Source organism: Panicum virgatum, chromosome 5K (genome assembly GCF_016808335.1).
Source record: "Panicum virgatum strain AP13 chromosome 5K, P.virgatum_v5, whole genome shotgun sequence".
NCBI classification, from domain to species: domain Eukaryota; kingdom Viridiplantae; phylum Streptophyta; class Magnoliopsida; order Poales; family Poaceae; genus Panicum; species Panicum virgatum.
Genome location: NC_053140.1, coordinates 34,223,593 through 34,294,264, shown reverse-complemented (window position 1 = coordinate 34,294,264; position 70,672 = coordinate 34,223,593). Strand labels below are relative to the sequence as shown.

The 70,672-nt window shown below is 45.6% G+C and overlaps 4 protein-coding genes and 1 long non-coding RNA gene across 8 annotated transcripts; 2 read left to right on the top strand and 3 right to left on the bottom strand.

Annotated features, from left to right (window-relative positions):
* Positions 1–12,007: 12,007 nt before the first annotated feature.
* LOC120709530 (DEAD-box ATP-dependent RNA helicase 40-like) lies at positions 12,008–17,173 on the top strand. 3 transcript variants are annotated; one of them, XM_039995202.1, is made up of 8 exons: positions 12,423–12,556; positions 12,660–12,728; positions 12,937–13,383; positions 13,535–13,804; positions 14,047–14,397; positions 14,549–14,823; positions 15,489–15,842; positions 16,161–17,148. In XM_039995202.1, the coding sequence occupies exons 3-8, from the start codon at positions 13,294–13,296 to the stop codon at positions 16,843–16,845; spliced, it is 2,025 nt and encodes a 674-aa protein (XP_039851136.1). In that variant the 5' UTR covers positions 12,423–12,556; positions 12,660–12,728; positions 12,937–13,293; the 3' UTR covers positions 16,846–17,148. The 3 variants fall into 3 exon arrangements, with proteins under 3 accessions (XP_039851133.1, XP_039851136.1, XP_039851134.1); XM_039995199.1 differs by lacking the exon at positions 12,937–13,383 and having other exon boundaries at positions 12,008–12,556; positions 16,161–17,173; XM_039995200.1 differs by lacking the exons at positions 12,423–12,556; positions 12,660–12,728 and having other exon boundaries at positions 12,742–13,383.
* Positions 17,174–17,355: 182 nt separating this feature from the next.
* Positions 17,356–21,108, bottom strand: LOC120709531. The gene is made up of 5 exons (XM_039995203.1): positions 20,656–21,108; positions 18,852–19,886; positions 18,514–18,739; positions 17,872–18,014; positions 17,356–17,792 (listed from the first exon to the last, which is right to left on the bottom strand). Exons 1-5 carry the CDS (start codon positions 21,022–21,024, stop codon positions 17,490–17,492), a joined length of 2,076 nt encoding a protein of 691 aa, XP_039851137.1. The 5' UTR covers positions 21,025–21,108; the 3' UTR covers positions 17,356–17,489.
* A 1,846-nt stretch (positions 21,109–22,954) lies between these two features.
* On the bottom strand, positions 22,955–51,233 carry LOC120709866 (glutathione S-transferase U11-like). The gene is made up of 5 exons (XM_039995502.1): positions 51,117–51,233; positions 50,777–50,903; positions 50,559–50,695; positions 23,557–23,634; positions 22,955–23,484 (listed from the first exon to the last, which is right to left on the bottom strand). The coding sequence occupies exons 1-5, from the start codon at positions 51,231–51,233 to the stop codon at positions 23,089–23,091; spliced, it is 855 nt and encodes a 284-aa protein (XP_039851436.1). The 3' UTR covers positions 22,955–23,088.
* An 11,048-nt stretch (positions 51,234–62,281) lies between these two features.
* Positions 62,282–63,164, top strand: LOC120709529. The gene is made up of 2 exons (XR_005689716.1): positions 62,282–62,393; positions 62,548–63,164. It is a non-coding gene; the product is annotated as an uncharacterized LOC120709529 (long non-coding RNA).
* A 2,800-nt stretch (positions 63,165–65,964) lies between these two features.
* LOC120709527 (probable glutathione S-transferase GSTU6) lies at positions 65,965–67,150 on the bottom strand. Of its 2 annotated transcripts, none has more exons than XM_039995198.1 (2): positions 66,636–67,150; positions 65,965–66,564 (listed from the first exon to the last, which is right to left on the bottom strand). In XM_039995198.1, the coding sequence occupies exons 1-2, from the start codon at positions 66,966–66,968 to the stop codon at positions 66,178–66,180; spliced, it is 720 nt and encodes a 239-aa protein (XP_039851132.1). In that variant the 5' UTR covers positions 66,969–67,150; the 3' UTR covers positions 65,965–66,177. The 2 variants fall into 2 exon arrangements, with proteins under 2 accessions (XP_039851132.1, XP_039851131.1); XM_039995197.1 differs by having other exon boundaries at positions 65,965–66,570; positions 66,636–67,149.
* Between the last annotated feature and the right edge of the window lie 3,522 nt (positions 67,151–70,672).

Genomic DNA, 70,672 nt, shown 5'->3' with positions numbered 1-70,672 from the left:
CGGCCGGATCTGATTCCTGGGTGAAGTGTGAGACATCTTCGAGAATGGGTTGAGTTTGCTCTTCCTGACTGATGTTCACTGCTTCCTCCAATGGGTCTTGCTCTGGTCTAGCCTCTGCAATGGTGTTGCAAGAACAGACTAGACTGACCGGGATATTTTCTTTGCCAACTTTAATCTCGAGCGTTGCTCGGTCTCCATTTGGGTTGACAAGTGGTTCTATTGACCGTCCGATCAAGACAAACTATTCACCTTCTGGGATATCGAAGATGTGGAAGTCCAGGAAGACCTTGTTGGTGCTCATTTTCACGGGCGTCACTCGCAGAATTCCTTGACTTTCCACTATCTAGTCGTCGATCCACTTCAGGTGCTTATGAGAGAAGGTCGGGGGTTCTTCAGATGCTATGTGATTTGCCAAGGTTTTCGACATCACATTCACACCAACCCTCGGGTCGTAAAAGGTTTCTTGTGGTACGGCATCCCCAATAGAATAGATGAGTATTCTGGGTCGGCGGTAGATCTGGATGATACTACTGCTGGCCTTTGCTTCCTCTGTCTATTCCTTACTGATAATTGTAGAAAGACCCTCTATCTGCGATGCTTCTTCTGAAATGAACGCCTCAGATCTCGAGCATACACACTTATGCTCCTTCGGCATGCCTGAAACATTGCCGAGCTCCAAGTATTCCTTTTCCGTGAAGAGGTCTGGTATGAACATCGGTATATCTTCATGGAGAGGCTCTTGATCTGAAGACTTTGGTGGTTCGGTAATTTCCTCTATATATGGTGGAGGTGGAGAGGATGCAGCTAATAGGACCTGAAGTTGTTGCGTCTCGTAGGGCTGCTCTACTGTCTCTGGTGGATCGTCATATATGCCGGTATATTCGGTACTGTTTAGGACCTTCTTCAAAAGAGTCCTGACTTCGGCCACTATTTTTTACATGACCGACCCCTCGTAGGACACATTCAGGAAATGTGTACTCTCCGGCTTGAGACCGTAGATGAAACGTTGCATCAGTATTTCCTCCAGGATTTGATGAGGTGGCCCAGATTCTATCAGATGCATGTATCTAGCCCACGCTACTCCAAGTGACTCATCACCTTGCTCAAATGTCATCAGTTGATTTCGATGAGCAATCACCTTGGAGATACGGTAGAAGAACAAGCAGAACTCGTCCTTTAGTTGTATCCAATCTCCTCCAACTCCCCTTGCAGTCCGGTTGTACCAATTTCTTGCTCCTCCCGTCAGAGAGAATAGGAATAACTTCCACCGTAGGGTGTGTTGAGTCATACCGGGTATAATCAGAAGAGAACAGTTCTCTTCGAAGACCTGTAAGTGAGCATAGGGACACTCGTCCTCTCTACCAGAGAAGGACTGAGCGCGAACCAAAGCTACGAGACTGGGACGGATCTCGTAACCATCAGAGAGTATGGGATGGCAGGATGGTGGTGGTTCCAAATACTCGTTAGATGGAACTACCGGATAACTAGGAGAAAACTCCATGGGGTAAGACGGAAAGTCGTATGGCTGACTAACTCTAAATCTAGTGTTGCTACCGTTTCCCGGCAACGGCGCTAGAAAGCTTGTTGGCACTCCTTAGTCTAAACGAATTACTCCGCAAGCGTACAGAGATCGATGTAGCCTTCACCAGGGAGTATACCTGGGATATCGAATCCCAGGAATGGTAAAGCTTCGACCAAATCTAGAACTATTCAACCGGACACACCAAAAGAGAAAAGGGAAGAGGGCCTAACTCCAGATAACTTACTACTCTACCTAGCAACAAGCTAACTACTAACTCGATCTGCTTCGGCGGCCTCAGGGAAGGACTCAGACTGGGGTGAGAAGGGAGTCCAACGGCCGTCAGCACTACTGCTATGAAAACACCCGAACGTGGTGGACTACGAGGGACGGACAGGGCTGTCACCACCTGCCGCCTACCACAACGATACCGTGGGGTGGAACACAACCTGAGATAGCTAACCAAGCCTGGGCACCACGCCCACAACTATCGGGCTACTTGCTTCTACCGTATACTTAGATAGAAAGCAACCTCAGATAAGTAGAACTTGCTACTTATGCAAACTCAGGATCCTACAGATCAAAGAAAGTAATTAAAAAAGTAACTAATGCAAAAAGTAAAGCTAGCGAGAAACTGAAGTTGAGACGAGGAACTTACTCAAAGATATATTCCTCCGAGGTGGGTACAAAAGATAGAGTAAGACCCGAGAGAACTCGAGGCCGCTCCTTTAAGCTTGGTTTGCACCAAAGCTTCTCACCTCACTCTCTCCCTATTCTAATACAAAGAGAGCTCAAGAGTGAACACTTCTCTCTAATGGATGGTGTGTGTTACAAGTGAGAGAGTGAGCTCTATTTATAGTGCTTCGAGGTCGATTCAGAGGGTGGCGTCGGTTGTAAGCCGGTAAGATGGTTGAGCTCAACTTCCATGCCAAGGGGGAGCTCCAGAGGCTGCCAGGTGGGGCCGGCTGGCCTCGGGCCGGCCGGCCGGCCTGGGGATTGCGCCATCTGGCGCCGACCTTCTCTGGGTGGCTTGGATCCTCTCTTGGAGTCGGTGGAGAGCTGCTTGGCATTTTCCACATGCTCCCTAGGCCGGCCGGGCTCACCTAGGCCGGGCAGCGTAGCTCTGGCATGTCTCGGCCCTCCGTTGCCGTGTCACATTGATCCAGGGTCTTGTGATGCTTCTCAAGTCGGTTTGGGTCTTGGTCAAGTGGTTTGTCACTGAATTGTGGACCCGAATGGACTTGGTGCATGCCTTTCGATGTTGATTGAATGTACTTGTGTTGAACACTTGATCTTTGCTTGATATCCTGCTCAGGACCATATCCGAGGAGTCACAGGATGAAATGGCACAAGTGTAGGCCGGACGGCCTGGCCTAGGCCGACCAGCCTGGGTTTTCTCCCATTTTGGCACAAATTTGTACGTTGTGTTCCTGAAATCAAATAATCACCAAAACTCGTGGAACTCGTTAATGTTAGTGAAATTTGATGCATTGTGGTCCTAAGAGCCTGAAATTCGAAGAGATGTTGGTGGTAGAAATCACTGAAAATGACTGCCAACAACGAGGTGAACCGCTCCCATAGAGGTCGGGCGAGCCCGTCCTTTGATGGGTCATGGGTCCTCCACTACAGTTGGGCCGCCTGTGCTTTTGATCTGACATTCGTTGCCTTGGCCTACTTCGAATCACTGATCGGGGTTTAGTCTGTAACTGGTGGTTTAGTAGCACCAGTTACTTTTATTCTCATCACACCTCGAGTTATATTGCTTTAAACGTAGCTTGATTCTCTAGATCGGTTGTCTGATAGCCGATTGTTGAAGTCACCAATATCGGCTAGCTAGCCCATAGTCCTCGGAATTTAACGTTTATCCTCCTTGTCAATTGCAAGTCAGCTCACAGCCTCACACCATACGCGCGACTAGGGTTTGGTACTATGGAGCGAAGCAGATCTCCCCAGCCCTAGCGTATGTGGAGTGCGAGGATCCGACTGACGGATTTTTGAACCAACAAGAAGATCTAGGAGCTATTTGGGAGATCTCCTCCCAAAACAGCTTCACTAATGAAGCCAAAGCCGACGAAGCAAAAAAAAACATCTTCACCCACCTTCTACTTGACGCTATAGTATATCGATTTGCATGAAACAGATGAAGTCAAAGCGGGAATAAGCCTACTAAATAGGTCCCTACTAGCATAGGGAACTTTTTCATTTTTTCCACTTAGTGGGTCACAACTCTTAGAATATCGACCTCTTTGTTACTCGTAGAGCATCTCCAAGAGAGTAGCTATTTTTAACTCTCTATTTGACTCTCTAAACAAAAATCTCTTCATATTGAGTTGCTTACTCCAACGGACTCTCCATTTCCTACTCTCCAAATCCTTGGCTCCTTCAACTCTCCCTATCCACACTAATACGTGGGTCCCACACGTCATACCCTTCTTTGTCCTCCTCCTCCCCGGCCTCATCCTATTGATGGGAACCCGTTAGGGTTTGTGCCCGATCTTTCGATGAGAGGTGTGGGGGATAACTTGATTGGAGGAGATGATGTTCACGGCCCGACTACAACCTTCCAATGGATGTTGCGCCTTAGCAACCGATACACCACCTCCAATGGATGCCGCGATCTTGTGGGAGCGCGTCACCCAGCCACTAGGGCACCTATCCAGCAAGCAATTAAAGAACTAGCAAGAACATGTATGGAACAAGTACTGGATTTACTAGATGGGAATGAAGTATGTCAATCTAAAACTGAATCACAAATGAAGTGGGGTTTCGAAGACTCGAAGACGGGCGGCTGGACCAAGCACGCGCGCTTACAAGCAAGTAGCAAAGGCTAAACTTGATCTAAACAAAACCCAAGTGTTCTTGGTGCCGGCTAAAGGGTATAGGAACATGGGAGGATGACCACAGGGGTGCTGGGGTCATGCTCCAACCCTAGGACACGTTCATAATGGACTCAACTTGATACACGGTCCATTGGGCAAAAATAAGATGACACAACATCGTGGGCAGAAAACATCTCGGTATAAAATAGACGATTGTGGCCGACTACGAACAGATATAGACGTGAGGTCAGATCCGTTGGAAAGTAGACTTGATAAGCTTTCCATGAAGTACTTGAACGGCCCAATCCGAGTCTGTATTCGACCGTGGCATCCATCACAAGTCGTTGTTTTTCTGCAGTCCGAATCCAGCCCGCGCGAGTCCTTTTCCTTCTCGGTCCTCTCCTTGATTCCTAAGCAAAACAATAGTTCACGGGTCTCCACGATCTAAATATTGTGAACATGAACTCAGGAGCGAACTCACTTGATGATTAAGTTGTCTTGCGCGAGCACAAGTAATAGGACCAGCAATGACAGGAGGAGATGGCGTGGATGTATTGTTGGCGGTGATGTCCTCATCACCTATCCTCTCAGCTCCAGCAGGGGAGGGGCAGTGGCGCCAAGCTGCGCTGGCAGAGGAGGGGTGGCGGGGATGAGCCGCACTGACGGGGGAGTGATGGCGGTGCTGAGCCGCGCCGGCAGAGGAAAGCAACGTTCGTGCGCATGCTGTCGCCCTCCCAATCCACATCGCTATTGCCCTCCCGATCTGCATCGCTGCAGGCGCCGACGTGCCCCAACTCGAGGTGTTGTTCCACCAATGCCGCACCAATAGTCGATTTGGGTGCGAAGAAAGATGATGGCGCCACGTAGAGGAGGGCACACAAGGCGATGACGAAGAGCATGAGGAAGGACTGCGCGGCGAGCACCTATCTCCCCTTGGCCATCTTGACAGCCGTCGCCGCGTCATCTACGACGACGACCTTCTTGGGGCCGGACACCTTCGCCGCTGCCTTGCTACCTCTAAAGCTAGCAAGCTGCTCGCGCGGGATCAGTGTGCGCTAGTAGGGAAGGCGAGGCGGGGTGAGACACACTAGGAAGGAGGGGTGGCGGGAAGGGGAGGGTGCGTAGGAGGGGCGGGGAGGAAGATGGCGAGTGGGAGTCTGTCGGCAAAGATGCCTAGCAGAGGGGAGGGGATATCGAGCCAGATAGAAATGAGAGGAAGAAGGAGAGGCTATTGGATTGCTTCAGTGTTTCTCCATTTTTACAGATTTGGATGAATTTAGCTAGTCTATTGGAGAAGCTCTTAAATCTTTGCCAACAAGAGATAGAGTGTGTGTTTGTGTGTATGTGTATCTTAAATGTGTGAGAGAAAACATGCAGTTGGAGAGAGAAGACATCAAGAGGACTACTTTACTCTCTATAATTCCCTTCGACTCCAACTTTCCATGGACATGACCAAGCACTTCTGGTGGTTGCATAGCTGGCCGAATAACTCATCAATCATCATTAATTCCACCCACCTCTCTTCCCTCCAAGGTTGGTAGGCAAATGAAGGCTTCACAATATCCTTTGCTTTACCTGCTTGCTCAACGCAATGCTTCTAGTGTGGCTCACATTGCAACTCCCTTCTCTAATTTCTTTCTTCTATTTTGGGATGCTTAATTCACGGTTCAACTAGGAGAATAATTTAGGAGTATATGGCAAGAAAATGAGATGAGATAACAAGAAGTTATGTGTAAGTGAAAAGTTGTAGCGGTGAGGGACAATGCTGACCCCCATGGACAGAGGTGAAGTGAAATGACCTTCTTGCCATGAACAAACCCATGAAAGAGCAAAAAAGAGAAGAAGATTTATTGTATCTGAAGTGGTAAAACTATAAGGGAACTGACGGGGGTAGCAATTGAATGTGTACCATTCAAGATGATGGCAAAATGTTAACTTCCCAAAAAAGGCTGATGGACACATCATCAAGAATTTTGTATCCATCAGATTATATTTTAGTGGACATGATTTAAACCCTAATTCTACCGAGTTTTTCCTTGAGTCTCACATCACCTCTTCTTCCTCCCTCATCGCCGCCGCCTCTCCCTTTCCTATCAAATAAATTTCCTTTCTCTCTCTCTCTCTCCCTAGTGTCGTGTCTTCCCCCCTCAAAATGTCATCTCTCTGCACTCCTCTTCCATTATCTTCTTCCCCGCACATTGCATGGACCTCCTTGTGCCATGGTTGTTCTACCACCCCTTCTTCATTGTCTAAATTTGGTACATCATCCTACATAGGGCCTCTTTGGCTGCGCTCTACCCCAACTTTAGCAGCTCTAGCTCTGGCTCTGGCTCTGGCTCTGGCTCCACCACACTCCTGCTCCCTTCTCGTGAAATTGTCGCTTGGTAGGCTTCTCACCGTACCTCCATGCGTAATCGCAAGTGGAAGAAACTTTATGTTTTGCCTGTGGATGAGATGCCCCTGCTCCGCCTGTCGGTGAGCTATTGCTCCTCCACCAGTCACGGATCTTCCGCTCCTCTATCTCTTGATGATCAAGGAACACGGGCCAGACAAGCACCATAGTGACAAGGCAACGGCGACTGGATCTTGACGTGGCACAATCAAGCGGGTAGCACAACACCAACAAGACTGGAGCGTGCACCGATGGCGCGGGTGGCACGACACCGCCAGGAGGGGAGTTTGGGACGGCAACATGGAATCGACGAGTAGGAGCACGAGCCAAGGTATGTGGTTGCGGGAGGTGCTGGTGAGGAGTGTGGATGAAGATTAGATCGTGGAGTGGGGAGAGTAGTTCTCCTCCCCCCAGTGTAAAAGGAAAGGATCGTTTGGAGCGATTCTGGGCTGGAGTGTGGTAGCGCTCAGCATGATTCTTGCGGAGCGGAGCGCTACCAAACTAGGCCATACTCTCAATCTTTGGATCATCCCCTCTCTATGTGTTGTTGTTGCTATGGATTTGCTTTTGGTAGGTCTCTTTCAATGGGTGATTTCATCATAGGTTCTATGGTAGCAGTGCCACACTAGGGGGTAGTAATGAATTCATCCCCTAGGTCTGACCACGAAGGTAGCAAGGAATGGCTTGAGGGGGGCTTATATTGCTCTCATCCTCACGTTATCCCTCTCTTCATATTGAGTTGTTGACCAACATCTTGTTCCCATGTTAGCTATCCATTCCTACTAATGGGTGGAGCAAATGTGGATATGGTCATAATATCACACTCCATCAAAGGTGTTGATGAATTCGGGCATGAGATCTAATTGGGAAGGTGGAAAGGAAATAAAACTAAGTATGTCTCTTCTATTTGATTGACATGTCGTATAATGAATTAGTTGGATCTTGTATATGCAGAATAGAAGCAAGGCAATGGATTTGGAAGGACGATAACATTAGGATAAAAAAGAACCCATAAAAGATCAACCCAAATTTTCTTATAATGTTTTTTTTGTTCAAATTTTTATTTGTTCGTACAATTATGCTATGATGGAGAGATATAAAGGATCATAGAGCAAACATGTGGTTCTTTCTCCATTTGATGATTATAAAAAGTTGGGGGAAGCAATAAAGTTATTGCTTTTAGTACTCCTTGTTACTTAGAGCAGTTTGATTGCACAATCAAAGGTTAGTATGTAGACTAAGATGCTTTCAACATTGCATATTGTTGTTCCTTAGAGCAGTTTGACTACACAATCAAAGGCTAGTATATTAAGATGCTTTCAACATTGCATATTGTTTATTTGATTTCGATCTTTGTGGCTTTTCTCTAGATATCATGTATAATTGCCCATAGGCCGAATGAGTAGATTAAGATCTTTCTAGCAAAGGTAGCAAGCCAACAAGTAAGGAGCAATGTTAATTTCTCAATTTCATTCTACTCAGGACTGATTCTACCTCCCTAATAATCAGTCAATCTTGCAATGCATATTCATTTTTCTGCTAAAATTGGACAGATTGGCTTATGAGATCTTTTATGCCCCATTATGTAGACTAAGTTACTAAATGAAGAGGACCAGGACAATAAGATCATTTTTTCTCCTGCTCCTACACCTGTAACTGAACCTAAGCAACCTTCTGTTGAGCCATCAAGCCAACTACTTGATGTTGAACAACAAGCAGAGCCAGAGACAGAGAATGTAGTACAACCTGAAATAGTAGCATCAAGAGCTAGCAATGTGGATGCCGGTAATGTAGTACAACTTGAAATATCAAGAGCTGAATGTACTATCAATCCTTATGTTGTACTCAATGAAGATGATGATGATACTGTTGTAGATCCTGGACTATACACACCAATTGAGAAAATGCATCCAAATATTAGGAGCTGCCAAAAGAGCATATATTTTGAAAGGTCCATGCCAACCAAAAGGTCACAGTTATTCCAAAAGAAAGATATACAATCGTAATAGGTCTTTTCATGATGAATGGTTCACAAATCATCCATGGTTGGAATATAGTATTGGTAAGGATGCTACTTTTTGTTTCTATTGTTATCTTTTCAAGCAACCAAGAACTGAAAATTATGGTGTTGATTCCTTCACGGTTGTTAGATTTTTGGATAGGTAGGATAGAAAGCAAATAATTGATAGTCATGGTAATGACATAGACCACAATAATGCTAGAAGGGATTATGAGGACTACAAAAATCAAAGGCAAAGTGTGTCACATGTGATGCATCGTGGAGGCAAGAAATCTGGGGAGGAACAAAAAGGGCCGTTTGATTGTTATATTGGGAGTTATTAGATTCCTCTTATTGCAAGGACATGCTTTTCGAGGGCATGATGAATCTTCCAGCTAGAGTAATAAGGGAAACTTTTTGGAGATGTTGCAATGGTACAAAAACAAGGATAAAAATTTAGCATATTTGCTTCACACCAATCAAATGACCTCACCTGACATTAAAAGGACATTTGTGGAGCTTGTGCAAAACTGACAATCGAAGACATTGTTGATGATATTGGGGATAGGCACTTTGCCATTATTGTTGATGAGGCTCGAAATGCATCAATCAAGAAGCAACTGACTGTTATTGTAAGTTTTTTTTTGTACTCATGTGCTTGCTGTTTTCTTTAAAACTATATACCTAATATTTATTAACCATGGTCCTCACGCTATGTAGGTATGTCAATGCCCAAGGTGAAGTGATTGAGAGATTTCTAGGGTTGAAAGAGGTTGCAGACACAACATCATCATCTCTGAAACCAGCTTTGGATGGTATGCTTGCTTTTCATGTATTATCCATTTCTAAAATTCGTGGGCAAGGGTATGATGGGCATCTAACATGAGGGGAGAATTTCATGGGTTGCAAATATGGATATTGGATGAGAATCCACATGCTTTTTACATACACTGCTTTGCACACAAATTTCAATTAGTGGTTATTTCGGTTGCCAAGTGTTGCTCTTCTGTCTTTGATTTCTTTGGAACCTCCACTTTGACTTGCTCTTCTGTCTTTGATTTCTTTGGAACCTCCACTTTGACTGTAAACACTGTGAATGCTTCTTGTAAGAGAAGGGATCAATTGGCCCAAAAACACCATGAAAATCTTGTGAATCAATTGGAAAGGGTTGAGATTTTTTCAGGGAGAGAGAAAATTCGAGAAACCAATCTTGCACGACCTAGGGATTAAAACCTTGTGTCGTATTGTTCTTATGTGGGATGCAATATTAGAAGTATTAGAGAATGTGGCTGATGATTCATCTAATGGGGACAACATGCAGGTTCTAGATTGTTAAGACAAATGGAGAATTTTGAATATATACTTATTTTGCATCTTATAATCAGATTGTTGGGCAAAACTAATGACTTGTCACAGTATTTGCAAAGAAACATTGTTCATGCTGTGGGATTGATTGGGGCCACTATAAACAATTAATGACATAAGAGTGGCGGGTTGGGAGGAACCGTTTGATGAGGTAAACAACTTTTGTCTTAAGCATATTATCATACCCAATAGGGAGGATACATTGACTATTAGAGGTCGCTCAAAGGGACGTGGAGGTCAATTGGTGACTTACCATGATACCATCATCATTTCAAGAATGAAATCTTTAATGTGGTGTATGATCAAATTATTATAGAATTTAACAATTGCTTTGTTGAGAAATCTACTATTGTGATGCATGGCTTGTCTAGATCCAAGGAATTCTTCTGTCAACTATGACAAAGAGAATACTAGAATTGACTACTATTTATGATGCTGATTTCTGTCATTATGATCTTATAACCCTCAGAGAACAACTTGATGTATTTATTAATGATGTGAGAAATAATCCCAATCCCAAGTTTACAAATTGTCATGATATTGGTCATCTTGCAATCAAGATGGTTCAACGTGAGATGGACAAAGATTTTGGATTGGTTTATCGCCTCATTAAGTTAGTCTTGGTTTTGCCAGTTGCTACCGCCTCTGTCGAAAGAGTCTTCTCATATATGAAAATCATTAAGACAGAGTTTAGAAATAAGATGTGGAATGATTGGTTGAATCATTGGATGACATGCTATATTGAGCGAGATGTTTTGGTCGCATTAAAGATGAAGATATTTTACACCATTTTCAAGAATTGAAGACTCGTTTGATAAAGTTGCCTCCATTGCCTCCATGTGGTGCAAGTGGTATGTTACATCCAATTATCATTTTCACTAATTACTTGTATTTTGCATATTACATGCTTAATTTCTTTGAAATGTCCAACTCACTTGTGTAGGCGCAGGTTCACTTCCTACCATTGATGAAGATATGGTAAATTGATATGTGGGATGAACCAACTCGGCACTTATTAGGTATTTCTTTTGAAATTTTCAAAATTTTATTGAGTTTGATGTACAATTAAACTTGGAACTGGAGACATAGTTTAAATCATGCAATTTAAGCAAAGCACTTTTCGGCTATTAATATTATGACTATTAGTATGTGGATTAGTTTTTAGTGCTTTAAGCACTGGGATAAGTGGCCCTAGGCATGAAAAACTGCCAGCTCCGCCACTGGCTCCAGTTGCCCTCAATCAATAAGACAATAACCACAAAAGATTTTGCTTGCTGCAGCTGCAACCATGAAGCGAGCAGGTCACACCGCAAGCATGACTCATGAGATGGTGATGAGTTGGTTGTGTATGGGTAAATCTCAGAGGTCATGATTTCATATTTGTCATTGTTAGCCTTTTTAAGTTATGATGACATTGTTAGCACTCGCATATTGAGCATCATGAAACTGAGACTAACTATTCTTTTTTGCTAGTGCCAGGTAATACATTCCAACCGTTGTTCTCAACCACCAAACGCCGTGTTTGCCCGCTCTTCGTTTGCACAGAGTAACTGATGCTATTGCTACTTTTACCTCTTTATTATTGACTTTTTGGTTCCATCTGCAGCATCGCGCAGGGAATCAACTAGTTTACGATGGCTGGAAATTTGATTCCCGGACAGACTCACTGTTGTTGCTTTTTTTACCGGTGGAGTTGTTTTGGTGTTGATGAGCTGTTGAGGATTCGGAAGTGAACCAGTGCAGCGCGGTCCGATAGAGAAAGCAACCAAACCAAAACCTGGGCCACCCCCGTGGGCGGTGGGCCTGAGCCTGAATTGGAAGACGGTTCGAACACGACCACGAGCACCCAAAAATCGCAATAAAACGGAGAGATATACTGGGTGAAATTAGAGGAAAAAAAAAACACAAGCCGAAACCCTCGCCTCGCCCTGCCCTGCCCCTCGCCGCCGCCGCCGCCGCCCGCAGCAGCGCCCCTCGTCCCGGCCGTTCTCCGGCCCCCCAAGCGCCGCCGAAAGCCACAGATCCGGCCGGATCCGATGTCGGGCTCGTCCGGGCGCGCGGCCCCGCGGTACGCGCCGGACGACCCGTCGTTGCCCAAGCCGTGGCGCGGCCTCGTCGACGGCACCACCGGCTACCTCTACTACTGGAACCCGGAGACCAACGTCACGCAGTACGAGAAGCCCAAGCGCCCCGAGGACGACCTCCCGCCGCCCCCGCCCCCGCTGCCTCCCCCGCCTCCCAGGAGCCGCGACCGCCGCGAGAGGTCCAGATCCCGCTCCCGCACCCCGCCCCGGCGCGACCACAGGGACCGCGACCGTGACCGTGACCGCGACAGGCGCCACGACGAGCACGCGTCGTCCAAGTCGGCGGCTTCCCACCACCATCCTGCTCCCGCCGCCGCTGCCGTACCCGATGATCCGTCCACCGAGGCGTACCGCCGCCGCCACGAGATCACCGTCACGGTATGAATTCCGCGAGCCCACGTCCCCGGTTAGGATGTTGGATGCAGCTCGAGCTCGTAGTATGTTTCCTGACCAACTTCCTTGTTGCTTGGCCTTGTTGCAGGGGGATAACGTGCCGCCTCCCATAACTTCATTTGAGGCTGGTGGCTTTCCGTCAGAAATTCTGAAGGAGGTATGAAATACCGTTGGTGAACCCCTTGACCCATGATCTAACTCTAACCCTAACAGAGTCGCGTGCGAAGGATCAAGATGTTCCAATGTGCCAAGCGATGGACTGCGGATGTGTTTTCCAGCTCTTGCTTGTTTCTCTTTATTTACTTGATTTGTGCTAAATCAGGGCTGCCTATGAGACCGACTGCTTATCTCCATCTCTGTGGCAGATGCGATATCTGCTCCGAGGTGGAGCTAATGTCGTATGCTGCCTCGCGCGCCCTCTGGCCAATAGTGCGACGGGCTGAGGGCCGGTCTCGTTGATGGAGCTGCCAAGGGTGGGTGAACGCCCGAGGCTGCTCGCTCCCTCCCCGGGGGGCTGCCCATGGCGCGACGGGGCACCCACTCGCGGCACCCACGGTGGCCAATTCGTTGCTCTGCGTGCAGCTCTTGGAAAAGGCTCCTCGCATGGATGATGGGCCTCTTCTGGGGCTTGACCCATGGAGGTCTGGCCCAGGCTGTCAGCATCCATCCATATGTAGGATTGGGTGGCAGCTGCTGGAAGGGGCCTCGTGGATGAACGATCGATGGCTGAGCGAGCCTCCAGGGACTCTGTTAGAGCCTTTTCTACTTCGCCTTGTGTCCGCAAGTCTACGCGTTGCGGTCACACTTTATTTGTATGGCCTTAAATTGTCCTCATGCATTGTCTTTATTTGCGCAACGAAGAGTTAAAAAGGGAATACTTTTATCAAATTTGGGCAATATATATTAATTCCGCTGCTGTCCTTACTTTTCCTGTGTTTGTTGCTATTTGTCCCTTGTTTCCAGATACAACGTGCTGGATTTGCAAGCCCAACACCTATCCAAGCCCAGTCATGGCCAATTGCCATGCAGAGTCAAGATGTAGTAGCTATCGCGAAGACTGGATCTGGCAAAACTCTTGGATATCTACTTCCTGGATTTATGCATATTAAACGCCTGCAGAACAGCACAAGGAATGGTCCAACAGTGCTAGTTTTAGCACCTACAAGGGAACTTGCAACACAGATTCTGGATGAAGCTGTGAAATTTGGGAGATCAGCTAGAATTTCTTGCACGGTTTGTTCCTCCTGTTTCTATTTTAATATACAGATGGTCATAGACTTTATGGTCTGTAACCTTGATAAACCTTTTTAATTCAAAAGATTTTTTTGCGGAAACTTACCTGTTGATGACTTTTTAAGAGTTGAAGGTTATATTGTGATGTACTGTGTATCTGTTCCTACTTTTTGGGCTCAGTGTAAGGATCTCTGGTTTATATTTTCATCGTCTGACCATGGGTTCTTTATCTGTTTATATAGTGCCTGTATGGTGGTGCTCCTAAAGGTCCTCAATTGAGAGATTTAGATAGAGGAGTTGATGTTGTTGTTGCGACACCTGGAAGGTTAAATGACATTCTAGAGATGCGAAGGGTAAGCCTTAAGCAAGTGTCGTATCTTGTTCTGGATGAGGCTGACCGCATGTTGGACATGGGTTTTGAACCACAAATACGGAAGATAGTGAAAGAGATACCTCACCGGCGTCAAACCCTTATGTACACTGCTACTTGGCCAAAGGAAGTCCGAAGGATTGCAGATGATCTTCTTGTTCACCCTGTCCATGTGACAATTGGAAGTGTTGATGAACTTGTTGCTAATAGTGCTATTACTCAGGTATGGACTGGGCCCTATACAGATCATTCATGGAAGCTTCTTTATTCCTTTCGCGATGCATGAATGATATATTGTTCTGTTCTTGTTTATCAGTTACCCAAGTACTTCTATCCTAATTGTTCCTGTTATCATATTCTCTTGTTCTGTGCAGCATGTGGAGGTGATAACTCCCTCAGAAAAGCTTCGACGTCTGGAACAAATATTGCGATCCCAGGATTCAGGTTCCAAAGTATTAATATTTTGTACTACCAAGAGGATGTGCGACCAACTTGCAAGGACACTCACCAGGCATGGAGCTTCGGCCATTCATGGTGACAAGTCCCAAAGTGAAAGAGAGAAGGTTCTGAATAATTTTCGATCTGGAAGGTCTCCTATTTTGGTTGCAACAGATGTTGCTGCAAGAGGTTTGGACATCAAAGATATCAGGTTATACTGTCTTTCCATTCTCTGTTATGCATGTTTGTATTCTTGATTTCTAATGTCATACCATGAAGGAACAATTGAAAAGTGAATTTGCTTGTATATTCATCATAACTCTAGTATATGTTAACTGTGCATTGATTAATCAAAATGTCAATGCGTGTCTATTTGTCACTCATCTACAATAGAGGTTACTTATTTTAATTGCCATCGATTATACTTTCCAGAAAATGTATTGATCCAAATCATTTTGCACCATTGCATCAATGTTTAGTGCAGATTTACACATAACCTTATGAATTTTTTTGTGCTATTTTGTTCGTCGTAGTTGTAATAGGCATACTACCTTTGGTCAAGAAAGCTTGAGCATTCAGACGAGAAGCCATACAATATAAACTGTTCTGGTTGTCTAAAGCATTTTGAAATGACCGGATGTAGTACTTTTTGTGTATTATTTTCCATTATTAGAAGAATAAGGTCTGAACCACCATCATCATGGGTATAACTACTTACAAACTCCTGAAGTGATTGCGAACTTGCAAATATGTTTCCTGTTGCATTGCTCATGTATTGAAATGTGATACCAATTTGTTCACTTTGTGCCATTGTGGATCCTCTTTTTTAGGATTTACATCAAAATATTTAAGCACCTTTTTGTTTTCTTTACACAGGGTTGTGATCAACTATGACTTCCCCACTGGTGTTGAAGACTATGTTCATAGGATTGGCAGGACAGGAAGGGCTGGAGCAACTGGTGTAGCATATACATTTTTCTGTGATCAGGACTCAAAATATGCTTCTGACCTTATCAAAATTCTGGAAGGGGCAAACCAAAAGGTACCCCGTGATTTAGAGGACATGGCTTCTCGTGGTGGTGGGCGAGGTAGGAAGAGGAACCGTTGGGCATCCCGCCCTGACTGGGGTGGTTCTCGTTCCGAATTGGATTCTAGGTACAGTGGCAGAGATGCTTCTGTGAGATCACCACGTGGCAGCCGTGGAAGGGATGATTATGGCGGCCGTGGCAGGTACACTTGCTATCAACATGCAAATCAGAATTAGCAATTTTTCTGTTGGTTGATAGGCCTGTATCATGAGGGTTTTTAAAATATTATTAATCTTTGAAATACACAAAAAACAATAATTTAAATAAGGGTGCAATCCCTCTCACTCCACCAGCCTACCAAATAGCTTATGGACCGCCTCAATCTTGTTCAGTGTTTTAGTTTTTTAGAAGAATCTGATTTGAGATTTTGATTTCAAGTTAGCTCAAGTAGAGCATCTGTTTTAGTGATTTGTGGTTCCTTAAATGCTGACCCTTGCTAATTTTTTTTTGATGCTGACAGGTATGATGGTGAAACTGATGGGCGATCTCGCAGGTCTGCTAGGGGTCGCAGTAGAAGCCGTAGCAGAAGTGACAGTAGAAGCCGCAGCCCAAGTCCTAAGAGGTCACGACGTCATGAGGCTACCCGGAGCAGAACCAAGAGTCGTAGCCGAAGCAGGACAAAGAGTCGGAGCAGGAGCAGGAGCAGAAGCAGGAGCTATACTAGAAACCGCCGTGCTAGCCGCAGCAGGAGCCGTAGCCCTGTTGGTAGCCGTAGGCATGAGAAAACAGCCAGTGGCTCTGGGTCTGCTCGGCCTAACTCAGGGCACACAGAGCACAAAAGCCCTCCAAGATCGCATTCTCACAATGACCATGCGAACCACTCTGACCACAAGGATGACCATCAGATGGAAGATGGGAAGATGGAAAAGGTTGATCTTGATCACTCACCCAGCCCACAAGATGACAAATCTGCTCCATATAGTCCTGTGTACAATGGCAAAGCTAGTGGTTCGATGAGCCCCAATGGTCAGCCAGTGGTTGATGCTGAATCTGTTGAAGCTTCTGAAAAACCTGAGCCTGCATCTCCTGTGCGCAACAGCAAGGGCAGAGACGATGAAGAGGAAGGTATCATAGATGAGGATGGAGAGATAGCTGAGGACGATCCTCGATCAAATGCTGCAGCTACACAAAATGGTGCTAACTGATTGTGTTCAATATAGAATATCTGCGTGGCTCCCTGCATCTGCTTGTGACAACCAGATTCTCTCTTTTATGCAAGCTGATCATTCACCAAGTTGAGAATGCGGATATGCATTTGTATCTCATTAAAACATCGTATCTTTTTGTGGTTGCGGAGCATATTGTGTGATACCTGTGCTGTTTGTGAACCAAAACCAGAGATCTGTCATGTTATGTTTGTTGTCATTATAGTTTGTCACTGAAAGTAGTTTATGAACTTTGATGTGTTTGTGCAGTCCCGGTTTTGTCTGGATGAAATTTTCCAAATATGTGGCGCCTACGTGTCTGGATGAACTTTTGTGGTTTTGTGTTCTTTGGTCCTATGAAATAGCCCTATTGCTTTCAGCGAGCTTGGCGTCAACGGTGCATTTATTCCTTCAGTGGTTTTCTTGCTCACCAATTGGGTCAGGAGAAGCCCGTCTCGTGTTTTTTTTCTTTGTAGAGTGTTTCCGTACGAGATCTTGTATTCAAAGCAATAATAACTCCAGAATTACATTTCATTATATTAAATTCAGAGCAATTGGGGAGGGCTTCCGCACTAATGCACGGTATGAATTTATTCGGAGCAAAATCACAATAATCAATGGAACAAAACACATACAACTTGGGCTCATATTGACGTATCTGGAAACGAACCCATGAGGATTACAGGATTGCTATTTTTTGGTCTCCAAAGTTTATCAGGCCTTGCTTTTGAGAGAATATCGGAGAAAAACCCAGAGGGCGAAGAGAACGCTGGAGGTTGGATAGACTCCGTTGATGGCATGCCTGTGCCGCCATGTACAGCTTGCTCCAGTGCTACGATCTTCCTGCCAGTACTAGAAGCCTTACCACAAGGGCAGACACTTATCTTCCTAAAGCATTGCTTGTGAAAGATTGACCCACACAAACCACACTTCGTAGCTTCATCCTCCTACAGCAAATGTAACAGATTTCCTCAGCAATAAATATAAAGCCAAAAGAAATTAGAAGGCAAAGACTTGGCAGAGCACCTGAAATGGGAATATAAGGGACAGGGGGTCATCACAAGCTTGTCGAGCAGCACAAGGTACACCAGCATCATAGCATACAAGGCATTGCTCAGTGATGTGCTCAAGTATCCTGTTCGATATAGTATGCATCTTAACTGGAAGTACTGTTTCAAGCACAAAGAATTTGTATTAGTTGGTGCAACCAACTCACTGAGAACATTATTATCATCTGAAGGTTTATTTCAGTCTCAATCTTTGAATCATCAAGCATTAGTCAAGTTTTGAACAATAACCAGAGGGGCAGCATAAGAAACAACTATACCTAAAAATTGTTTAAGACTCACGATTCATACTTTTTTTGGGATAAACGTCAGGCATCCACTTTGGGGCTTTAATTTGCTTAGGCTCTGATAGACCAAAAGCATGAGGAAACACAATTCTTCAATTGTGATTTGTGATGTACATAATTGTAAAGAAATATTAGTCTAGTGCAGAGTTCTGTTATGCTTAATAATGGAGCAGCATACATTGATGCAGACAATATAAACCATATTTTATTGACATACTTATCAGAATTTAATATTTAGAGAAATAAGTTGCACAAAAGTCTACGTCCAGTTTGGACTGTGCACTTCAAAAGATCTTCTAGAAAATGAATGGTACCTGCAAAAGCCCCTTTTGAGAGATCAACAAGGTCACGAAGCGCAAAGAAGTCATTTCCATCAAGAAGGTATCTTCGAACTCCTAGTCCTTTATGTATGGAGTTCCGGAAAGGACATTGGACGCAAGGAAGCATAGCTGCTATTTTCTTTCGGACACTCATGACATTAAGCAGAGCTGGCACTTTAGAGAATAGGAAAGGATTGACTGCACTTACACAGAGCATAGGCTGAAAATGCAAATCACCATTCTTTAAGGTTGGGAAAGGTATGAACGTTCATATTATATAGTGCACTTCAGAACTTATAAACAAACAACACACAGCTTTAAGTTATAATTACCTGGTCATAGATGGAGTCTAAATATGCTTTTGCTAACTGGGAAATCGGATATAGCGAAAAATCCCAGCAGTGCAAAACTCTTGCTGGCAGAACTGCAGTGTCATTTGTGTGACAAGAAGCACAAAATAATTGGCCAGTATAAGAACAAAACCGAGGTTTGTTCCATCCGATAGTTTGCACAAGTTCTTGCAGCAATGTTCGTCCAGCATCCAAATGCCTATGGCATCCTGCACAGTTGTAGTGCTGTAATTCTAACAACTGTCTGGTTGACTTCTGTGGCCTATCCTCCACAATAAGTGATATTGTCTTGCCCATTGAGGTGGAATCATCATGGGAACCTCCGTTGCATTCTGAATCTTTGGAATTTAAATCACTTCTCCGTTTTTGCAAAGATCGTGGAATGAGAGTTTTCAAAAAACTATATTCATACCCAGGCCTCCCTGGTGATAAAAAATTAACCAAAGGGGTCGGGATTCCAAACGGATAACTCGAGACTAGCAAAGAACACAAGCATTCTTGAATTAGACCGCTTCTGTCACTGACAACATCCGGGGATGCATTCCCAAATATTTTATTTGACTCTTTTTCAACATTTTCCCATGTAGGGGGAAGACTCAAACCTCTCTCATAAAAGAAGTCCTTAAGTTGCCGATAAAGTGCATAAAATTCACGGTACCGTCGCTCAATTTCCCATTCATCCTCACCACTCCTCACTTTTAACAAATAAACAGTGTATTCTTTGACACCAACCATCCGTTCACCAAAAGAAACATCCCCAGTTCTTTGCTTTGCCCCCACAATCTCCACCCAATCAATTCTTGAAGGATACTGAGGAAGAGGGTATACAAAGGCATCATCTGCACCAGAAGTAGAGGCAGTAGTGCTGCCATCTCTGAAATGGTGAGCCTGGCGAGTATTGCTCTTGCGATTATCCGTAAAAGATCCATTTTCATGTGGCTCCCCTGAACTGAGAAGAATCTGTTCCATCTCTTGGACCATATCATCAAATAAATCATTTTCGTCAAATATGTCCACCTATAGTTAGAAAGTGACTGTGTCAATCCAATAATGTGCTTGAACACATAAACATTCATGATTCAATATTCATGTTATACAGTAATTTAAATATTTGATCACGAAAAGGAGGTAGAAGCCTTTTTTTCTTCTTTTGAATGAAGGAGACTACTAATCGAAGCGTGTGGTTGAGCACATGTATGTTGGTGGAATACTGCAATCAACATAAAGCAGCACCAAATAATTGCCTTTTTTACGTTTTCATATGAACTATATGTGCATGAATAAATATTTGATACAGACCATATAAACTATATGTGCATGAATAAATATTAGATACAGACCAATGAGTACATTTGTGTTTGGTTATTGGGATAGTAGCATTGAGAAACCCTCTTCAATTAACATAAGACTGGCTAAAGGCAGACTAGGTCAGAAATGAATGAGTATCAAAATGCTGTTGATGTAAATTTGGATTAAAAAATTCAGGAACAGAGACCAGAATAGTTGCTAAATCCCAGAGTCTACCAAGCTATGTTAGAATTCAGTGGACACATTTTTGTTCCCCTGCAATAAAGCCTTCGCCACGGCAGGCCAGGACAATATAATCCAAATTCGCGAGCTGACAGATTAAACATCTAAAACTCGTACCTCTCGGAGGAACTCCATAAGCAAATGCTGCTAGACATCAATCTTAACCAAGCTGACGACGTCAGGGCATGAAAAATTGACAGCTATTCCGCCCAAATTCACAGCTTTAATCAGTTAAACTGAAGTCCAGCGAACCCACCTGGTTGTGATCCGGACGCGGATGAACACGCGGCGAACCAGGACTGGACCCCTGCTGCGCGATGGCCTCGCCTCCGGCGGCCGCCGGAGGAGGACCGGCTCCAGGCCGCGACTGCGCCGGCGCCAGCGCCGGCGTCTGGAGGCGGCTGAGCTGGTGGTTCTTGGGGAATCCGGAGACGGCGGGATGGTCGTCGAGGAGGAGATCCATCTGGTGGTCCCAGAAGTCGGCGGAGGGGCGGAGGGTGCCGATGGAGCTGGGCGTGCCCAGGGCGGAGTTGGCGCTGCAATACCTGTCGTCCTCGGCGTCCGATCCGGCCGCCGATGAGGCCTCGGACGCGGCGCCGGCGGCGGATCGCCGGGGTGGCTCCATGCCGGACTGGATCCCGGTCTGCCCGCCGTAAGCTGTGTCTTCTGCTAGGGATTGGCGATGTCGTTTCGTTTCCTGGAGGGAGAACTCCCAGTTGGACTTGCACTAAGGTCCTTGTACTTTTGTTATTTCAAAATTCAACGGGATCTGCAGCAGCACTTCAGTACTGGCTGCATCAGTGGATCCGGACTTCCTGAAGCAAAGTCACAGGTGACTTTCTCCTTCTTATTTTGTTACACATTTTGTTACACATTTCAAAATCACAGAAGAGATCGCAACTCTTTTTTGTTACACATTTTGTTTCAAAAGTCAATTTTATTTTCAATATATTTCTTTTCCCAAATTCTTATTTTTGCTTTTCCACCCATGCGATAGAGAGCAAATGAAAAAGGAGTTATTTTTCACTTAAATGGTAAGCTTTGAAATAAGAATAATAGAATAATCATGAATTCAACTATTTTTTTCGAAATCTTTTCTGGGCCCAGGAGTGAAGCTGGACGCCTGGATTGATTGGTCTTGTATTGAGTAAGCTAAAATCTGCAGCAGCCGTTGGATGGAGAATGGATGGCATCTAAGAAGGGAAAAGTCACATGTGACTTTGCTTCAGGAAGTCAGTGAATCCACGCGGCAGTGGATCTGCATTGGCCCCTCAGATCGGCCTGCCTTGGATCATTGGCCCCATATCAACCGGAGTTTGGTGAAAATGAAAGATCTGCCTACTTTGTTAAGCAAAATTTTAAATCAGAAGGGCCATCGCCTACTTTGTTATGATCTGCCTCTCCAACAAGGTAACATCGTCGCTTTCAAAAAAAAAAAGGTAACATCGTCTCTATGCCAAATGGAGCCCGAGCCAATTTTTTTCCGACATTGTATAACAATAGTCCTTCCTATGTCTATAGGCCGAACAATTCACGTGTAGCTTCGGTTGCAATCTTACTTCAAATGGGTATTTGGAACACATACAATACCTTTTTTTATAGCTACTCCTTCCGTCCAAAAAAATGTCACTTCCTATATTTAGGTTGAACGTATGCTAGAAATCTCTCGAAAATTTTTATGGAAGAAACCATTCTCTAAAATTTTTATATGAATTCAAGATATGTAAGTTTTAATTACCTATATTATTAGAGCGTCTCTAGCATATTACTCATATCTCATACCAAAGAACACCCCCCCCACACACACACCACCCACCCCATCCCCCCAACCAACAAGGGAGGAGTGATTCTCTAGGTGAAGTGATTCCCTTTTATTCTCTAGCATAAACTCTCACGATGGAGAATATACTTTTTTTCAGCTCCCTACCTCTTTGTTCATTTTACAGAATCACTTCCCAAAATCAACAGAGGATCAACTCTGGGAGCCCGCCAAATGCACCTTAACTATATTTGCATTTTTTTATAATAGTTGATGCAGTAGACTAGCAAAATCCAATCATCAATGGATATGATAGAGGGATCAATGAATAAGTGGGAGGGGTGTGTGGTTTGACGATCACTAAATTTTTTTGGTAATAAGGATTGGATTTGTAATCTGTTGGAGCATCTTTAATCACCAAGATATTAGGGAGAGGGATGAGTAATATGCTAGAGGCGCCCTTAGTGCTTAAGAAGCATGTATTAGCAATATGAATTGTTGATCCCGGTAATGGGCAATGATAAAGGGAATGAAATGGTCGCTTTGCCTCTATTTTGGAAGATTTTGATGTTACTTGATAGAGTATGTTCCTTTCTCCGTCAAGATTGCGTTTCAGTGCTTTTCTAAGAATTTGATTCAAGTTATTCTTGATTCCAAATCGACGATGGACCACATCCACATCAATTTTTGCTTGATAGCACCTCCAAGCTGTTTTTCTTGTCACCAATGCCTCTCGCTTTGTTGAGATACGTGAAAAAACGAACACTAGTAGACTAGTACATGCAAACTATCTCCATCACAGAAATCTCACATGGTTTTGTAATTTGTAAATGTTTATACAATGCAATCTCACATGAATTCGGAGATGTCAATTGGCGTGGCAACCAATGCTGGAATAAAAGCAGCAAGACGTTCCCGGGCAAGGCCTCGCTACTGCGTCGCCGTTACGGCCGTGAAACACTGGCCGCTGGCCGCCAGCGCCGCGCGGAGCGCCTCGCCGAACTCGACGAGGCTGCCGGCGTCGGGCATCACGTCCCTGACGGCCTCGTGGGCGCAGAACCGCGGCGCCCACGCCGCCAGCCGCGGCGTGCTGGCCTCGTCGAGGACAGGCTGCCCGGTGATCTGCTCCGCCGCCCGGAACCACCCGACGTACGACCCGAGGACGATGTCCAAGAACCCGACGTCGTCGCCGGCGAAGAAGCGCCGCCCCTTGCTGCACGCCGCGAAGGCCTCCTCGAGCTGCCCTAGCGCCGAGGCCACCTGCTCCGCCGCCTCGGCCTTGTCGCCGTCGATCATGCCCCACATTATCCGGAGCGCCGCCGGGAGCTGCGCAAGTTCAATTTCGAGTCACCGCTTGAACTAATTGGCTGCGGATCCGTGCCATGGCTCACCACGCACCTTGGCGTCGGCGTAGTCGGCCCAGAGGCGGTGGACGGCGCGGTCGCAGGGGTCGGCGGGGAGGATCCGCGGGCCGAGCTGTTTTTCGCAAACAAAAGGTCACGGTAAATGATCTATTTTCCAAGTCATTTTGTTGTCCGCCTCGGTTAATAAATAGAAATAAAAAATAAAATAAAAATCCCATCGACAAGCCCGCTGAGCCCATCCACGGGCCCGCCAAACCCATCCACGAGACCGGTGCATTGCTAATGCACGGCCTCCTGCCGCTGCGCCCGTCGCCCGGCCGCAGCCACGCCAATCCAGTCCCGTCGCTGCGCAGACCTAGTCCCGCCGCCTACTGCGTCCCGCCGACCCGCTACGCGGGACCTGCCACCCAGCCCGCCGCACCACTTGTAGTTAACCAAGGCAGTGGAGGGGAAGGGAGGGGTGCGCCACGATGGAGAGAAACAAGAGAGAGAGAAATATGAGAGAAAGAAACAAGAGAAAGGCTAACGCAACTATATATATATATATATATATATATATATATATATATATATATATATATATATATATATATATATATATATATATATATATATATATATATATATGGATGCCTGTTAACAGACCTTCTTAGTCTGTTTGGGCCTCCGTATTTTTTGAGGCGGGCCTTATAATGTGCCCACCTTAGTTAATCAATTAACCAAGGCGTTTGATTTAGAATAACTGTCTAGGTTAATTTATATTAACCAAGGCTGGTATTTTAAGGGTCACTGCCTTGATTAACCAGTTTTGCGAGGCGGTTTTTTCAACCACCTCAGTTAATAAAAATTATACTAGCCGGTAAAAATGTCGGTAAAGATGTCGAGCGGGGGCCCCGGTTTGCCGAGCGGGATGCCAAGCCAACAGGGATGACAAGGCTGTTCTATGGCTGTTTTCTGAGTTTTTCCAAAATTTGAACTAGCTAGATCCATTTACAGAGTCTGTTGGAGAAGAATTCCGAGCGATAGCGTAACTCTGCCTATTTTACGCATATCGCTTCTTGACACGCGTCCCCATCGTGGCCCCATTTGCGAGCAGTCCTCTGCGGGCTGACGTCATTGTTTGCGTTCACTCAGCTTGTCGATGCTAGCATGCTCCGGCCAGACCACCATTTTTGTTTACCTAACTTACGCCCCATACATAGTGACAGTCAGGATATCATTAGAATGTTTGTGCCATGTAATCGATTGTGGAAGTAGCTATAAGACACTGTCGTAAAAAAACAAATGAAACAAAGAACACATAAAGTTTTTTGATAATTACATAATAGCCAACTTTAGAAGGAAAAGAGACCACAAAATAATCATTGCCATAGTCGATCCAGAGTGCAGGTTCACCTGGAAGAATCATTTAGGCATGTTTTGAATATCCAAGAGGCATGATCGCCACTATTATCCTAGGAAAATCTAAAAGAAATTCTCTTCTTTTCCCAATTTATGATCTGTGTACAACTAGCATTCTCTAACTTTTAGTCGTATGTGGTATGCCAGCTACGAAACTGAATCATGACCATGTACCCACAAGAAGAATTTAGAGACTGTACTTGACAAGCTATAACCGAGACAGAAACAAACGAACTGTTTGTAGTCAGGCAAGGAACAAAGCTTTTACCCAAGATCCAGCATGGGGGCACAAGCCCCCTACCCCTAGGAACTCCATGGATTCTATTGTCATAGTAGCACACGGTAATCAGTGTCTAGTAAGAGCTCAAATTCCTCCTCGGCCACATAATTATAATTGTTCTTCCGCTCTCAGTAATGTACTATCATGTATTAATGTAAGAAGATGACTGGATTTCTCATCAAAGCGTTGCTGTTGTGTTTTCTTAAAGATGGAATGTCCCTGGCTGTGGTGTGAGATGATTAAGACTTCTTCCATTATTATATTATTCGTCATCTCAGTGCAGAAAATGTGGTTGGTCGGAGATCAGATTCCCCTTTTGTGGCTTGGATCCAGCAGTACATCCTCATTATGCGGAGCACCCGACTTGATGCTAGCATGCTCCGGCCAGGACACCATTCTGGTTTACCTAGCTTATGCCACATACATAGTGACTACAAGCACTGGCTGAGCTTAGTGTTGCTTAGGGGTGGCCATGCCCCCCCCCCCCCCCCGATTAATGCAAATTACCACTAAATGAACAGTAAATCGGATACTATTCAATAATTTTCAGGGAAGATTACCATAGCTGGGCCCCCCTCATTAGCTACTCAAGCTCCGCCACTGACTACAAGGACATTATTAGGATGTTTGTGTCATATAACTGATTGTCGAAGTAGCTGCAAGACACCTTCGTAAAGCAAACAAACTAAACAAAGAACACATAAAGTTTTTGGATAATTACATGATAGCCAACTTTAGAGGGAAATGAAATTGCAAAATAATCAGTGACATACTTGATCCAGGGTTCAGGTTCACCAGGAAGAATCATTTAGGCATGTTTTCAACATCCAAGAAGCATGGTCACTTTTTTATTCCAAGAAAATCTAAAAGAAAATTCCTTTTTACCCAGTTTATAATGTGTGTCTAACTAGCATTCTCTAACTTTATGCCGTATCTGGTATGCCAACTACTGTTGGGGAGAAGACTCCGCCAAGCAGTAAAGAGGGAGGGACACCGAAGACTCCAAAAAGAGAGCATGTATCAAGAGCTCCAAAAAAAAGAGCTCCCTTGACCCTTTGGGCCAGCCATATATATAGAAGGAGAGGGAGGTGGCAATTTGCCCCCGCCCCCTGGCGAATACAATAATTATAAATAGGCCCTTGGGCCATCACATGAGGCCCATTTACACTTTGGGCTGGGCCATCCCCCAACAGTAACCCCTCAGCTACTTTGGTTTCATGGGCACAACAAAGCATAGTAGCTGAATGTACAAGAAGTGGCCCAGATCCATCTATGACTTCAGAGCCTTGGTTCTCGGCGCTCTCACCCTTCGCACCGGATGAGTCTAGTCGCATCTTCGGATCACTCTTCGTCATCACCGAAGTAGAAAGGCGAGTCCCTTGGGTCGAACTCTGTCGACGAGGGCGAAGGCCGAAATCGTCGTCGTCGAAATAGAAGGCGAGCCCCTCGGGTCGATCTCTGTCGACGAGGGCGAAGGCCGAAGTCGTCGTCGCCGAAGTAGAAGGCGAGCCCCTCCGGTCAAGCTCTGTTGACGAGGGCGAAGGCTGAAGTCATCGTCGTCGAAGTAGAAGGCGAGCCTCTCGGGTCAAACTCTGTCGACGAGGGCGAAGGCTGAAGTCACCGTTGCCGAAGTTGAAGGCGAGCCCCTCGGGTCGAGCTCTGTCGACGAGGGCGAAGCCAAAGTCGTCGTTGAAGCCGAAATGACGAGCACCGGGCAAGACTTGTTCGTCAGGAGGTTCTAGGCCTATGGCCCCACTATAGCCCCTCTTGTCCGGGGTTCGTGGTGGAGGTAGCATAGAGGTGACGAAGCCCATTTTGGATGAAGATGCTTAAGCCTCTCAGTTTCACGCGACAGGGCCTCCCTGCCTTCGGCATTGCGCAATGGATGACTTTAATGTACTGGAAGTGAAACTAAGAGGAGCGGGACCCATTTAGGGCGTGCAACTCATGCTTACTTCTTTCAAGCGTCTTCACTTGTTACGCACCGATGACTCCCCTCTTCGCTCGACAAAGAGGGATAGATGCTTCGGTGCATACCTGTTTTGACCAGATACTTTTTTCAGAGACCTTGTTTATATTTCACAAGGGAATTACAAGAGGGTTCTGCCTCGTTAATAACCGCTAATATAGGAACCGGAGATAGGATTTTCCCACTCCGGAGCTGACTGTTAATTCACCTGCAAAAAACGTGTCATATCGTTTCACATTTATTACAATGACTTTGCCTTTCTAGGCCGGAGTGGTTCCATCTTTGCCTTTGACTTTACGTGGGACAGGATTTTCCTTGCCTTCGGCATTTCGCATGACAGGATTTTCCTTAGGATGCCTCCGGCTCTTTAGCATGAGTTGGTCATACCTAACCTTCGGCATTTTGCACGACAGGACTTTCCCACCTTCGGCTTTACGCACCGAAGGACTTCTCTGCCTTCGGCTCTTCGCACGACAGGACTTTCCTTGCCTTCGGCATTTCGCACCGAAGGACTTCTCTGCCTTCGACTTTTCGCATGATAGGACTTTTGTTTTCAGCGTGAGCATCTTTGGCTCCCTGCTGCAGTGCAGTGCAATGCAATGTGATGTAATGATTGCAGTATGAGATGAATGCGATGCTTTTGCGATGAGTAAATTGAAGAGTTGGCCTATCAATCAAGGCCCAACCTTCGGGTGAGTCCCACTTTGTTATCTGGTGGAAATCCCATAAGTTGACTGCTATCAAGCAGTACCAAAGGCCAAATAAAATTATGTGAGTCCCCGGCATAGCCATTGTCATATATAACTTAGTTCGCTTCGGGGTGAAAATCGATAGCCCGAAGGAGAATCTTGCATCAAATTCGGATAACCGAAACCCCATATATAATTCTCTTTGGGGTGAAAACCAATAGCCCGAAGGTGGTATCCTAACTGCAGAAAGAATTATGCCCATCCTTCAAAAAGAATTATATATACATATGTCTGATGCCTCATTATATGTGGCAAGAATTCCGAAGCCCGATACAATAGACCGAAGGGCTCTGATAGTTTTGTTAGACATGCACATTCATTGGTAAATACAAGCAAGTAGTGCCGTAGTCTGATTTTGGAGGCTTCGGTGTGAGCCGAAGGACACAAAGGTGGTAATAAAAAGATTTAAAGTACCTGGCTCTTTTGCAGGGGGCATCTATTCGGCGCATATGCGTTTTTTTTCATTCCATCGCACCTTCTCCCCCCCCCCCCGCGTCCTCCGCCCCGTCCCCTCGTCCTCCACCCCGGCCGGCGGCTCCCGCCGCCGCGCCGACGCCCTTCTCGCACCCGCCGCCGGCCACAGCCCACCGGATATCCGGCCCCGCCCGGCCGGCGGCGCTCCCGCGTCGCCTCGCCCTCCGCCGGCCAACCCGCCTCCACCGCCGGGCCACCGCCGCCCCCGACCCCCTCCTCTAGGTCCGGTGGACCTTGGAACCCCAGCAACTCAAAACCTAAAGGCCGCCGCCGCCCGCCACCACCCCGGCCGGCGACCTCGCCGGCGGCTGCTCCCCCACCAACCGCCCCTCCCCGGCCGCCGCTCCTCCCCCTCGTCCTCCCGTAGCTCGCCGGCGGCAAATAGATTTCATGTTTTTGCACTTAAATAATTCAATAATGGAGGATGCTTCGGTGTGAGCCGAAGGGGTGTAAACTAACAATTCTTTTTGCTGGATGACGAAGGAAATTAAAAACAAATCATAGTCTGATAAAGAAGACATACTTCCGAAGGTGTGACTTCCACACGAAGTGGTGCATTGTGCCAACTCGAAGGGGGTGGTTCATGCGTGTTTACCACAAGAAACCGGTCGATCTACGTACCTCTGTTGTCTTCTTGTACCTGCTTCAGACGAGCATACCAGTCTAGTTGGAGCCGCAGTGCTTGGAGCGTACGGCGCCGGGCGCACGTGGCTGCCTTCGCCGCGGGCCCGAAGCTGGAGGTGTGCCTCACTGGGCCGGAGGGGTGGACGATGCTCACCGGCGCTTTTTTCTTTTTTATATTTTGAAAAAATAAAAATTTCAAAAATATATGTACATTTTGAAATATTTCAAAAATATCCCCCGGTCGCCCCCCCATAGGGCGACAGGCCTTAAGTGTAATTTTTTTTTTCAAATTCGCAATGAGGTCCCTGGGAAAAAAGGCCCTGTCACCCCCCCCAACGGGCGACAGGGGCCTGTCGCCCACCCCTGGGGCGACAGGCCCTATATATGCCGTCATTCCCTTTGTCATTTGAGCCTGCCATATGTCGCCATTCCCTTTGTCATTTGAGCCTAAAAATTCAGGAAAAAAGAGAGGGGTGAGAAGAAGAAAAACGGCGAAGCTCTGCCGAATTGCGTACTTTTTGAAATGGTGGAAGGGCACTGCTATTGGATCACGTATGTCTGGGCAAAGAATGCTACATTTGGGAAACCCGTGATCGCCGTGCTGAGCAGTGGCAACCTGTGATATCGTACTCGCAGCTAGATACACTATGGTTCCTATTTTGAGCTATTCGAGCGTGTAGTCGTCATCATCGTCGGCAGGATCTCGGCCGCTAACTCCTACCGCACCTAACTTGTCCTTCATTAAATTACGGGAAAAAATTGCAAGAACTTCCCTTATTTCACGAGCATTATGGAACCCACAAATATAATAAGTTCACATCAATAGTATGAATAGAAACAAATGACAAGTAAACTAGCACAATCATAAACATCGGATACAAATAAGCGGTCCACAGCTATCTCATTACAAATAAACATCAGAGATACAAACATCAGATATATCTAACCACCCCTAGGGCGTCGGACCCTCTTAGCCCTCTGCTGGGCACGGACATGGCCCTTGGAGTAGGTGAGAACATCCGGAGACCTCACCTGTCGCTCAGGACGCGCAAGGGGTTGCGGTGTCTGCTGCTGAGAGATCCCAAGTGGTGCTCCTCCTAGCTGTGAATACCCCAAGACATCGGGGTCACCTTGCGCGGCAGGCTCTTCTGGACTCAAGCTGTCGAAGTCGTCTAAGGTGAAGGTCTCGTTATCTGGTCGAAAGGAGGAAGAAGAAGGTCCGGCGCCCGCATGGGGGTAGAATCCTACGCAAAAAATGTGGATGTTAGCGTACGCTCGTATATTTTGTCATGACATGTAGAAACCGAAATACGAAACATAAAATAACCTGTGTATGCCGGTATCTGTGGCCCCGGTACCATCCCTGGATACGGTCCGCCAACTGGTGCTGTCCCTCTAAACATTCCAGTATGGCCGAACGCAGTAGCTGGATCGTATCCTGTATGTGATATTAGTAAATATGTAGGAACACTTGATGTAATTTTAAAGAGATATGTACGTTACCTGCACTTGGGAAGAACTGCGACGTCGGCCCGTGCACGATCGACGGACACGGGAACGATGACGAGGCCTGAGACGACCCGTGGCTGTCTTCGTACTGCACACGGCTTCCGAAGTTGTGGACTACCTGACGCAACTGATCACGCTGCCTCGACCATGCCTCTGTCTGCTCAAACTGGGTCATTGGGGATCCGGCACGTACCCTCGTCAAGTAAGTCGAGCAGTCCGTCTCCATCATGTTGCAAAGGCGAAGCTGCATCAATTCAGTAAAGGTACAGTTACAAACACATGAATTATCTTATGAATATGATTATATATATATGCAAATATGATCAAGAGACTCACCGCGCCAGCGAGTGACTCCACGTGGTACCGGGCATAGCCATCCTGAGGCCTCGCCTGGTGTGGCTGCGGGTGAGTGTCAACAAAAACCAGACGAGCCCGAGTCCGGGGTAAGTACCAGGTGAGGTAAGCCCTAAAGGAGCTGTCTGTGTGTGGTCCTGTTGGACGGACCAAGTGCTCGTCTGCCTGTTCCCATTGGTCCACTATTTCATTACATACCGGTCACACCAATCGTGGTGTATAGAGATCGCCTCCCCGGGTGGACGAGGACGTAGCACCTCTAGGGCTCGGTGCTCAACAGCTGCAAAGTAAGACCTGTGGCTCGAGTCGATCACTGGGTCTAGCAAGGAGTCCATCTCCATACCTACATTCAAAAATATATGAGAACACATAGGTAAATATATATTTCATACAAACTGGACACATAGGTACAATAATAGTTCATTACATACCTGCAATATTTCATTACTACATATTACAAATAATGAAATACAATTGTGGATCATGACACCGAATGCCTTCCACGAGCAATTCTCGCCGATGCTCGTCTGAACGTAGGAGGTGCTCCATCTCTGGGATTTCCGGAAGGACCGACGTCAGCAGCATCGTGAAGTGCATTCTGAGGACACTTCTTGTAGTTGTGACCCAATGCTCCACATTGGCTGCAACGCTTTTGTGCCTTGCTTGCTTCCGACTCGTCCATACCATTCCGAATACGACGTGTCTGACGGCGGCCTTTGCCTTTCTTAGTGGCTGGATCAGGAATAAACATCTTATTCTCATTATCCTGAGTGAAAGGCCCCACAATTCCAATCCCGTACACCTCATGTCTCCAGGTGGATACAGCTGCTTCCTTGCTGAAGTACGGTGAAACAAATACTCCTGGCTGCAACGCAGACTCTGCACATGCCGCAATGAGATGGGAGCATGGCAAATGCAATAACTTAGGCTTCATGCAGGAGCAGAAGGCTTTGCCATCAACTGTAATCAAACTCTCCTGTACCACCCTATCTCTACGGATACCACGACCAGTTCTATCCTTGCATAGAACCTCAAATCTATGCTCCATTGTACCTGTCGATATGACGCGGTGCAGTTTGGCCTTTTCAATCTTCTCTTGCATATATTGTGTCACTCTTTTGCAAAACTGAATTTGGGGGTTGCTGATGTTTATGCTTGCAGCCGTGTAACGCTCTCTGAAATACTTCATGCACCCATACATGATGAACTCAACAATTCCCACAAGAGGAAAGGCACGACAAGAACGCATAACCATATTGAAACACTCTGCATGGTTCGTTGTCTGAATACCATACCGTATTCCATTGGTATCATAAAGGAATGACCATTTCTTCTTAGGTGCACCTCGAATCCAGTGTGAAAATGGCTTCTCAATTGAATCTCTAGCCTCTGCAGCCTGACTCGTGCCTGCTCCTGATGCCCTTACCTTCACTAGCTCTACAGTCAACTGATCAAGCATCTGCCATAATGCATTGAATTTTCTCTGTTGATTTTGGGTGCACAACCTCTTAAACAGGTTCTTAAGATCCTTGTTCTTGAAGTGCTCATAGAAGTTTGCACCCATATGCCTAATGCACCACCTGTTTTGGACATCGGGCCACAATGGAGGCGTTGTCGCAGTTCCACGTTGCAATTTCAGTATTGATTGCAGGATACCTGCATGCCTATCACTAATAAGGCACACATCTGGGCGTGCAGCAACAACATGAATCTTCACTCGTTCAAGGAACCAATACCAACTGTCTATGTTCTCATTCTCAACAAATGCAAATGCGAGCGGAACTATTTGGTTGTTGCAATCTACACCGATTGCGGTGAGTATCTGACCTTTATACCTTCCAGTCAAAAATGTGCCATCAATGCAGATCACCGGAAGACAAAACTGAAATGCTCTAACACAAGCACCTATGCAAAAGAAGGCTCTTTGCATAATTCTTTGTCCCCTAGTCACGGCTGGTACGAGGTATGTGTCATAAAAGCTTCCAGGATTTCTAGCAGCAACCTGGGATAACATACGAGGTAGGTTATCATATGAAGCCTCGTATGTGCCGAACCGCATCTCCAACACCCTTTGTTTAGCCCTCCATGCCTTCAAATAACTGATGGTGTACTGATAAGTCTGCTCAATGTGTCGAACAATCATTTTTGGCTCATAATTAAGGTTGTCCATAATAAACCCATACATTTTCTTTGCAACAAAGTCGCATGATATATTGCGATGCGAGGGAAGAACTTATGACAACAAACAAGTGTGCTCTGTGACAATGGAACATTTCCAGTTGAACTTCCATTTTCCCTTGAATGCATGTACTCGCCATTGACATCCATCATTCACACACTTCACCTCATATTCTTTACTGCCAGACTTTACGACTCTGAATTCTCGTTTCAATGATATTGCCCATAGTCTCACAGCATCTTTTACGGCTTCAATGTTTGGATATGTTGCACCTTGCACTACCTCATTCCCTCTGTACTCCCACTCCTGATTTCGTACATCTTCTGCGACATGACTGCCAAAACCATGCTCCTTCCACTCTCTTGGCAATGAGTACTGCTCGTCATCAAATGAGCCCTCATATTCTTCCATCTCTATTGCGGTTTGGTCTTCTGCCTCCATCTCGTCCACAATGCTATGTATCCTTTCTCCCTCATCAGCAAGGCCCTGTGGTCCCATGTTTTGGTTCCCTGTCTCTTCTGACTCATCTTGCTCAACATAATTGGTCTCTCTTTGAATACTCGGAGTTCCTTGATGTGCACAATGTTGGATTTCATTTTGTGTCTTCTCCCGGATTTGAACAAGAATGGCCAGAGGCCACCCACGCTCTAGAGCTGCTTGCATGTACTTCTGCCAATCATCAGTGCTGTGTATCATCATCAATTCCCATAATTCACTTTCTACCTCCCAATTAACAAGAGACTGGACAGTTATCACATGTGTCAACGGATCAACATGGAACCCACGCTGCAGCCACTTACATATGGAACCAAAACTCCTTTCCAGAGGTTTATCTATGCCGCTAGATGTGCGCTTAAAGGCAGAAAGATCTACTCCATTTGGCCCATACATAACATTGTATTCACCATAAAATACTTGAAACTGCATCTTGCTCGACATATCTGTATATCACATAATACTTATCGAGTTATACTCTTTACTTCACTACCTTATTCAATAATCCGTAAAAACTAAGTATGAAATTCAACTACAACGTATAAGTATTCATAACTACATGATGACACTCAAATTCTATACTGCATATGCCAAATTCTATTCTAAATCATAATTAATTTATAAACACGTCTCTAATAGTACTGCAATTGTAATAATAAATGCGTAGAACTAATTTTCTAAACTAATTTACTACTACGTAACTACAAACTAAAGTATCATTAAACTCCTACTTAAATGGTTTTACTATAGCACTAATTAAATTAAATTACTCACCCCTACTTAAATTACTCATACTTAAATACGTAGTACTTAAATATAACAATATATAAACTAAATGTACTAACCTGCATATCACAAGTGCTGAATCCGGCAGGGCTTCGCCGCTTTCCTTCTCCTCACTCCTCTCTTTTTTTCTGGATTTTTGGTGGAATTTTCGGGCTCAAATGAGGAGGAAAGGGGAGGGTTGGAGCTTATATAGGGGGCCATACCCCGGTCGCCCGAGGGGGGGCGACAGGCCCCCTGTCGCCCGTTGGGGGGGCGACAGGGCTTTTTTTTCCCAGGGACCTCATTGCGAATTTGAATTAAAAAAATTACACTTAAGACCTGTCGTCCTATGAGGGGCGACCGGGGGTATTTTTGAAATATTTCAAAACAAACATATATTTTTGAAATTTTTATTTTTTAAAAATATAAAAAAGAAAAAAGCGCTGCTCACCGCGTCCGACGTGGCGTGGGCCGAGGGGAGGTGGTCCTCTTCGCCGTCAGCAAAAGTTGTGCCGCAGGTGGGCCGCCTGTGCCGCAGCTGGGCGCCTCGTCTTGAGCCAAATTGACCGCTGGACCAGTTTATTCTTCGATCAAAATCTGGGGTCTGCATACTTCCAAAATAGATGCTGCCTCGGGGGTCCATTAGTGTGTTATTATTTTTTTTGCAAAATAAATAGGCAATAGTAATAATAATCTGCTGGGAAAAGAGCTCAGCTACATTGCCGAAGGGTAAGCATATTCTTACCGAAGGGCGCCATGGGGAGCCCGGGTTCTGTCCTGAGATGACAAACTGATGAACAATCGAAGGCATCAGCGGTGGAAGAATGGCATTCGGAAGATAACACAAGTTGAATTTTAACAACCGACAAGAAGTGACAGCCAACAACAGCTGAGTTGGTTTAGCGGACTAACTTGCGAACGTGGGAGTCCTAGGATCGAGTCTTGGCCTCCCGCTCGGTTGAGATTTTTGCGCAAATGTTTACCTGCGTGCCAAATTCTGGCTCTGGGCCAGACCGAAGCCGGGACGTGGGCCGAAGGCGACACGTCCGTTGCGGGCCGAATGGGCCGTCGCCCACGCGGAAGCTAGGAACCGGCCGGATCGAATCCGCCGCCGGTCGAAGTCGACCGGGCCGAAGCCGAAGCTGAAGTCAGTCCAGCCGAAGGCCGAAGCCGAGCGGAGCCGAAGCTGATCGAAGCCAAGGCCGAAGCCGAGCGGAGCCGAAGCCGAGCGGAGCCGAAGCTGGGGGGCCGAAGCTGATCGAAGCCCAGGCCGAAGCCGAGCGGAGCCGAAGCCGAGCGGAGCCGAAGCTGGGGGGCTCAGGCTGATGCTGGAGACTGTCAGCCGGATTCGAGGCAACGAGCCTTCACTGTCGAGCCGTAGGTGGAGCCGGGCGACGCCCAAGCCACACAGGCTGAAAATGAGCCGAGCGAAGCTGAAGCCACGCGAGCCGAAGGGGGACGCCTTCACTGATGAGCCGAAGGAGAGCCGGGCGATGCCGAACCGAAGGTGAGCCAGGCAAAGCCCAAGCCACACGGGCCGAAGATGAGCCAGGCAAAGCTGAAGCCACGCGAGCGTGCGCGTCGTGGGCTGAAGACGCTGTAGGTGGGCAACGCCTGCGGCTTCGCGAAGCCACGCTGTAGGTGCGCGTCGTGGGCCCAAGCCACACGGGCTGAAAATGAGCCGGGCGAAGCTGAAGCCACGCGAGCCGAAGGGGGACGCCTTCACTGATGAGCCGAAGGAGAGCCGGGCGATGCCGAACCGAAGGTGAGCCAGGCAAAGCCCAAGCCACACGGACCGAAGATGAGCCGAGCAAAGCTGAAGCCACACGGGCCGAAGGTGAGCCAGGCAAAGCCCAAGCCACACGGGCCGAAGATGAGCCGGGCAAAGCTGAAGCCACGCGAGCGTGCGCGTCGTGGGCCGAAGACGCTGTAGGTGGGCAACGCCTGCGGCTTCGCGAAGCCACGCTGTAGGTACGCGTCGTGGGCCCAAGCCCGTGTGTAGGTGCGCGTCGTGGGCCCAAGCCACACGGGCTGAAAATGAGCCGGGCAAAGCTGAAGCCACGCGAGCCGAAGGGGTCCGCCTTCACTGATGAGCCGAAGGAGAGCCGGGCGATGCCGAACCGAAGGTGAGCCAGGCAAAGCCCAAGCCACACAGGCAAAGCCCAAGCCAGGCAAAGCAAAGCCCGTTCGTTGAGATTTTTGCGCAAATGTTTACCTGCGTGCCAAATTCTGGCTCTGGGCCAGACAGAAGCCGGGACGTGGGCCGAAGGCGACACGTCCGCTGTGGGCCGAATGGGCCGTCGCCCACGCGGAAGCTGGGAACCGGCCGGATCGAATCCGCCGCCGGTCGAAGTCGACCGGGCCGAAGCCGAAGCTGAAGTCAGTCCAGCCGAAGGCCGAAGCCGAGCGGAGCCGAAGCTGATCGAAGCCAAGGCCGAAGCCGAGCGGAGCCGAAGCCGAGCGGAGCCGAAGCTGGGGGGCCGAAGCTGATCGAAACCAAGGCCGAAGCCGAGCGGAGCCGAAGCCGAGCGGAGCCGAAGCTGGGGGGCTCAGGCTGATGCTGGAGACTGTCAGCCGGATTCGAGGCAACGAGCCTTCACTGTCGAGCCGTAGGTGGAGCCGGGCGGCGCCCAAGCCACACAGGCTGAAAATGAGCCGAGCGAAGCTGAAGCCACGCGAGCCGAAGGGGGACGCCTTCACTGATGAGCCGAAGGAGAGCCGGGCGATGCCGAACCGAAGGTGAGCCAGGCAAAGCCCAAGCCACACGGGCCGAAGATGAGCCAGGCAAAGCTGAAGCCACGCGAGCGTGCGCGTCGTGGGCTGAAGACGCTGTAGGTGGGCAACGCCTGCGGCTTCGCGAAGCCACGCTGTAGGTGCGCGTCGTGGGCCCAAGCCACACGGGCTGAAAATGAGCCGGGCGAAGCTGAAGCCACGCGAGCCGAAGGGGGACGCCTTCACTGACGAGCCGAAGGAGAGCCGGGCGATGCCGAACCGAAGGTGAGCCAGGCAAAGCCCAAGCCACACGGGCCGAAGATGAGCCGGGCAAAGCTGAAGCCACGCGAGCGTGCGCGTCGTGGGCCGAAGACGCTGTAGGTGGGCAACGCCTGCGGCTTCGCGAAGCCACGCTGTAGGTGCGCGTCGTGGGCCCAAGCCACACGGGCTGAAAATGAGCCGGGCGAAGCTGAAGCCACGCGAGCCGAAGGGGGACGCCTTCACTGACGAGCCGAAGGAGAGCCGGGCGATGCCGAAGCCACATGAGCCGCCCAGGCCACACGGGCCGAAGATGAGCCGGGCAAAGCTGAAGCCACGCGAGCGTGCGCGTCGTGGGCCGAAGACGCTGTAGGTGGGCAACGCCTGCGGCTTCGCGAAGCCACGCTGTAGGTGCGCGTCGTGGGCCCAAGCCACACGGGCTGAAAATGAGCCGGGCGAAGGTGAAGCCACGCGAGCCGAAGGGGGACGCCTTCACTGACGACCCGAAGGAGAGCCGGGCGATGCCGAAGCCACATGTGCCGCCCAGGCCACACGGGCCGAAGATGAGTTGGGCAAAGCTGAAGCCACGCGAGCGTGCGCGTCGTGGGCCGAAGACGCTGTAGGTGGGCAACGCCTGCGGCTTCGCAAAGCCACGCTGTAGGTGCGCGTCGTGGGCCCATGCCACATAGGCTGAAAATGAGCCGGGCGAAGCTGAAGCCACGCGAGCCGAAGGCGGACGCCTTCACTGATAAGCCGAAGGAGAGCCGGGTGATGCCGAAGCCACATGAGCCGCCCAGGCCACACGGGCCGAAGATGAGCCGGGCAAAGCTGAAGCCACGCGAGCGTGCGCGTCGTGGGCCGAAGACGCTGTAGGTGGGCAACGCCTGCGGCTTCGCGAAGCCACGCTGTAGGTGCGCGTCGTGGGCCCAAGCCACACGGGCTGAAAATGAGCCGGGCGAAGCTGAAGCCACGCGAGCCGAAGGGGGACGCCTTCACTGACGAGCCGAAGGAGAGCCGGGCGATGCCGAAGCCACGTGAGCCGAAGGTGAGCCAGGCGAAGCCCAGGCCACACGGGCCGAAGATGAGCCAGGCAAAGCTGAAGCCACGCGAGCGTGCGCATCGTGGGCCGAAGACGCTGTAGGTGGGCAACGCCTGCGGCTTCGCGGGCCGAAGGTGCGGTTGTCTTCGCTTAGGTCGAAGAAGACGGGTGGCCCTCGCTTGGGCCGAAGGTGGACGAAGCCTGCCTCGTCGTGGGCGATGCTGGTGCCTCCGCGTTGGGCCAAAGACTTTGTCGCAAGCTTCTGGGCCGAGCTGACGGCCGAAGGGTTTGCTGGCTTGTTGCTGCGACGCGAACCGGAGGGCAGGCAGTCTGAAGCCCGAAGGATACTTTTTGCTTGAGCGTGCGTGATTTTTGCAAGACAATTTGTATATAGCAGTAGGACGAAGCCATATAACTGAAGCTCCTTTACCGAAGAGCAGACAAAATATTGCTAAAATCAAAACTCCTTTCTGTAGCCACCGCCAGTAGCTGATACTTTTTGCTACTTTTTGCTTGAGCCTGCATGATTTTTGCAAGACAATTTGTATATAGCAGTAGGACGAAGCCATATAACCGAAGCTCCTTTACCGAAGAGCAGAAAAAATATAGCTAAAATCAAAACTCCTTTCTGTAGCCACCGCCAGTGAAGAGGCTGGTCGAAGCCGGTAACATCAGGCCTGTGTACACATGACCGAAGGGTTGGACAAGCAACCGAAGGCCCTCGTTGACGGTGAAGTGCTACGAAGGGTGAAAAAGCTCGGCTCTTTCATGTGGTAATCGTGAGCTTTAATTTCGTGCCAACACGCGGTGGGCACCAAACTGTTGGGGAGAAGACTCCGCCAAGCAGTAAAGAGGGAGGGACACCGAAGACTCCAAAAAGAGAGCATGTATCAAGAGCTCCAAAAAGAGAGAGCTCCCTTGACCCTTTGGGCCAGCCATATATATAGAAGGAGAGGGAGGTGGAAATTTGCCCCCGCCCCGCTGGCAAATACAAGAATTACAAATAGGCCCTTGGGCCGTCACATGAGGCCCATTTACACTTTGGGCTGGGCCATCCCCCAACAACTACCAAACCAAATTATGGCCATGTACCCACAAGAAGGATCAAGAGACTGTATTTGACAAGCTATAACCGAGACATGAACAAACAAATTGTTCGTAACCCAGCAAGGAACAAGCTTGTACCCAGGATCCAGCATGGGGGCACATGCCCCCTACCCTTAGGAACTCCATGAATTCTATAGTCATAGTAGCGCACAATAGGCAGTGTCCAGTCAGAGATGGAATTCCTCCTCAGCCACATAATTACAATTTTTCTTTATTTATCAAATAGCACACAATTACAATTAATAAAAATACTACACAACTTATCCCAACCCATGAAGTTAGCAGTTGTAAGGATCACCGGGGTGTCCGACCCTAGAGGGGGAGGGGGTGAATAGGGTCGCTAATCGCTTTTCTATCCTAGGGCTCAATCTAATTGCATAAGATAAACCTAACACGTCCTACACATGCTAGTTATGACTAAGGTTTATCTATGCTACCCTCTACTTACCCCAAAAGACTTGCAACCTATAGTCAATCCTAATCAAACTAACTAGGAAAGTAAAGGTAAGCAAGAAAGAGTAAATGCGGAAACGTAATGCGGTAAGTAAAGCGGTAAGGGAGAGGATATGCAAACTCCCGTGAAGACACCAAGACACACGATTTAACGTGGTTCGGTTAGGACACCAAAGTCCCTCCCTACGTCCACGGCCACTTGCTCACAAAGAACAAGTGTGATACCGAGTCTCTTCGCTTGATCACCGTCTTGCCACGCCTCCAAGGCTCCCGACAAGCAAAGGCTAAGTGACACCAAGTCACAAAGACGAGGTCACCGCCACCGTCTATCTCGAAGCGTCACCACGGCACCGTCTTCACTATCTTGGAGCTTTAACACCAAGTAGGGGCCTCCTTCCCCGCACAAAGTGTCGTTGCCACTCCACACCAAGTCGGAGGGTCACACGACGAGTACAAGTGTTTGCTTGCCACAGCAAGACTTCTCTCAAGGGAGCTCTCGCAAGAACTAATCCCTAATCAAGCACTAAGCACTCTAACAAGTGTGCTTAAGCCTATATGATGTACAATGAAGCTCTATGGTGGTTGGAGATGATCTTTAGCTCTAGTATACTTCTTTGAACTCCAGCACTCTCAAATGACCCGGCCTTGGGGGTATATATAGGCAGCACAAGCAAATATAGCCGTTGGAGAAAAGCTGCCAGAAAAACGCTTAACGCCGGTTAATCCGATGCTCCCCAAATCGCCATCGTCGGTTTAACCGGTGATACTAAACTGCCCACTGAAAACTAGCCGTTACGTGTACGGGCAATCAACCGACGCAATCGACCGGTGTATGTAATATTAGCGTCGGTTTAACCGGTGAGTGCAACTGTCCTCTGATCCTTGAAAAACAAACTCTCTGGACAACTGCACCGACGCTATTAACCGGTGCATCATCGGTTCATCCGATGTATGCATTTTTCTTGGACTGCTTATGCCATTGCACCGACGTATTCAAACTTCCTATCGTCGGTTCATCCGGTGCCAAACCCTAGCCCGCAGGCCATCTCTGTCATTGCACCGATGAGTACATTTTGCCTTACGTCGGTTTAACCGGTGATACTAAAACTCCCAGACGTGCTCAAGTCAATGCACCGACGTGTGTAATTTGCTTGGCGTCGGTTCAACCGGTGACTTGATTTCTTTTAGGTTTCAGGGCGCTGCCCTAAGACCCGCGAGGGGCGGCTCCCCCTCGACCCCCGTCCGCTAACCGGGTAGCGGAACCCCCGTAGGGGCGGCCCTTCGGGCCTAGCTTCGCCTCTCTTCTCTTTGTCATCACTTGAACCTAAAAGCCTAAGTATATCATCTAAGCAAACACATTAGTTCAAGTGTTGCGTGTGCCATCAATCGCCAAAACATTATATTGAAATATGGCATGAGAGGCCATTTTCGCTACAATCTCCCCCTTTTTGGTGATTGATGACAACACAACCAAAGCAAGCAAGATGAATTGCAAGAATATGAAATTGATACCAATTTGAAAAGTTAGAAACTACTTAGCTTGCTTGGATGACATTTCAATGCTCATTTTAAAAGCCCTTGATACCAAATGTAGAAAGAATTGTGGAACAATGGCTTGTGTGTGGTTTGAACCATATGAGCAATGAAAGAATTTGTACCTTAGTCCATGGGATCATCAAATTGCACTTCTCCCCCACATTGACTAAGTACCTCCCCCTATCACCATGCATCCTTTTGCATTGCATTTTCCATTCCTCCCCCTTGCTAATGGCATCACTTGCTTGCTTTTAGGGTACATTTCTCCCCCTTTGTCATCAAACACCTAAAAGCTTCATAACCACTAGCAACAAGGATCATTAGTAGCAAAAGAAATTCACTAGTGATAGAGTGTTATACCAACTAGATTAGGCATATCTCCCATTGTTTGAACAAGCTCCCCCTTTTTCAAAACTTGTGGCACCTCCTATCTTGACATCCATTGTAATACCAATTGTGACTTGTAGGGGTAGTGTTCAAAAGAAATTGAATTCATGGAGATAGCTTTAGGTGACTAGCCATGCCTCCCTATATCATTTATCTCTTTAACCTTTTGGGAGTTATGGCTTGGTCTTCTTCCCTTGTCCAATCTTTCTTGATCCATTGATACCAAATGTAAGGTTAATTGCAATGTGTATTATCTTGATATCGAGGGATTGAGTGTATTACCATATGGACAAAAAGGAGTGTGACTACAACAAATAGCACTTGTAAAGCATGTTAGTCACAAAAACACAAGCTATAGAGTTAGCTCCCCCTAAATGTGTGCATTAGTGTTTGAATCACTTAATCAAATGTATGCACTTGTAATTCACATAATGGGGATCAAACTCTATAACTTGAAAAACATGACACCAAATGAATACCAAGGATAGGATTGATACCAATTATAGACTTTGGTATTTTCTTTCGAAAATATGTGTCATGGTGAAGCAACGGTTTTTGCCCATGTAGGTTGCACTAGATAAGAAGTTAGTACCAAAACAACCTACCATATGATATTTCTAGGAAGGCATAAAAGATACCAAATGTAAATACCAATTGTAAAGATAAGATCATGCATTCCTAGAGAGGCATTGAGCTACAAAGATGCATGAAGGATATCAAATGAATTTGAGATCATCCTTTTACCTTGCTCATTACCTCATATGTAGGGAAGGGGAATTTGGGTTACTAATCTTTAATCCACAACTCGGCTTTACTTCATCTTTGCATGATGCATCCCTACTTATGCATCCCAAACCTCGTCAAGCCTCCAAATTCCCCGTAGCTTGGATGCTTACCACCATATAATGATGACTTGGCCTCCCTCTAAAACCTTGATTCCCCCTTTGATTCTCCCTCATGACTTGATTCACTTAGGTATTTCTCCCCCTTCGGGATATGCTTCCTCTCCTTGAGAAAATACCTTGATTTGATCCACATTTGTCCCTCTTTGGAATCAAATTACTTAAAAGGTCTTGCTTCTAAAAGGTCTTGCAAAATAATATAGCTCAAAAGAAGATTAGTATCCTAGGGAGTTAGCTCCATGACTCATGATCCAATTGTATGATATCAATGAAGATACCAATTGAGAATTTACTATGGTGGATCACAAAATCACGAAACTAGCATGACATGAGCTAAGCTTTCCACAAATATGTGCATAAAGTGATAATGTGAAAATCAAGTGCACAACTAGATGTTATAACTAGAAAGCTTAGATCATATCATGCACGGAGGTAGCTCTAAAAAGGATAAGAAATTGACAATTATACCAATTGAATGAGTTTAGAACCTAGCATACCTCCGGGGGAACAACTTAGTTTACCTTGTATGTACCAAATTGAAAGTCTTTGAAGGAAGAGTACTTGGTATACCAAGGTTGAGCAAGTGTATGAGCACATAGCCTATGAACTTAGATATGAGCATTTAAGTTCAATAAAGCATGGCTCAACATGCATGAAGGCACAATTTATCTAACCACTCTTATAGAGTTGTTTGTTCACATTGATTGTGAGAAACATTCTCTTAGAGTGTTAACTTCACGTGAGACTACAAAAGATAAGCTAGCAAACATGTTAGTCTCAAAATCACAAACCATAGAGTGAACTCCCCCTAAATGTGTGCATTTAGTGTTTGAATCACCAAGAAAATGTATGCACATTGATTTTGACACAATTGGGAAGTTTACCCTATAGTTTGTGTTCATGGTACACATAAGAAATACATACCTCATGAAGTCCGTGTACCATGAAAGGTAACCTTGTGTAGCTTTCTACACACTTATCAAACCATGTAGGTTGCTCATGGGTTAGAGTCATGGCATAAGCAACCCACCATATATAACACTAGGAGATGCAAAACAAGCAAACATCCTAGCAAAAGCAATGGAGCTACATGATGCTTGAATTGTAATCTAGCTACCATTACCTTATGGGGGACTTGGGCAACAAATGTCCAAGTTGTGAGCTTAGCTTGTTTTGGCTTGGACCTTCACTTTTAACTTGTAAGCTAAGCATCCAAATCCCCCGATGCACTTGTTTGGTGCCTAAGTCTTAGGGACCCAAACCTTTTGGGAGCCATCCATGGTATGAATAATATCCTTGGGCACCCAAATAGGTTGGTTCCATCCATATGTTCTCCACCCCATGACATGAGCCACCACCTTGCCATTCTTCTTCTTTTCAATTATGTAGTGGTTGCTCTTGTGCTTATTCTTGTGGGTGGGCTTGGTGTACATGTAGGACGCCTTCAAGTATAGAGATGTGTTTTTCTTGATCTCCTTAGCCTTCTTGTTCTTGTTCAAGTTCTTGGGCTTGCTATTTTCTTTGCCCTTTGCTTTGCCCTCTTTTTCCTTGCATTGGTAGGACTTGTGGCCTTCTTTGTGACACTTGAAACAAGTCACGGTTTCTCCCTTCTCAAGCTTCTTCACGCCCGCGGAGGTGTTATCTTGAGAAGGTTGGACTTGCTCTTGAGTGTACTTTCCTTTGAGCCGCCTCAAGTCCGTCATTAGCCTTTCTATCTCTTGTTTAAGCTCATCATTTTCCTTAGCAATGAGATCATCACATGTTTCTACGATCACATTCTCATTGCAAGGGGTTAGATCACAAGAGGTAGACGCATCTACCTTGTCAAAAGAGATAGCACAAGGAATATTGCAAGGAAATGATTTATCCGATGATGATTCACTTTTAGACTCAAGACTCTCATATTTCATTTTAAGTTCTTTATGCTCATTGTCTAACAAATTGAATTTGTTTAGCAAGTTCTCATATCTTGAGACAAATGAAGCATGAAGTTTTTCGTTAGCCTTGAGAGCTTTGATTTCTTTATTTTGTTTAATGAGATATTCTTGTTGATTATGGAGAAGAGTCATCATCTCACACATTTCATTGGTTTCAACATCGGATTCATCATTTGAGGAGGAGTCATCACTTACATCGTTATTACCTAGTGCCATGAGACACATGGGAGGTGGTGATAATCTCCGAGGACGATGGGTGGTTGAGCTCTTGGAATTTTTCTTGTGACTTGAGCTTTCACCACTTTTCTTGGGCTTGTGGATGGCGGAGAGAGCTTGGGCTCTTGACTTGTTCTTTTTCTTTGCCATCTTCTCTATCCCAACCGCACTCCCTTTAATGAGTGTTTTGTACCCAAGCTCATAGAGCTCATGTACATGCTTGGCAATCTTGCGGTTGTGGTATAGCACGGCCCTTGGGTATTCTTCATCACTTGAACTTGATTCATCATCACTATCTTCGTCATCCTCTTCTTCTTGTTCACTTTCACTTGAGCTTGATGAGTCTTGTCGCCTTGGTTGATGCTTGCATGAGTGCTTGGCGGCGAGACTCTTTTTGCTTGAAGGAGAGGTGGACTCTTGCTCTTTCTTCTTTGTCATCCCCATACTATACTCATGGGCAATGATTTGATTGATGACTTGGTTTGGTGTAAGCTTGACCAAGTCTTCCTTTTGCAAGATCGTGTTGATGATGTTGTAGTCGGGTTTGCGAAGGCTTCGGAGAATCTTGCGGTTAATTTCCCCATCATCAACTTGATTGAGACCTAAGGCATTAATTTCATTGACAAGAGTATTTAATCGTGAGTACATGTCATGAGCATTTTCATTTGGAAGTTGCTTAAAGCTACTTAGCTCCTCGCCGAGAATATGGTATTTTTGATTGGCAACATCCTTTGTGCCCTCATGATTCTCGACAATTTGCTTCCATAGCTTATGAGCATTTTCATTAGCAAATACACGATTAAACACACTATCACATAGAGATGACAATAGAATAGATTTTGCAATGGCATCATATTGTCTCTCGGCCTTATTCTCATTTTTCTTGCCCTCTTCGGTGACACGCCAAACATCAAGCCCCCGGGCTTGAAGATGTGCTTGCATAAGCACTTTCCAACGTGGAAAACCCGTGCCATCGAAAAATGGAGCCCTATCGGTACTCATCCCTTCCCCGGACATATACTCACTCGACGGTTAAGTCGACGGGTCTCCTACGAGCTTTCTCACAAATTTACCAATAGAATTGGCTAATCCTCGTAAGAGGTGTGAGACCAGGCTCTGATACCAATTGTAAGGATCACCGGGGTGTCCGACCCTAGAGGGGGAGGGGGTGAATAGGGTCGCTAATCGCTTTTCTATCCTAGGGCTCAATCTAATTGCATAAGATAAACCTAACACGTCCTACACATGCTAGTTATGACTAAGGTTTATCTATGCTACCCTCTACTTACCCCAAAAGACTTGCAACCTATAGTCAATCCTAATCAAACTAACTAGGAAAGTAAAGGTAAGCAAGAAAGAGTAAATGCGGAAACGTAATGCGGTAAGTAAAGCGGTAAGGGAGAGGATATGCAAACTCCCGTGAAGACACCAAGACACACGATTTAACGTGGTTCGGTTAGGACACCAAAGTCCCTCCCTACGTCCACGGCCACTTGCTCACAAAGAACAAGTGTGATACCGAGTCTCTTCGCTTGATCACCGTCTTGCCACGCCTCCAAGGCTCCCGACAAGCAAAGGCTAAGTGACACCAAGTCACAAAGATGAGGTCACCGCCACCGTCTATCTCGAAGCGTCACCACGGCACCGTCTTCACTATCTTGGAGCTTTAACACCAAGTAGGGGCCTCCTTCCCCGCACAAAGTGTCGTTGCCACTCCACACCAAGTCGGAGGGTCACACGACGAGTACAAGTGTTTGCTTGCCGCAGCAAGACTTCTCTCAAGGGAGCTCTCGCAAGAACTAATCCCTAATCAAGCACTAAGCACTCTAACAAGTGTGCTTAAGCCTATATGATGTACAATGAAGCTCTATGGTGGTTGGAGATGATCTTTAGCTCTAGTATACTTCTTTGAACTCCAGCACTCTCAAATGACCCGGCCTTGGGGGTATATATAGGCAGCACAAGCAAATATAGCCGTTGGAGAAAAGCTGCCAGAAAAACGCTTAACGCCGGTTAATCCGATGCTCCCCAAATCGCCATCGTCGGTTTAACCGGTGATACTAAACTGCCCACTGAAAACTAGCCGTTACGTGTACGGGCAATCAACCGACGCAATCGACCGGTGTATGTAATATTAGCGTCGGTTTAACCGGTGAGTGCAACTGTCCTCTGATCCTTGAAAAACAAACTCTCTGGACAACTGCACCGACGCTATTAACCGGTGCATCATCGGTTCATCCGATGTATGCATTTTTCTTGGACTGCTTATGCCATTGCACCGACGTATTCAAACTTCCTATCGTCGGTTCATCCGGTGCCAAACCCTAGCCCGCAGGCCATCTCTGTCATTGCACCGATGAGTACATTTTGCCTTACGTCGGTTTAACCGGTGATACTAAAACTCCCAGACGTGCTCAAGTCAATGCACCGACGTGTGTAATTTGCTTGGCGTCGGTTCAACCGGTGACTTGATTTCTTTTAGGTTTCAGGGCGCTGCCCTAAGACCCGCGAGGGGCGGCTCCCCCTCGACCCCCGTCCGCTAACCGGGTAGCGGAACCCCCGTAGGGGCGGCCCTTCGGGCCTAGCTTCGCCTCTCTTCTCTTTGTCATCACTTGAACCTAAAAGCCTAAGTATATCATCTAAGCAAACACATTAGTTCAAGTGTTGCGTGTGCCATCAATCGCCAAAACATTATATTGAAATATGGCATGAGAGGCCATTTTCGCTACAGCAGTCTATATGAGTTAATGCTTTGAAAAGCTTGCAATAATTCTCTTCCTCTTCCGTTCTCAGAAATGTACTGTATTGTATCAAAGTAAGAAGATGACTGGATGTCTTGTCAAAATATTGCTGCTGTGTCTTCTCAAAGATGGAATGTCCATGGCTACGGTGTGGGATGATGAAGACTTCTTCCGTTATTGTTCACCATCTCGATGCGTCAAATATGGGTCCAAGCCTGCGTAATTTTTGCAAGACAATTTGTATGTAGCAGTATGACGAAGCCATATAACTGAAGCTCCTTTACCGAAGAGCAGACAAAACATTGCTAAAACCAAAACTCCTTTCTGTAGCCACTGCCGGTGAAGAGGCTGCTCGAAGCTGGTCGAAGCCGGTAACATCAGGCCTGTGTACACATGACCGAAGGGTTGGACAAGCAACCAAAGGCCCTCATTGACGGTGAAGTGCTACGAAGGGTGAAAAAGCTCGGCTCTTTCATGTGGTAATCGTGAGATTTAATTTCGTGCCAACACGCGGTGGGCGCCAAACTGTTGGAGAGAAGACTCCGCCAAGTAGTAAAGAGGGAGGGACACCGAAGACTCCAAAAAGAGACCATGTATCAAGAGCTCCAAAAAAAGAGAGCTCCCTTGACCCTTTGGGCCAGCCATATATATAGAAGGAGAGGGAGGTGGAAATTTGCCCCCACCCCACTGGCAAATACAAGAATTGCAAATAGGCCCTTGGGCCATCACATGAGGCCCATTTACACTTTGGGCTGGGCCATCCCCCAACAACTACCAAACCAAATTATGGCCATGTACCCACAAGAAGGATCAAGAGACTGTATTTGACAAGCTATAACCGAGACATGAACAAACAAATTGTTCGTAGCCCAGGAAGGAACAAGCTTGTACCCAGGATCCAGCGTGGGGGCACATGCCCCCTACCCTTAGGAACTCCATGAATTCTATAGTCATAGTAGCGCACAATAGGCAGTGTCCAGTCAGAGATGGAATTCCTCCTCAGCCACATAATTACAATTTTTCTTTATTTATCAAATAGCACACATTACAATTAATAAAAATACTACACAACTTATCCCAACCCATGAAGTTAGCAAACTATATGAGTTAATGCTTTGAAAAGCTTGCAATAATTCTCTTCCTCTTCCGTTCTCAGAAATGTACTATATTGTATCAAAGTAAGAAGATGACTGGATTTCTTGTCAAAATGTTGCTGCCGTGTCTTCTCAAAGATGGAATGTCTATGGCTACGGTGTGGGATGATGAAGACTTCTTCCATTATTGTTTACCATTTCAGTGCGGCAAATATGGGTCCGAGATCATGTTCCTTTTCTGTTGCTAGGATCCAGCGCACCAGGCTTGATACTAGCATGCTCCGACCAGGACACCATTTTTGTTTACCTAGCTTACGCCCAATACATAGTGACAACCAGGACATCATTAGAATGCATGTGCCATGTAATCGATTGTGGAAGTAGCTGCAAGACATTATTGTAAAGAACGAATTAAGAAATACATAAAGTTGTTGTTTAATTACAAGATAGCCAACTTCAGAAGGCAATGAGACCGCAAAATAATCAGTGTCATACTCATTCTAGAGTGCAAGTTCATCTAGAAGATTCATTTAGGCATGTTTTGAATATCCAAGAAGCGTGGTCGCCATTATTATCCGAAGGAAATCTAACAGAAAATATCTTCTTTACCCAATTTATGATGTGTGTATAACTAGCAATTTATAACTTTAGACCGTATGTGGTATGCAATCTATCAAACCAAATCATGGCCATGTACCCACAATAAGGATCAAGAGACTACTTGACAATCTATAATCGAGACATAAACAAACGAATCGTTCGTAGTCAGGCAAGGAGCAAGCTTGTACTCAGGATCCAGCGTGGGGGCACAAGCCCCCTACCCCTAGGAACTCCATACATTCCATGGTCATAGTAGCGCACGGTAGGCTATTTCCAGTCAGAGTTGGAATTCCTCCTCAGTCACATTTACAAATTTTGTTTCCTTTTCAAATGACACACAATTAAAATTAATAAAAATAATGCACAACTTAGCCCGACCCATGAAGTTAGCAATCTATATGTGTTGATGCTTTGAAAAGCTTGCAACAATTCTCTTCCTCTTCCGCTCTCAGTAATGTACTATCATGTATAAATGTAAGAAGATGACCGGATTTCGCGTCAAAGTGCTGCTGTCGTGTCTTCTCAGAGATGGAATGTCCATGGCTACAGTGTGGGATGATGAAGACTCCTTCCGTTATTGTTCGCCATCTCAGTGCAGCAAATATGGGTCAGAGATCAGGTTCCCTTTCTGTGGCTTGGATCCAATGATACATCGTCATTATGCGGAGCACCAGACTTGATGCTAGCATGCTCCAGCCAGGACACCATTCAGAGACTCAGGTAGTAATTTATTCTCAAATCCAGATGACAAATTTATTTGGAACGAGCTCACCTTATAATCAATGGTCATATCCGAAGGTGTCGTGCTCTCATCATCCTCCCCTTCTTGAAAGAAAATCCATCCTTGGCGCCGATTGTACTCGAAACTGATCCTGTAGGCTCCTTGATCCGAATCCACATGAGCTTTGTCAATACTATCCTGCAAAAGATTAGTACTAACAAAAGATAGCATAGGAATAGATGGCGTATGAATATCAATAGTATCGGATCCACTTAGTTGATTACAATCTTGAACAACAAAAGAAGAATTCAGATTTGCACAAATGTAAACCCGATGTATCAAATATTGTCCTTTGTTGTTATATTTGCTAATAACATGATATGTATGTCTAGATAACCATGGCAAATCAGCACACATAAAAAGTTTCTCCTTTAAATTACTTAGATTACACAAAACATCAAATTCAATATAGCCCAAGATATGTAAAGAAGACAACAATTTCATCTCATCTGTATCACTAGCAACATGAATCACATTTGTAAATTCAGCAAAAACATGTGGTTCAGTGCTCTCATGTTCATGACCATGTAAGTCATCTTTATCACAGGGAATATGAATCAAATCATGTTGTGACAAAGGTAAATCAAGAGTTGGTCCCACTAATAGTTTCTCTGTCATAACATGATAGGTGGAAGAATTTAGCACATCCAAAGAAGCCTCACCATCCATGAGTGCAGCACCATGAGCATTACCTTTGCTCTCAATTTCAGCGAGAGTAATAGGTGCATTGTGAAGTGATGGATCTGAATTTTCACATGAGGATGTGAGCTCCTCGTTTTTGTCCATGTCATCCTTGTCCTCTTGCTTTTGTTCAGCATCCTGCAAAAGGTTAGGCGTAGCAAGAGAAATAACAATGGACTGGTCCTCTATGTTTTGCACCTCAATATATGAATTCAAAGCAGGAGGTGGATTAACAAAGGTTTTACGCATAAGAAGTTTCATATCTATCCAAGTTTGGGGTTTATCTGAAGAACTTAAAGAATCCCACCAAACTAAAGCTGAGTGTCGCAAAACACTAGCTGTATTTTTTACCTTTCTCCTTGGACACATGCAACGAGTTGCAAATATATTATCTATAGCAATTTCCCACTCCAAGTACGCATCAGCACCCACACCATCATATGTTGGTGGATATGAAGAACCTGTCATTGTTAGAAGACAGCGAAAGACAACACAAAAGTATTATCCCTATCAACTAGCAATTACTGGGTGGTGGTGAAAGTGGAATGCAATATCTCAAGCGGCTTACCACCGTCTTGCAAATGTTCTTACCAAAGCCAACAGGCGGCACAATCAGTTGTCAAGCTTGGGTGTAACAGTTGCAAGATGAACCTGTGCTGATAGAAGTATATGTGTAGCTTTGGGTAGGCACAATATAGTAGCAAGGAATAGCAATTATTCAATTCAGAATTGCAAGACTGAAAAGTAGTCCCAAGATTGTCTATGTCGCCGGCCTAAACCCGTCCTGGACCTAGTTCAAGCAAACAACAAAACAACTCACCACGAGACCACAAAAGGATGCAAGCACTTCTGAATTTTCTTTCTTTGCTGCCTTTTCTTTCTTTGTTTTTTTTCTTGTTGGTGCGGCTTTTTCTTTTCCTTTTTATTAGCACCTCTTTGCCTTTTTCTCTTTTTTTTTCAGAACTGAAGCAATCAAATATGGTGTGCAACAATCACATGCACCAGCGAACTAAAAACCAGAGTTGACACTAAAGACCACGAACAAGATCTAGACACGACAAACACAACGACACAACAAGGGACTAAAATTCAGCAAAGCAAACTGACCTAAAAAATTGTGGGGCCCAAAAGGGTTATAGGACAGCGGAAACAAAAATTTTTAGGGCTTTTTGTGGATTGTAGGTAAAGGAACAAGATGAATCTAAAGGGAAACACGAAAATATACCTCACGGTAAACCTGAATCCTGATACCACTTGATGTAGACGCGGCCCGATCTTCCGAGAGGTAGGGTAGATTCGATTGATGGAGTACGTGACGTTGGCGATCCGACTTCTAATCAGACACGAATTCGAAGCCTGCAACCGTTACACCACCGCTCCGCTGATTATCAACCAAGCACAACTTGATTGACCTCGCCGAGAAGGCTTTTCCTGCAAGCGAATCGAAGAACACTAGCAAGAAAGGATAAACATGCAATCTGAAATTGCAGATGTGAATGAAGCGAAAATCAAAGTGAGGTTCAAGAACTCGATTCCAAAGGACTAATCGACACAGTGGAGGAGATCAAGAACGGGGGCCCTGGATCAATGTATAAGGACTTGTCGCCACAGATACAACGATGCAATGTCTGTTCCTCAAAGGAAAACTCAAGACTAAACAAAACCCAACTCTAAAAGGCGGCGGCTACTGAGTTTATATCCTAAGGAAGGTCCTAGGGTTGCTGGTGGAGGCCAAGGGGGCGTCCACCACTTGGGCCAACATGGTACACGGGCCAACAGCCCAAAAGACGGCGGCGCAGCGACCTGACAGATTCTGGACATCATATTGTTTCGACGATTCCCTTCGACTCCGAATGAATTTGGGCCTCAAACCAGTGCCATTGGAAGCTCCTTGAAATTATCTTTCCATACATGTAAAGAGCAACGGACTCCGTATGCAGCATGGGCATTGATTTTGGTGCAGGCTGTTCATAGACTCCGAAGCAGACTCAAACTCGACTTGGATTGGGCCTCCAACTCGGCTTGGCTGCCCTTGCTGGTCCACCACGCCTCCAAACTCCTCCCCAACATTCTCTTCATCATCTCCATGGTTTCTAACAATAATTAAATCATTAGGTAGTAATTTATTCTCAAATCCAGATGACAAATTTATTTGGAACGAGCTCACCTTATAATCAATAGTCATATCTGAAGGTGTCGTGCTCTCATCACTGGTTTACCTAGCTTATGCCCCATACATAGTGACAGCCAGGACATCATTAGGATGCTTGTGTCATACTCAATCCAGAGTGCAAGTTCACTTGGAAGAATCATTTAGACATGTTTTTAGTACCCAAGAGGCATGGTTGTCATTATTATCTCAAGAAATCTAACAGAAAATCCTATCATTATCTAGTTAATTTTGAACACTGGAGGAAATAAAATAAAAAAATTTGTTCATATGTAAAAAAATTAGTATGTATTTGTTTTTTAAAAAATAATGGCAACCAATCAATTTTGTTGCCATTGAATAAAATATTGTTTACTAAGAACAAAATGAATATCTTTTCTTGTACAAAAATGTGATCACTGTAGGAAAAAAAGTAATACTATTTTCAAAGGAATAAGCACTTTATAAACAATTAAAATTTTGACATACGAATAAACTATGGAACAAAATTAGAGGACGCGAGGAACAAAATATTAATTTGTTTATGTTGAATCTAAAATAATTTTTACTAGGAAAAAATATAAAATTAAGTTGATAGTGACAAATGTAGTTTCTTATCTTGGAACATATTTTTGAACAGTAGAGAAATAAAAAGAAATAAAATTTGTGTAAGGCAAATAAATGTATATTCGTTTATTTTGAATCTTGAGCACCTCAATTATTTGTTCTCGCGTAACAAAATGTTAGCAGTGTAGGAAAACTTAAAAGGAGAGAGGAAATAGGACAAAAAATATAAAAGATGCTAACTTAGAAGAAAAGGAAGAATACATGTAGATTAGAAATGTTAGAGATAAAAAAAAGGTAGCACAGAAAAGATTTTTAAAAAAAGGAGCACAGGAAAGATGAAAGGAATGAGAGGCAGGAAGAAATAACAAATAAGAATGAAGGAAGAAATAGAAATTAGAATGAAAAAAATAAAAAAATAAATGAACAGGGAATGCCTACCCTGTAAGGATCACCGGGGTGTCCGAGCCTAGAGGAGGAGGGGGGTGAATAGGGTCGCTAATTCGCTTTCTAACCTAGGGCTTAATCTACTTGCATAAGATAAACCTAACACGTCTAACCCATACTAGTTATGACTAAGATTTATCTATGCTACTCCCTACTTACCCCAAAAGACTTGCAACTTATAGCCAATCCTAATCAAACTAGCTAGGAAAGTAAAGGCACGCAAGATAGAGTAAATGCGGAAACGTAATATGGTAAGTAAAGAGGTAAGGGAGAGAATATGCAAACTCCCGTGAAGACACCAAGACACACGATTTAACGTGGTTCGGTTAGGACACCAAGTCCATCCCTACGTCCACGACCACTTGTCCAACAAGAACAAGTGTGATGCCGAGTCTCTTCGCTTGATCACCGTCTTGCGTTCGCCACCAAAGCTTCCGGCAAGCAAAGGCTAAGTGACCCCAAGTCACCAAGACAAGGCCACTGCCACCGTCTCTCTCGAAGCATCACCAACGGCACCATCTTTACTATCGGAGCTTCTCACCAAGAGGGGTCTCCTTCTCCGCACAAAGTGTCGTTGCCTCTCCACACCAAGTCGGAGGGTCACACGACGAGTACACAAGTTGCTTGCCGCAGCAAGGCTTTCACTCAAGCTAGTTCTCTCAAGAACTAAGCCTAATCAAGCACTAAACACTCTCACAAGTGTGCTTAAGCCTATATGATGTACAATGAAACTCTAAGGTGGTTGGAGAAGATCTTCAACTCTTTTATGCTTCCTTAGTCTCCAGCACTCCCAAATGAGGCGTGGGGTGGCATATATATAGCCCAACCCTTCAAACTAGCCGTTGGGAAAAGGCTGACGAAATCCCTTAACGCCGGTTGATCCGACGCTCAGTTTTTGTCATCACCGGTTTAACAGGTGAGTGTATTTTCCCAGTAACTAGCCGTTACTGCTCCAACGACTACTTGATCCATTGCACCGACGCTCTTGAAATCATCGTCGGTTAAACCGGTGAGTGCAAGCTCAGAAACCCCCCGAAAAATGGAGTCTCTGGACAACTGCACTGACGCTCAGTTTGAGCATCGCCGGTCTAACCGGTGCTGAACCCTAGCCTCAGCTTCTGGATTCATTGCACCGATGATACATCTTTTCCCATTGTCGGTTCATCCGGTGCACTCTGTTGACTTGGTCTCCACTGAGCCCATTGCACCGGTGAGTGTAATTTGCCTCACGTTGGTTTAACCGGTGAGTGCAAATTACCTCTGTCTTGGTCCTTTCGACCTGATTTCTTCGGGATTTTGTATCTTTTTCATCCCTTGGACCTATAAGCCTGATAATGATCATCTTAACACATATATTAGTCCAAGTATTGTGTGTGTCATCAATCGCCAAACCATTATATTGAAATATGGCATGAGAGGCCATTTTCGCTACAATCTCCCCCTTTTTGGTGATTTATGACAACACAACCAAAGCAAGCAAGATGAATTGCAAGAATAAGAAATTGATACCAAATTGAATAGTTAGAAACTACTTAGCTTGCTCGGATGACATTTCAATGTCCAATGCTTATTTAGAGAATGTGTTGAGTTGATCTTAAACATTGGCATTATGGTATAATACTATGGTTCAAAGGATCATTGATATTTCACTTCTCCCCCAAATGTGAACCATAGATACATACCTCCCCCTATCACCATGCATTTCATTTGCCATTGCACTTCCTCTTGGTCTTCTCCCCCTTATTGATGGCCTTCTAGGATCTCTCCCCCTTTGTCCCACCCAAAGGTTATCCTAGAATTTTTCTTCTTAGATGCTTGAAGATGTGGGGTCTTTCCATTGTATGTTTGCTTTGAGACATCTCTCTCCCTTTGTCATCAAACACCCAAAAAGCGACCTAGACGGTCTAAAACGGCCATTCACAAGGAAAGATCATTAGTAGCAAAATGAATTAACTTGGTGAGAGGTGTTTTACCTAGCCATGCCTCCATATATCATTTATCTCTTCAATCTTTTGGAGTTATGGCTTGGTCTCATTCCCTTGTCCAATCTTTCTTGATCAATTGATACCAATTGTAAGGTTAATTACAATGTGCATCATCTTGATATCGAAGGATTGAGTGTATTACCATATGGACTAAGGGAGTGTGACTACAACAAATATCACTTTGAAAGCATGTTAGTCACAAAAACACAAGCTATAGAGTTAGCTCCCCCTAAATATGTGCAATAGTGTTTGAATCACTTAACCAAATGTATGCACTTGTATTTCACATAATGGGGATTTAACTTCATAACTTGCTAATCATGGCATTATAAGCAAGCAATTGATATCAAAAGCATTTTTACCATGAATATGAGAGATATCAAATTGCAAGATATGCTATGAAAGACATATGCCATGTGAGAGAAACAATTGAGCTCATGTAGGTTGCAACAAGATATGATAAAGCATAGACAACCTACCATATGAAATTTCTAGGAAAGCATATCAAATGAAAGATACCAATAGTAAAGATAAGATCATGCAATCCTAGAGAGGCATTGAGCTACAATGATGCATGAAGGATATCAAATGAAATGAGATCATCCTTTTACTTTGCTCATTACCTCATATGTAGGGGAGGGGAATTTGGGTCACTAATCTTTAATCCATAACTTGGCTTTAATTCAACTTTGCATGATGCATCCCTACTCATGCATCCCAAACCTTGCCAAGCCTCCAAATTCCCCGTTACCGCTCTCATCTTCTAAGTCTTTGGAACCCAAACCCTTTGGGAGCCATCCATGGTATTTATTATTTCCTTAGGCACCCAAATAGGCCGGTTCCATCCATATGTTCTCCACCCCATGACATGAGCTACCACCTTGCCATTCTTCTTCTTTTCAAGTATGTAGTGGTTGCTCTTTTGCTTGTTCTTGTGGGTGGGCTTGGTGTACATGTATGACGCCTTCAAGTTTGGAGATGTATTTTTCTTGATCTCCTTAGCCTTCTTGTGTCCCTTCTCGCTCTTGTTCAAGTTCTTGGGCTTGCAATTTTCTTTGTCCTTTGCTTTGCCCTCTTTCTCCTTGCATTGGTAGGACTTGTGGCCTTCTTTGCAACACTTGAAGCAAGTCACGGTTTCTCCCTTCTCAAGCTTCTTCATGCCCGCGGAGGTGTTATCTTGAGAAGGTTGGGCTTGCTCTTGAGTGTACTTTCCATTGAGCCGCCTCAAGTCCGTATATAGCCTTTCTACCTCTTGCTTGAGCTCATCATTCTCCTTGGCAATGAGATCATCACATATTTCTACAACCACATCCTCATTGCAAGGGGTTAGATCACAAGAGGTAGACGCATCTACCTTGACAATGGGAATAGCACAAGGAATATTGCAAGGAAATGATTTATCCGATGATGATTCACTTTTAGATTCAAGGCTCTTATATTTCATTTTAAGCTATTCATGCTCATTGTCTAACAAATTGTATTTGTTTAGCAAGTTCTCATATCTTGAGACAAATGAGGCATGAAGTTTTTCTTTAGCCTTGAGAGGTTTGATTTCTTTATTTTGTTTAGTGATATGTTCTTGTTGATTATGGAGAAGTGTCATCATCTCACTAATTTCATCAGTTTCAACATCGGATTCATTATTGGAGGAGTCATCACTTACATCGTTATTACCTTGTACCATGAGACACATGGGAGGTGGTGATGATCTCCGTGGGTGATGGGTGGTGGAGCTCTTGGAATTTTTCTTGTGACTTGAGCTTTCACCACTTTTCTTGGGCTTGTAGATGGCGGAGAGAGCTTGAGATCTTGATTTGTTCTTTTTTTTCACCATCTTCTCCATCCCCACCGCACTCCCTCTAATGAGAGTTTTGTACCCAAGCTCATAGAGCTCATGTACATGCTCGGCAATCTTGCGGTGATGGTATAGCACGGACCTTGGATATTCTTCATCACTTGAACTTGATTCATCATCACTATCTTCCTCATCCTCTTCTTCTTGTTCACTTGAGCTTGATGAGTCTTGCCGTCTAGGTTGGTGCTTGCATGATTGCTTGGCGGCGAGACTCTCGTGGCTTGAAGAAGAGGTGAATTCTTGCTCCTTCTTCCTTGTAATCCCCATACTATACTCATGGGCGATGATTTGATTGATGATTTGGTTGGGTGTAATCTTGACCAAGTCTTCTTTTTGCAAGAGAGCGTTGATGATGTCATAATCGGGCTTGCGAAGGCTTCGGAGGATCTTGCGGTTAATTTCTTCATCTTTAACTTGATTGAGACCTAAGGCATTGATTTCATTGACAAGAGTATTTAATCGTGAATACATGTCATGAGCATTTTCATTGGAAAGTTGCTTAAAGCTACTTAGCTTCTCGCCGAGAACATGATATTTTTGATTGGCAACATCCTTTGTGCCCTCATGATTTTCGACAATTTGCTTCCATAGCTTATGAGCATTTTCATTAGCAAATACACGATTAAACACACTATCACATAAAGAAGATAATAGAATTGATTTTGCAATGGCATCATATTGTCAATTGGCCTTAGTCTCATTTTTCTTCCCTAATTCAGTGACACGCCAAACATCAAGCCCACAGGCTTGGAGATGTGCTTGCATAAGCACTTTCCATCGAGGAAATCCCGTGTCAACGAAATACGGAGCCCTATCGGTACTCATCCCTTCCCCGGACATGATACTCACTCGACGGTGAAGTCGACGGGTCTCCTACGAGCTTTCCCACAAATTTACCAATGAAATTGGCTAATCCTCGTAAGAGGTGTGAGACCAAGCTCTGATACCAATTGTAAGGATCACCGGGGTGTCCGACCCTAGAGGGGGAGGGGGTGAATAGGGTCGCTAATTCGCTTTCTAACCTAGGCCTCAACCACTTGCATAAGATAAACCTAACACGTCCTACACATGCTAGTTATGACTAAGGTTTATCTATGCTACTCTCCACTTACCCCAAAATACTTGCAACCTATAGCCAATCCTAATTAAACTAACTAGGAAAGTAAAGGCACGCAAGATAGAGTAAATGCGGAAACGTAATATGGTAAGTAAAGAGGTAAGGGAGAGAATATGCAAACTCCCGTGAAGACACCAAGACACACGATTTAATGTGGTTCGGTTAGAACACCAAGTCCCTCCCTACGTCCACGGCCACTTGTCCAACAAGAATAAGTGTGATGCCGAGTCTCTTCGCTTGATCACCGTCTTGCGTTCGCCACCAAAGCTTCCGGCAAGTAAAGGCTAAGTGACCCCAAGTCACCAAGACAAGGCCACCGCCACCGTATCTCTCGAAGCGTCACCAACGGCACCGTCTTGACTATTGGAGCTTCTCACCAAGAGGGGCCTCCTTCCCCGCACAAAGTGTCGTTGTCTCTCCACACCAAGTCGGAGGGTCACACGACGAGTACACAAGTTGCTTGCCGCAGCAAGACTTTCACTCAAGCTAGTTCTCTCAAGAACTAAGCCTAATCAAGCACTAAGCACTCTCACAAGTGTGCTTAAGCCTATATGATTTACAATGAAGCTCTAAGGTGGTTGGAGAAGATCTTCAACTCTTTTATGATTCCTAAGTCTCCAGCACTCACAAATGAGGTGTGGGGTGGCATATATATAGCCCAACCCTTCAAACTAGCCGTTGGGAAAAGGCTGACGAAATCCCTTAACGCCGGTTGATCCGACGCTCAGTTTTTGTCATCACCGGTTTAACCGATGAGTGTATTTTCCCAGCAACTAGCCATTACTGCTCCAATGACTACTTGATCAATTGCATCGACGCTCTTGAAATCATCATCAGTTTAACCGGTGAGTGCAAGCTCAGAAACCCCCCGAAAAATGGTCTCTGGACAACTGCACCGACGCTCAGTTTGAGCATCGCCGGTCTAACCGGTGCTGAACCCTAGTCTCAGCTTCTGGATTCGTTGCACCGATGATACATCTTTTCCCATCGTCGGTTCATCCAGTGCACTCTGTTGACTTGGTCTCCACTGAGCCCATTGCACCGGTGAGTGTAATTTGCCTCACGTCGGTTTAACCGGTGAGTGCAAATTACCTCTGTCTTGGTCCTTTCGACCTGATTTCTTCGGGATTTTGTATCTTTTTCATCCCTTGGACCTATAAGCCTGATAATGATCATCTTAACACATATATTAGTCCAAGTGTTGTGTGTATCATCAATCACCAAAACATTATATTGAAATATGGCATGTGAAGCCATTTTCGCTACATACCTGAGTGCCCGGCTCACCGCAGACTGAATAGTAGAAGGCCCAGCAAACCATCCATGTGCGAGGATCGCAGCAACTTTATGCCCATAGCAGCATACCACAATAATAAATTAAACCAGCCCATTTTAGCCCATTTAATGCACCTAGACACTACTGCAACAGGGGCGGTCGCATCCGTGCGCGGCCGGAAAGGATATACATCGCGTGCTATAAATGATGGATCCATCGCCTGAAACATTCCAATGTGATTGGTTGTGTAAATTAGGCCCAATATCTCTTTCCACATGTTGTTACACCGCCCAAGGTAAGATTAAACTATCAATTTGAGTGGAAGGCTGCTGGTACTTTCGTGAAAGGCTGCTGCGCTATAAATGTAAAGTTGATGCTACTCGTGGAGGGCTGTAAGACTACTGCTACTTTTAATGGTGACAACCAGATCTTATTGCTTTCTCGTTCCGTTTTTTTCTGCTTTTTCTTCTTCCGTTGCTAGTTTCATTTTCTCCGCTCTACTTTTCTCTTTCATTGCACTTACTCTTCTATCCATTCTTACAATTCTTTTTAGTCTTATTATTTTATTTTTTTCTCCTCTTATTTACTTACTTATTTCTTCTTCTATTCCTAACAAGATGTTTTCTCTATTTTATAACCATATTATTCTCTCTTCTTTTCTTGCATGTACACAAATTCATAATTGACTCTTTAGAAAAAGGTGTGTCTCACACGTTCTTTATTTTTTATTCTCTTTCATGTTTTCTTTTACATTCTTTTTCCTTCCACTTTTTCTTCCATGTTTTTCTTTCATTTTTTCTTCCATTATTTTTTCTCCCTTTTAACATATTTTTTCTTCTTTATGCTTTTTCGTACTTTTGTTTTCAGCTTTTCTCCCTTAAATTTTATGTTGTCTACTTCCACCAATAAGAATAAATTATTTTTTTTAGATTAAATTGTTTCATGATGTTGGCTCATTTGTTCGTTTTGTAGATTAAATTTGTTCCGTATGTTGATTCATTTGCTCGTGATTCGTTTTTCATATCTATCCTATACAATCAAATGTTTGAGATGTATAATAGTTTGTTCGTTGTACATTATTATGTGTTTGTTATATTTAAATTTTTATTCATAAAAATAATTATTTGTTCCCATATTCTGAAATTAATTATTTAGTTCTGAAGATCTTGTCAAAGAAAGATAATGGTACAATTCAAATTTGCGACAAGAAATATAATGGTGCAATCCAAATTTAATTTGGATGCGCGATATCATAGTTATAACTTTTTTTGTTTCGAATTTGCATGCATATAGATAATGTCATCTTTGTTTATTCTTTTATATGCATGCGTAGAATCTATGTCCTATTTAGCTGACAACATGCATGTACCAAATTTTTTTGTTGGTGATGTTCAACAGTGTACTAGTATTTGTTCGTCGGGTTTAATATTTTGTTCCCAAAGAGATATACATTTGTTCACAGTAGTCCATATATTCGAGTTTTATCAAAATAATATTTTTTAAAAAAATAAAATTCTCCAAATATATTCAAGTGTGATCTTGTTTTGAAGATCTTGAATAAAAAATACAATGCTACAATTAGAATTAAATTTGGATATTCTCTCTAGGATTTATGGATTTTTTGTTTCAAATATGTTTGCCCGTGGATGATGTCATTGCTTTATCTTATCTGCATGCGTATACATATATTTTCCTCTCCCCATACGCAAACAGTTAGAACTTTTGATCGGAGAAATACGGCCCGCGCTGCTTCTTCAGGCAATGGTGGGAGGATGTATCACCTTAAGTGATGTACAACCACCCCGTGCGCGGCTGCGTATCGGCGGGCATGTGTGGTTACTCAATCCGCCGTATGGCGTTTGTAAAACTCTTTCTCTCTTAAGTTACGGGGTGTTTGAGAATACTCTACTCCACCAAATTTAGTTCCAATCCATGAAAAAAAAAATATCCAAACACCTCAACCAGCTCCACTCCACTTTGTAAAAAATTGGCTCCACTCCACCTTTTTTATGGAGCTTCTCAAGAGGTGCTCCACCAATTTTTGGAGCTGGTGGAGTTGGCTAAAATTACACACTAATGCCACTGATTAAAAAAAATCGTTTCGATCCGTTCTATTTCGTCGGTCAGCCCCTCCCTCGCACGGTCCTCTCCCGCAGCCGCGGACTTGGCCATGCCGCCGCCGAGCTTCCCAGTAGTCCCCGCCGCCGAGCTTTTACTCCTCCGCCGCTGCTGTAGGTCGTGATGGAAGCTGTTACTCTCTCGATCCCTTTTCTCTCATCTTAGCTTCCGCCCTCTCTTGCTTGCATTGGTACCTGCGTCTCTCGATCTGGGTCCCCAGTGAGACAATTTGGACATTTGGTGATGGTGTGCGCCACCGCTGCTGCCGCAGGTGGGCTCAGCCGCCGCCCCCACGAGCCGGAGTCCTGGCAGTGCGGCCTCCGCTGCTGTCTCCTGCTTGCAGCAGGCCGCCGTCGCCACTAGCCCCTGCAGCTCCCACCGGCCGCCGCCGCAGCTCCCGCACGACGCCGAGGAAGGGGACGGGGAGGTGGCGTGCCTTGCCGCCACCTGGGCCCCTCGTACCGACGCTCTGTCCGATTCAGATCAGGAGGATGAAGAAACTGACACGCGGGACCCATGTGGAAGTGAGGTGAGAGGCTGGTGGGCCAACCTGGGCTTAGTTGGGCTGGTTGGATATCTGCTGGGCTAGGGGGTAGAAAGAGTTGGGCTGGCCTTTTAGAATTGTGGAGTGGAGCCACAGAATACCCAAATAGAATGGATTATAAGTGGTGGAGTGGAGTGAAGTTGTTGAGTAGAGTGACTGTTTTGGGAGTGGAGTATTCCGAAACAGGCCTTTAATTTCGAGAGGCTCCCCTCTCCCTAAAAAAAGAGCTGCCTTGGCAGCCACCTTCCTAATTCTTTTCGTCTTCCTCCATCAGTTTAATCTTTCTGAACTCGCATTTTGGTGGTACTCCCCTTAATTGGAGGTTCTTTACTTTCTTGTGATCCTATAGTCCTGTACTGTGCCCGCATGGTTAGGGTTCCATGTTCCCTCAGTGGTTCTTAATTTGCTTCTGATTTACATACTTCCCTTCTATGTGTTTTGCTTCATTATGTGATAATTATAGTGTTTTCTTCACATTTCTTATGTATATTGATCGTGCACATGTATAACTACTGTACTCAATAAATGATTCGATCTTATAAATATGTTTGTAGCTTTATAGCATCTCCAAGAGATTTTTCATATCTTTTCTACTTTACAGGAATAGAGATTTTGGTGAAAAAAATATCCTCCAACAGTCTCTTCAATTGAATATCTAAGGAAAAAGTCCATTTTTGGCCATCCAACTATCGCCTGAGTTTGATTTTGGCCATACAACTTCAAAACCGTGTATTATTGACCATCCAAGTATCAAAACCATTCACATTTGGCTATTCTGTGGCTTTTGTTGGGTGGTTTTGGTGATGTTGCTGATACATGGTGGTGGGGCCTACATGTCAGCTTATTTTTTATCTCTCATATTTCTCTCTTTCTTTCCCTCTCTCTTATTTCTCTCCGCCGCGCGCAGGGCGCGGCGCCGCAATCGCCGCCGCGCGCAAGCCGCCGCAACGGTCTTCGCCGTGCACAGGCCGCTGAAGCCGCTGCTGCGGTCTCCGCCGCGCGCAGAACACTCCCGCCGCCGCCGCCGCTCCGGAGGAGGAGAGGCTGAGCTGAACAGGGATCCAGGCCGGATGATGGGGAGGCAGAGGGCGGCGGCACTAGAGGCACCGCTAGCCGCTGGTTGGCGCGGCGTGCTGCTTGCTATTGGCGGAGACCGCGGTGGCGACTTAGGCGGCCTGTGCGTGGCGGTGGCAGCGGCCTGCCCTGCGCGCGGCGGAGAGAGAAATAGGAGAGAGAGGGGAAGAAAGAGAGAAATATGAGAGAGATAAAAAATAAACTGATATGTTGGCTCCACCGCCATGTGTCAGCCACGTCACCAAAACCACCTTGCAAAACCACCAAATGGACAAATGTGAATGGTTTTGATACTCGGATGGTCAAGAATACCCGGTTTTGATGTTGCATGGCCAAAATCAAACTCAGGCGATAGTTGGATGGACAAAAATGAACTTTTCCAATATCTAAATATAGACATCTTCTATTCCGGATTTCTCGCTATCTGAAGATGAAGGGCGAGAATAGCTCTCTAGACTACATACAAAATATAAAAAAGTTGTTGGAAAGTATAAGATATAGAAAATGACTTTTACGAAAATGACTTTTACTCAAATGACTCTCTAAATGATGATTTAGAGAGTAGTATATATATATATATATATATATAGGCGCTATTTAGGGCGCAGGGTGCTGGATTATTATCCAGCGCGCTACCCCCCACGCTAGCCCCCCACCCGAAACCGGAAAATGGAATCCCAAAACCAGAAAATTCTTTGTTCAACCGGAAAAACCCATGAACAGGGATTTGAAACCGGAAAATAGAATCCCGAAACCGAAAAATTCTTTGTTCAACCGGAAAAACTCATGAACAGGAATTTAAAACTGGAAAATTCTTTGTTCAACCGAAAAAACACATGAACAGGGATTTGAAACCGGAAAATGGAATCCCAAAACCGGAAAAACCCATGAACCATAATTTTTCTGTTAGGCTAAATTTTCCGGTCACACAGAACAATTTCCGGTTTGAACCTCCTAATTTTTCGGCTGCGGAATGGATGAGCTAAATTTTCCGGTCACACAGAATAATTTCCGATTTGAACCTCCTAATTTTCCGATTGCGGAATGGATGTTTATCTTTTTCCGGTTTAAAAAAGAATTTTCCGATTTTTGGATCACATTTTTCCGGTTTCGGAGTTGGGGGAGGGGCGTGGTCTCGATGACAGCCTGACAGGTGGATGGACAGTGTGCTGAATAACTTATTTAGCACCCTGAGTGCTAAATAGAGAATATATATATATATATATATATTGCATAGTGTTCTATGGTGTTTTGGTATTAGCAATAGCAGGTGATGTGCAAGGCAGCCAAGAAATAAAAAGAACTGCGGTCGCTCTTCTATCAGCAAGAGAGCTAAGTATACGGGCGCAGGCGTAGCGCGCAGGCCATCCTAGTTAAACTTATAGTTCTAAAATTCCAAATTGGAAGCTACAGATACGCTTGCTCGCCGCAACACCGCTTCATCTGCTCGTCGGTGACTGCACTGCTCCGTCGCTCATTGTGAATGAACCAGAAAGTGGATCTAAGGAAGTAGAGGAGAGAGTGAGGGAACAGATAAAAGGAGGAGAGGCCTGCGGATAAGGAAGGGGAAGGAAGCCGAGATGATAAGGTTTCGACGAGCCTACATTGGGAGGACGAAACTTTTTAGCTTGTGCGTCTCGATTTGTATCCCCATGATTTAACGTTCATCTAAGAAAATCCACCAACTCTTTACCTAAATACTGCTCCGTCCTAATAAAATAAATGCACTTCTAGTATTCAAAATTTATCTCAAAATAAATGTATATATCTATGGATAAATGCACTTCTATCCGAGATGATAAGGTTGTCTTTTTCTACTTTCTTTCCTCCCAAGATGTAATCATTATATTTTAATTAAATTATATATGTAATTTCTCACTAACGTTGATCTCCGCACCTAAATTTTAGAAGAGCACTTATTTTGGGATGGGGGGTACATAGGAAAAGATGGATTTCCATATAGTTTTGAAATAACAATATAGGGAACGGAATATCCCTACGGTACCATAAATTTTGGTAGACAAAGAGAAAAATTTAGGGAAAATTCATTCTAGTCGTGAAAATCACCCGTAGACATCTTTCAATACATAATTAATTCTTTGTCGCAAGTGCTGATATATTGCAAGAAATTGATGATAGAATATATTTTGTAAATAAAATTTCCCCCAAATATTCTATTACCATTTATTTTTTAGAAAAAAGGAACGAGGTGGTGGGTACACGAACAGATTATTAGTCAATCTTTAACATGCGGTGCAGCTGCAGCCGCGTTCACTCGTGAGCTCATCTGCTCGCAGTCGCAGTTGCAGCTGCAGCGGACCGCGCCTGCAGCACCTTGGCAAACTCGGCGATGGGCTCCGGGTCCGGGATGACCCCCTTGGCGGCGTCGAGCGCGGCGAAGCGCTCCGCCCACGCGGCGAGGAGCGGGACCCGGCCGGCGTCCAGGAGCTTGATGCCGCCGGTGATGATGTCCCACGCGCGCAGCCACCCGATGAACCCCCCCAGCGCCACGTCCAGGTAGCCGGGCGCGTCGCCGGCGAAGAATGATCCCTTCCCGCCGGAGCGCTCCGCGAGGGCGCCCTGCAGCGCGTCCAGCGCCGCGAACGCCTCCGCCGTCGCCGCCGCCCGCGCCTCCTCCGTCGCCCCCAGCAGCGCCGCCACCATCGCGCCTTGTAACTGCACGTACGTGCCGCGTAATCAATCACCATTTCAGTGTAAAGGACACGCGTGCACACGCATACCTTGCCGTCGACGTAGGCGGCCCAGAAGCGGGCAACGGCACGGTCGTAGGGGTCGGCGGGGAGGAGGGCCGGGCCGGCGCCGGGGAAGGCGTCGTCGAGGTACTCCAGGATGAGGAGGGACTCGCACACCGGCTTGCCGCCGTGGAGGAGGACGGGGACCTTCTTGTGGACGGGGTTGGAGGCGAGGAGCAGCTCGCTCTTGTCGGCGAGGTCCTCCTCCACGTTCTCGTACTCGAGGCCCTTGAGGTGCAGCGCCACCCGCACGCGGTTCACGAACGGGCTCGCCCACGAGCCCAGCAGCTTCAGCTGCCCGCCGGCCTCTCCTCCGGCCATCCTCGCCGTCCTGTGCGCGCAAGGGGTGGTGTGGCCTCGCGGTCTGGCTCCGCGCCGGGCTTGCGTATGAATGTGAACCGAAACGAGGCGCCGTATGTGTATGTGTAGCTACGGTACGCGCATCGTCGGGCTTGGACAAATGCGGGAAAAATCTCCGACCCCCGCGACAATGTGTCAATGTGACATACTAGTACACATCTCTATCTCTAATAGACGAAACCTGGCCCGGCACTTTGTGAAAATCGAGCGCACATAGCGCCACGTCTACAACAAATATGGTCCATTCGATTATGAACAAACAGCCAGATAAAAGTTAGTTACTCCATCCGTCCATAATTACAGGACCGAGCACGCAAATTAATACTATGTGTAAAATTACTAAATACCACTTATCTTTCGTGACGAGTGGACGAGGTGTTAGTTGTTTTTTGCAAGAATATTTCGGAAATTGTCTTGTTTTTGTGGTAGGTGGGTCAAAGGTAGTTTTCTTTGTGGGACACAATTTGAACTCTATAATTGTATTTATTTTGAGACGGAGGGAGTAAGTTAAGTCTGCTAAATCTTTCTAGAGCGCTATTCGAGAAAAGAAGCTTCTTGGATGCATGCAGTACTCCAGCGAGACAACTCGAGACGCTTCCCTTCTGCATCTTTAGAAACTTGACGACAAATAAATATCAAGAAGAATGCAGTTTGCAGTATCCATCTAATGCAAGAGCAAAAACAAAATGATCAGGAGCAGAAGTACAGACTGATGACAGTTAGAAACGAAAATGAAGCAGCACCTGATGTTTTGCAAGAAGATGGTCCTAGGCTCCTAGCATTTAGCACCTGGACAGAAGATGCTCTGCAAGGCCTGTTCAGGTTGAAGCCCCAGAGATTGGAGGCCTCATGGTACGTTGCTGCAAGTATGCTCGTTGCCACAGCTCGTCGAGTGGTAATTGGCATCGGCGGTAGGGTCGATCCAGACAGTCTCCAGACACCCGATCTGCACAGGGTGTGAAAATTGGGATTGGAATCAACTAATCACCCGCAAGAACATTAAGATCAATTGCAAAATCGATTTAATTAGGGGTATTTCCCTACTAATACCTGCAATTCCATCAATAACTAGCTATGCCCATCCATCACTGCTTCTCCATGGGATGCGAGTTCCAGGGGATCACCCCATCCACCTTAGGTCACGTGACTTCACGGTGATGCCGGCTTGGTCCAGAAAGAGGCGAGAGGTCCAGCCGGCATCCTCTGCAACACGAACGAGCCTCCGAGGATAGTATCTAAACTTCTAAAGTGCAAGAATTTTTTTCCCTTGAGGTATGTAAAATAGGACTCTTTCCATGATTATGGCACTCTTTGCACCTATGGTTCCTTTGCTTTGTAGAAGTATCAAGCAACCAGGCAACCATTGAGAAATACCCATTAACAAAAATAAGTGTTTATACTACCATTTCTGTAAAATTAAAAAAATGTCATTATCTAAACTTCATCACACACTTTCTAGCTCAAATATTAAATTAATAGTTCAACCTTTATCACTCAATCTATTGATTGGCCTCGGTGAATGGGGAGGTGTTTCCATCTTGATATGACCAAGGCTTGAAACAGAAGCAGATGAATGTCTAATGAACCACTATAGCATGCTGTTAAGGCTATCTCCAACCATTTCCCCTCTCCAACTCCCCCCAAACGTACTATTTACTATATTTTACCACCTCCCTCCAAAAAATTTCTCCCCCAATAACTCCTTCTCTCCAACCATTACCCCAATATCTATTCCCCCTATATACTATCACTCATTAACTAACTATTTGTTTATTTATTATTTTTGAATTAAAAAAATCATACAATATTTGTACTGTCATAATACGTATTATCATCATGTTACGGGGCTCAAACGAGATTAATATCGCGAAGAAACGGTGTGATTAGAATATAGGTGGAGTTGGAACTCACCCTATATATGAAGGGAGTTTCAACTCCCCCCGTATATAGGGGGAGCTTTGGGGGGAACCATTGGATCGCCAACTCCCCCCAAAGCACGCCCTACATTCGGTGGGGGGAGGTATAGGGGGAGCCGTTGGAACTCGCCTAAAAGAGACGAAAGGCAGCAGACTAAGATTGATCACCAACAGTAGGCGGACTACAGAGCTCACGCAAACTTCATAGCCAAACACATACACATTTGCTATCAAATTCTACTATGATCTGAACATAAGGATGGAATTAATGTGCAAATCCTTTGAAAAAATACATGTAACAACAAATCAGTATCGGGATCTTAGCCTCCTAGGTCTTTAACCTTCGTCTAGATCTGCTCGCCCGACTTTTTTTTTTTGCGTGGAAGTGTTGATAGCTAGAGTCACTTAAGATTAATTGCTATCCTTCCCCAAAATTCCTAGAAATTTAAAATTTAATCAGAACTCGAGGACCTAAATGTTAGTGTGTTTCATATTTGGGTTTTATTTGGAGTTTATTGGCTTGAACTTGTTTCAAATTTGTTTGGATGAAGTTTGTTTGAACTTGAGTAGTTTTTAATTTGAATTCAACCATTCAAATTAAAAAAAAGCTAACTTACCCTAACTCGTTCTCGGGCCAAAAACCCCTAATCCTGCCGGCCCAAACACCACTCGGCAGCCCAACCTGCGCACGCGCGCGCGAGCCGTGCAGCCAATGCCGGCCCGCTCCGCACCCCGCGCGGCGGCATGTTTCCTTCACCCCGACCTGCTCAGCCCACGCCTGATGAGGACATCCCTCCCAATGATACAACCATACCTACTACGCAGCAAGGACCAATGACAAGAGCCCATGCATGAGAGCTAAATTATCAGGTAAACTCGTTCCTCGCTGTCCATAAACCTTCATCCATAAATGAGGTACTACTAAATTCTTGTGATGCTTTTCTTATGCTTAGGAACTTGGGACATGAACCAGATTGGAGGGAGAGAAAACACGACAAGAAAGCGAGTGTGGATGATCAGATCGGACCATACCAGATCGGACCTCCTGGCAGGGGAAACTTCGGAAGGCCATAACTCTTAACTCCAAATATTGTTTGAAGCCCATTAGTACTTGTTGGAAAGCTCATGAAGTCTATTTTCAGATGGATCCAACATCATGACAACATTCCAAAGGAGCTAGGCAGAATCGCCAAAACGACGTTCAGTCTTCCAGTCTTGGGCTGACGCCCATGTATCTAATTCAGCCCATTAGGGGCCCTTTCTAAGTTAGGGTTTACACCCCCCCACGCCTCTTGGCTGCTCCCCCACCTATATAAACCACCACCAGCTTACTTCCTAGTGAGTACGTGTGTCGATTAGACCACCCGTTTGCTTGATTCAGAACCCCAACTTCGTGTGTATCAGATTTATCCTTTGGGCAAGGTCTGTGTGCTGTTTGCTTGTCCACTTGTTCTTGCTTGTTCTTTGATTTGCTTGCAGGTTCAAGATTGTTCTTGGCACAGCAAGAACAACACAAATTGGAGGCGGTGTAACTGTCGCTAAGGCACAACGCAGCCCTTGTGGTGTTGTAGTCGGGCAGCACAACGTCGAACCTCCTCAAACCGAGTTATCCCCCACTCTCATCGAAAGATCGGGAGCAAACCCCAGCGGGTTCCATCAACGCCGGCCCCTTCCTTTTCCGCTGTGGGACACTAACAGGCGGGACCCTCCTGTCAGCTTTCCTTTCCTCCCTCCGCTGCTCTCTGCTTT

Coding starts and splice junctions, on each gene's coding strand:
- LOC120709530 (XM_039995199.1), top strand. CDS start 12,131: ATGTCGGGCTCGTCCGGGCGCGCGGCCCCGCGGTACGCGCCGGACGAC. Junction 12,729..13,534: donor CGTCAGAAATTCTGAAGGAG/GTATGAAATACC, acceptor CCTTGTTTCCAG/ATACAACGTGCTGGATTTGC. Junction 14,824..15,488: donor TTGGACATCAAAGATATCAG/GTTATACTGTCT, acceptor TTCTTTACACAG/GGTTGTGATCAACTATGACT.
- LOC120709531 (XM_039995203.1), bottom strand. CDS start 21,024: ATGGAGCCACCCCGGCGATCCGCCGCCGGCGCCGCGTCCGAGGCCTCA. Junction 19,887..20,655: donor CGCGTCCGGATCACAACCAG/GTGGGTTCGCTG, acceptor TTCTAACTATAG/GTGGACATATTTGACGAAAA. Junction 18,740..18,851: donor TAGACTCCATCTATGACCAG/GTAATTATAACT, acceptor TTGCATTTTCAG/CCTATGCTCTGTGTAAGTGC.
- LOC120709866 (XM_039995502.1), bottom strand. CDS start 51,233: ATGACAGGTTCTTCATATCCACCAACATATGATGGTGTGGGTGCTGAT. Junction 50,696..50,776: donor CGCTGAAATTGAGAGCAAAG/GTAATGCTCATG, acceptor ATGTTATGACAG/AGAAACTATTAGTGGGACCA. Junction 23,635..50,558: donor TTTTTGCTGAATTTACAAAT/GTGATTCATGTT, acceptor TGCGAAAAACAG/CTCGGCCCGCGGATCCTCCC.
- LOC120709527 (XM_039995197.1), bottom strand. CDS start 66,968: ATGGCCGGAGGAGAGGCCGGCGGGCAGCTGAAGCTGCTGGGCTCGTGG. Junction 66,571..66,635: donor CCGCCTACGTCGACGGCAAG/GTATGCGTGTGC, acceptor ACGTACGTGCAG/TTACAAGGCGCGATGGTGGC.